General features: G+C 51.4%; 2 protein-coding genes across 2 annotated transcripts; one reads left to right on the forward strand and one right to left on the reverse strand.

Moving 5' to 3' along the window:
- Positions 1–5,375: 5,375 nt before the first annotated feature.
- Positions 5,376–13,878, forward strand: LOC135882117 (allograft inflammatory factor 1-like). The gene is made up of 5 exons (XM_065408904.1): positions 5,376–5,444; positions 9,867–9,933; positions 10,864–10,905; positions 12,293–12,455; positions 13,707–13,878. The coding sequence occupies exons 1-5, from the start codon at positions 5,376–5,378 to the stop codon at positions 13,876–13,878; spliced, it is 513 nt and encodes a 170-aa protein (XP_065264976.1).
- Positions 13,879–20,994: 7,116 nt separating this feature from the next.
- Positions 20,995–37,007, reverse strand: MYOC (myocilin). The gene is made up of 3 exons (XM_065410075.1): positions 36,416–37,007; positions 24,135–24,263; positions 20,995–21,779 (listed from the first exon to the last, which is right to left on the reverse strand). Exons 1-3 carry the CDS (start codon positions 37,005–37,007, stop codon positions 20,995–20,997), a joined length of 1,506 nt encoding a protein of 501 aa, XP_065266147.1.
- Positions 37,008–61,368: the final 24,361 nt, after the last annotated feature.

Here is a 61,368-nt window from a genome sequence, read left to right on the forward strand (position 1 = left end):
ACACCTCTGACAAGGGAGCCGACTGAGGCGTACGGGACTGGCAAAGCATTCTGGGCCAGTTGGCCTGATGGGATGCCACGTGAGGGCAGATATTACACCAGGTGTGTTGGAGGGTTGGAACCCAGCCCTCTGTTAATGGTGAGAATCCCAGGGCCTCGCTAGCTTAGGGAGCCTTTCCCCCTTAGCCATTGTTTGAAATCCAGCCCCGGGCAGTCAAGCCCACTGTCACCCCCAGTTGCTCTGCATTCGGGGCCCTGGGTGAAACACGGTGATGGCTCCGAGTCCTATTTATTTCTGAGGGCCAGGCAGTCACATCACTAACCCCACAGCACGCCTGGCCCTTCCCAGCCAAGATGTCCAAGGACTGACCGGGACCTGGCAACAGCGTGACCCTCTTGTGGCCCCGCCAGGTTGGGATGAGGCCATTACAAGAGCAGTGAGGGGGCAGAAGACATGGGTTGTTTGCCCAGTTGTTCCTTGGGTTGCCCTGTTCTGTGGATCACTAGGAGCTTAGGATCCAGTGGGGGCCCTGCCGGTACCCTGTGGGAGACCAAGAACACCCAAGAGGCGGTGGAGCCCACTGGTGAGCTGCTCTTGCTTTATTCTGAGGTGCTGAGATTGAAGCAGGAGAGTTGTGCCAGGAGGCAGCGAGGAAAGTCCCTCTGGGCGGGGAACTGCAGGCTGTGCACGGTGCCACAATGCCAGGGGAGGCCTGGGCCAGGTCAGGACAGAAGGGCAAGAAGCCTGGTGAGTTGGAGGAACAGGAACTGATGGGTCGCTGCTCCGGCGATTAGCCAGCACGGCCCCCGGGGCTAAGTGCTTGGCACGAGCCATCCGGGCGAAGGGTCAAGTGGAGCGTCCCGAGAGTAGACCGCACAGCTGGCTGAGACCGGGGGAGTGCAGCTGCGGTCAATCTGCGAGAGCAGCTCCAGGTGAGGGGGACAGCACCTCTGGCCCGCAGAGTACACCGCCAGCAGAAGTGGTGGGAATAGAGGGGAGTCAGGAGTAGGCTGAGCTAGCGGTTCTGGGCTGGGAGACGAGCTGTCCATGGAATAAACAGCGCAGCTGACTGGGACAGAAGAAGATCCCAGCCCAGGCTGCACCGAGGGGTCCAGGTGAGAGAACAAGGTCTGCTCGAGGGAGTAAATGGCGTAAGTCCTGGGCAGAGGTGGAGTAGGGCTCCGGCCAGCCGGAGCCCCCGGGGCCAGGTAAGGCACTGAGCTCCTGTCCATGGAGTACACTGCGTAGCATCTGGGCACAGGCAGAGTGGGGCTCTGCTTAGCTCGCTCCATGGGCTCCCAGGGAAGGGACAAGCTCTGATCCCTGGAGTAGAAGCCCCAGCTGGTGGAGAGAGGAGGCGTACAGCTGTGATCCACGTGGGACAATGCAGGCACAGGCCTGGCCGTGGGGTAGACAAAGCGACTTCCTGTGGCGGGAGGTGTGGGCCTCGCCATGACCTGAGCCCGCGGCCCCACCAGAGGGACTGTATTCAGGGGCCGGTTGTAGAGAGCGCAGCTCGCAGAGACGGGGGAAGTGGGACTCCGGTCAACCTGAGCCAGCAGCTCCTGGTGAGGGCACGTCCTGCGGCCCAGCGGGTGAAGTGTGAATCTGCTGGGCAATGGAGGCTGATACCCCAGCGCTCGCTGGGACGAACCTGGGTCCCGGGAGGAGGCAGCGTGGCTGGCTGGACCAGGACAAGGGGGAACCATGGCAGGTGTCCCAGTGCATCTCTGTCCCTCCCTCACCGCCGTGATCAGCTCACGTCTGTGTCTGAGCTCGTTGCTCCCTGGCCTGTGGGGGGAAAGAGAAATTGGTCACACGGCGCTTCCAAGGGTCTATTTCCACCTCGCTGCCCTGAGTGGCCAAGCCCCCAGCATGCAGAGAGAGTGGGGCCTGCAGGAGTTTCACATGCCACTCGGGGCATATTCCCGTCTCCCCGCACAGAAATGTACACACTCCACTCCCTACCCAGCACAGTGCGTGCACCCTGCACCCAGGCCAGAGCACAGCTCAGGCGAGTTGTGTTATGGGGCACTGATCCCCTTCTCATCCCAGCACAGGTGGGTCTGCAAGGTGAGCCCAGGAGGCATTCTCCACACCATAGCTAAAAGATCTACAAGCTGACCCCATGCACTGGGCGGGCAAGTTCATAACTGGGCCTATCTGCCTCCACACCCTTTCTGGCTTTGCTAAGCAATATTTGCTGGTATAGTAGAATATGTAGGACCTCAGGATAGGGTAATGACTCACCAGTCAGTCTGGGGCTATTCAGACTATGGCATGGACTGCTCTGCTGTCTTGCTAGGGTAGGATCCAGCCATACCTGCCTCCTCCTTTAAATGGGTGGGATTGAAAAGACACCTGCCTTCCTACTTCCTCATCTCATGGAACACTCTAATCTCCTGGGAAACACAGTCCCCACCCCTCTGGTCACGCCTTGCTCCAGGAACCAGGAAAGGGTCTCACCACCTCTGCCATTATCCCCCTATGCAGCTCATCGGTGGGATCAAACCCACCTCGATACGTAGCACTAGCAGCCTTATAGACCTCGTCAGTGCTCCAGCCACCCGCTGGAGACACAGACGGACGGACATTCTGCCAGCCGCAGGGAACACATTGATCCTTCCTTTGTTTCTAAACTGCACCATTAACCCTTTGTACCCTGCACCTCCCCAGCCTCCCCTAGCTATGGCTTACCGTAGTGTTTAGCGCGGGTGTAGCTAACTGCTGACCCTTGTGAAGAGCATCCTGGCCCCGAAGAGAGGGACATTTCCTGGCGGTGAGTGTGACTTAGTGGGTGTGGGGATTTTTACTCCCTAAGAGCACTGATGCTGGGGCCACTGTATCACCCCTCGCTCACCACGCTGGCCCTAGCTGTTTTCTCCCCAGTTGCAACAGAACAGAAATGAACTCACCCTGCGCGAGGGGCTGCGGAGACCCGAATGCCACCCAGCTCCCCTCCAAAATTGAAAGCTGTTCTCTCTGCCGCTCGCTCCAGTCCAAGCTGCGGGCTCCCTCCACAACACGTGTGGCAGAAGGTTCTGAGCCCCTCGTCACATGGTAAAGCCATGACATCCCATCCCGGCTCTGAGCCACATCTGTGTACATCTGGAGCAGCACTGCTGATGTCAGCCACGCTACTCCCGATTTACCCTGCAGTGACTGAGAGCAGGGATTGGCCCCCAGCTTGCATTGTGGGGCTTTGCACACCGCTTGCCCAAAAATGCCTTCTGGCTGGGCCTCTGTCACACACCTGTGCTAGGGTTACCATATTTCAGCAAGCAAAAAAGAGGATGGGAGGAGCCCCGCCCTAGCCCCGCCCCTGTCCTGCCCTAGCCCCGCCCCTGCCCCTCCCACTTCCCCCCCTCAGAACCCCCAACCCTCCCCTCGCTCCTTGTCTCCTGACTGCCCCCTCCTGGGACCCCTGCCCCTAACTGCCCCCCAGGACTCCGCCCCCTACCTAAGCCTCCCTGCCTTTTGTCCCCCCGCCTGAGACCCTCCCCCCATCCTAACTGGCCCCCTAGTACCCTACCCCCTACCTATACCCTGACTTCCCCAACCCTTATCCACACCCCCACCCCCAGACAGACCCCTGGGACTCCCACGCCCCATCCAACCACTCTCCACCCCCTGACAGCCCCCCCCCAGAACTCCCGACCCATCTAAACCCCTCTGCTCCCTGTTCCCTGACTGCTCCGATCCCTCTCCCCACCACTGCCACCTGACAGCCCCCCCAGAACTCCCAAACACCCCCCCCCCCGCTCCTTGTCCCCTGACTGCCCCCTCCTGGGACCCCTGCTCCTAACTGCCCTCCAGAACCTCACCCCCTACCTAAGCCTCCCTGTTCCTTGTCCCCTAACTGCCCCCTCCTAAGACCCCCCCCCAACTGCCCCCCAGGACCCTACCCCTTACCTGTACCCTGACTGCCCAAAATCTTATCCACGCCTCCCCCAGAAAGCCCCCCCCAAACTCCCGACCCGCCCCCCCCATCTCTTGACTGCCCCCTCCAAAACCTCCCTGCCCCTTCTCCGACCCCCTGGCCCCCTTGTTGGCCTTCGCCTAACGTCTCTGTGAACTTGCTCAGGAACGGCCTGAGCCGCTCATCCCGGCACGCTGGGCAGCGGGGGAGGAGCTCCAGACTGCGGAGGCGATCTGCGAATGCAGGGAGGGAGGGAGGGAGGGAGTGGTCTCTGCTGCAGGGGAGAGGAGGAGGGGCTCTCTCTGGCTGTCGGAGCCCCATGTAAGTGGCACCATCCGGCCGGCTGCCCTGTTAGCCGCGCGCGCTCTGCATGGGGGGGAAGTCCGGACATTTACAAATTCACCCGGACGCTATTTTTAGCTCAAAAAGCCGGACATGTCCGGGGGAATCCGGACGAATGGTAACCCTAACCTGTGCCAGCTCCCAACACAGCACAGCTGGGATCGCACCAACGAAATCCAACCAACGTTCCTTATGATCATTCTGATAGGCGGGTGGGTGTTAATGACAGAGCTCCAGCTCCCACCTTGGTGGTAATATTCTGGGAAGGGTCGGGGGTTCTCAGGTTCAGATTTTGCCCTGGGCCCCCAAAACCCCTCTGTGCAGCCCTGCCTCCTGCTGGTGATGTCTGTCTACAGCAGCTCCCCAGGGCAGCAATTGTCTCTTACTATGTATTTGTATAGCAACTAGCACAATGCTGCTGCCTTGATCTTTGGCTGGGGCCTCTGGAATATAACCAGGCCTCATAACCAAGGCAGAGCTTAACAGACAAAGCAATAGCTGCTCCACTGCCTGACATGCAAGGAGTTTTCTGCTAACAGCCCACTGAACGCTGTCCTCTCCTGGCCTCCGTACCCTACCCCTGTCAGCCCAAACACACACTGCAGCTATGTCCCAACGTTTCACTCGCACGCTTTAAGTGATAAAATCCCCTGCAATATTTTTAAAGTAGCCTGTTAACGATGCTCAGATGCTCCTCTACTAACCAGAGCTAGTTGCTCTCCCATAACCAAGCACACAATTATGTGAGTTAAGTGACCTCCTTGTCTCTTTAATATCTTGGGACCCACATGGCTACAGCACTGCAGCCCATGAAGAGCAATCAGCTGATATGCATCATGCTAAGGGCCTTGTCCCCCCTGCTTCTGTTATTCTCAGTTGCCTCAGTTTAACTCTGACATGCTTAATGTGACAGCTGCCTTTCAACTAGGCAGCAAATCCCTCCAGTCAGCCCAGGCCCAAGTCAAGCCAGCTGCTGAAGTCTATAAAGGGGCGGGTCTCAATTATGCTAACAAAGCTGGTCATTCTTTTGCAAGGAAAAAAATGGCTGGTAAAAAACTAAATTTTCTGCTGGGCTTTAACATTTTTAGTTTTTGTTTTTTTTAAATTTTCTCTCATGTGTATTGTAGCAAAGGATCGTGAAATGCAGGAGAAGCAGGAGAAAGAATTTTGTCTAGTTAACAAGGTAGGTGCAGTAAATTTTCTAGTTCCTACCATGTACTTCCTTTATATAAGGAACACAAGATTTAAAAAAATTGCTCAGTATGTTCAATTTTAACTTTAAAAACAAACAACCAAGAATAGATGAAATCAAGGATTCCTGAGTCTTCAGCCTATGATAAAGTGGTGTATATCTTCCCTTTTTGTCATCAACTTTGTGACAGTAAGGTAAGATAAAAGTTGACTTATAGTTCTCCAAAAAAAAAAAATTCCTATTTCATTAAGATTATCTTCCCAAGGGAATTTCTCTGCAATCTTCTTGTGATAAGATGCATTTTAGATCATGCAGAAAGCACATAAACTGCTTGCCAAGAGATTTCAGCTAACCCCTAGCACTGGGGAAAAAAACCTTTCATGCTCTCCCATATGCTAGTAGAATTCTCACCGATGCCCCGTTTATACACAATGTCTGTTAATTATTGTCTCTTCTCAACTTGCCCAGGAGGTAGGTGTTGACTCCCAAAATAATGTACCTGAAGATTTATTAAACAAAAACATATGTATTGGCTAATGTCAATAGACACCTTGAGGGAAAGCAAATCATGAAGTTAAGCCAAGAAAAAGACTTGATTCTACATTCTCTTACCCTGGAGTAACTCTGGCTGGTGTAAATGTGTGGAATCGAGTCTCTCTGTATTACGTGGGTTCTGAATACATTCTTCACTGCATTAGGAGACAAAGTTCATGGTCCAGAAAGTAAACATTAGCTACTCCAGTAGAGGAGGCCCTAGAAATGCTAGCGACTAGTAGAAAATTGACTTTAAGCCAATGAGGATGCAGATATTTGCATATGTGCTCTAATTGGCTCACACCATTTCATGCTCCATTATTGACCTGTGAGGAGGTCAGCAATAGAAACACAGCTGTTGGCCAGCTGTGAGCTTGGTGTGGTTTTACCTCTGTAACAACGTTGTTCACAGAAGCCCTGCTCCCCAAGTGACTTTGGTGGAGAGCCTGGTAAATGAGCAGAGCCAATAGCCACAAGAACCCTCCACACACATGAAATGAGGCTCTGTTGTGCTCTGCTGTTGTGCTGGTCTCTCTGTATAATGGGGGAACGAGCCCCGGTGGAGGTGTATGCTGGTAATAAGGGTTGGGCCCAAGTCCTGCCATTCAGACAGGCGTCCAGATGTTCCCAAAGTGTGGACGGCCTTCTAGAGGCCTGGGGTGTGGCTTCAGGCCCATGGCCATGAGCTGTCTTCCCATTCCACAGCCTCTTAAAGCAACAGGCCTTCTCTCCCATTTCACAGCACTCAAGGCCAGGAGGGACCACTGGGTCATCTGGCCCTTAGATTTCCCACAGTTCCCCCTATATTGAGCCATTAACTTGTCTGGCTTCAGCATCTCCTCCAGAAAGGCAGCCAGACTCCCAGAGGTGGAGACTCCACCCCTTCCCTTGGGAATTTGTTCCAATGGTTGTTAACCCTCGTGGTTAGACCTGTGTCCCTATTTCCAAATGGCAAGAGTCTGGCTCCAACTGCCAGCCATGGGGTCTTGTTCTGCCTTTCTTGGCTAGATTAAAATGCTTTGTAGTCCCTGGCGTTTTCTCCCCAGGAAGGAATTTAGGCACTGTAATCAGGTCACCTCTTAATCGTCATTTTGATCAGCTAAATGCTGTGAGAGACCGAAGAGCTCAAGCAAAGGTGTTTTCTTCAGCCCTTGACTCGTTTTTGTGGCTCTCTTTGGCACCCTCTCCAACACTTCCATGTTGTCTTTAAAATGTGACACCCCACACACACAACTGGAGACAGTATTCCAGGTCTGCTCTCACCAATGCCATGTGCACAGAGGTCAAATCACCTCCCTGCTCTCCTCATGTAAAATACTAAGGTTTATGAAGCTGAGGCTGTCTAATCATGGATCCCCCTTTATGTTCAGCTCCCACGAGTGCAAGATATAAAGGGGGATGTAGGAGCTGGGGCCTAAGAGGAAAGGTAGTTGAGTGGGAAGGGCTCAAGACTGGGCCTGGGGAGACCTGGGTTCAATCCCTTTCTCTGCCACTGACTTCCTGTGCAGTGTTGGGCAAGTCACTTAGGCCCAGATCCACAAAGGTACTTGGGTGCCTCTGCAATCCACAAAACCCCCACTTGGCTCCTGCCAAACCCTGCAGGTGTCTGAACTCACTTGATGCCTAAATTTTCAGGGTGGAAGTTCCCTTGATGCCTATCTTTCTGCCTTTGGGCATGCATACTGCTGCTTCTCTATGGGTACCTGGATGCCTAGAGCACTAGTGCGAGGCACAGACCAAGAGACGGTAGTGTGATGTTATTGACATGAACTGTGAACGTATAGATCATTGTTGCAACCAAGGTCCTATAGTTGCACCAAATCTTGTACAAAGGAGGTCGAGTAAGGTGTCTATGGAAAGGTTGTAATTTGCTGGTTATGCTGTGTGTGTGTGATTTTTGTATTTTAAGTTATGAATATTGCCTATGTACTTGTATCTCAATGTGTTTGATTCTAAGTAGCTTCAGTGAAGCATTTGGTCAGCTTCTTGAGAAAGGACTATTCTCAGTAAGTGCCCAATCAAGAAACACTTAACTGACAATGGACTTGGGAGACGCCAATCTACATCTGAGCTTTCCTGGGAACATTCAAACTAACATGTAAACAATGGCATCGGCCTGCAAAAAGCTGAATCATTCATGGACATGTGACTTGCCCGGGTGGCTACAAACTCCACCTTGTTGCTGTGACTTTGCACAGAAGACCAAAGGGGTTTCCGCCCACAAGAGAGAGAATATAAAAGGCCCTGGAAGCCTCTCCATTTTGTATTCAGATGGCTCAAGAGATGGTCTCTCCACCCCATAGAGATGCCTGAAAGAAACTGGAACAAAGGTCTGTAACTACAGGGGTGTGAGTGATTGCTGGACCCAGGCCATAAGCGACAACGTTGGTCTGAAAAGGATTGGGCCCAGACTAGGAAGGAGTCTAGTCTGTGAAAGAAGCTTATTGGGACATCTCTGAGCGTGAGATTTACCTGTATTCAGTTTCCTACTGTATTAGGCTTAGACTTGCGTGTTTTGTTTTATTTTGCTTGGTAACTTACTTTGTTCTGTCTTTTATTACTTGGAACCACTTAAATCTTACTTTTTATACTTAATAAAATCACTTGTTTATTATTGAACCCAGAGTAAGTAATTAGTAGCTGGGGGAGCAAACAGCTGTGCGTATCTCTCTATCAGTGTTATAGAGGGCGGACAATTTAGGAGTTTTCCCTGTAAAAGCTTTATACAGAGTAAAATGGATTTATTTGGGGTTTGGATCCCACTGGGAGTTGGGTGTCTGGGTGCTAGAGACAGGAGCACTTCTTAAGCTGTTTTCAGTTAAGTCTTCAGCTTTGGGGCACATGGTTCGGACCCTGGGTCTGTGTTGGAGCAGACTGGCGTGTCTGGCTCAACAAGGCAGGGTTCTGGAGTCGCAATATGGCAGGGAAAACGGGCTCAGAGGTAGTCTCAGCATGTCAGGTGACAGTCCCAAGGGGGTTTCTGTGACCAAACCTGTCACAGGTAGATGTTCCTCTGCTTCTCTCACCTGTGGTACCCAATCTGATAGGTGTGCTCAGAGGCCACCTAACCCATCGGGTCCTGGTCAGAATCTGGCTAGAGGAGGAACCCAACTTTTAGCTCAGGGGTTAGAGCACTCACCTGGAATGTGGGATACCCAGGTTCGGTTCCCCCATCTCTGCCTGAGAGACAGACAGTGACACACTCTGCAGGACCAGCTGGGCCTGGCCCCTGGGGGAGACGGAGGGACAAGCACAGTGCATGACCCTGGAAGACACTAGAGAGAGCTTCTGAGTCTGGGGCTGGCAAAAGAGTTGGCCTGTAAGCAAAGAAGATCTCCCCTGATTTTGGTCCCTCCTGCATTTAGAGAAGCAGGACTTCATACGTTCCTTGTAAATAAACAAGATTGTGTCCAAGAAAATGCCAGACTCTGTCAATTTCTGTTTGCCTCTGGAATGCCCTTGGGGGGGCCCTGAACTTTGACTAGCCACTAGGAGGTTTGAGATAACACCGAGTCAATGAACTGGGAAGCATGTAGTGGTTAGTTTCCAGTGGCTGGAGCAGGAGAACAGAAGGAAGAGAGTTTCTTAATTTGTCATTATTCCTCATAGTAATTCCAGGTATTTGTGTGGAGTCTTTTCACGGCTAAACTTTTTTTCAACCCATGGCATTTCACAGCTGGCCTGGCATAGCAGGGGGTGCTGGAGTTCAGGCTGAAGGAGTCTTGGCAGAGGGCAAACCCAGGACTGAAATAGACTGATCCAGAGGACACCTGGATAGGTTCTCACCATGTCCCCCTACATGAGTGTTGATATTTGCTCATTGCTTAACGTGAGCTATTGCCAGGCCCGGTGACCAACTCCCCTCTCTTGCCTGGACAGGAGTACCTGGCTGATGAACCTTTCCGAGACATTCCAAATCTACAGGCAAAGCTTGATCAGCTGAAGGGTGAGTCTGTTCCAGGGAGAATGGAGCTGAGAAGGAAATGGTTTAGTGCCCTAAAAATGCAGCTGAGTGTTTGGGCTTGGAGGAGGGGAGAAAGTTGCTAAAGAAGCAGGAGGTGTAATGATCTGTGCAAAATGCTCTTCTAACTCCCCCCTCCTTCTCCCCCCCCCCCCCCCCAAGAACTAGTCTATACATACAGACCCTGTGTTGAGATTGGCCACCAGTGACATGTCCTGCTCGCTGGGGAATTGGTGACTTGGGGGTGAACAAGCCAAATGCAGCCCATGACTTTATCCCCTGGTTAAAATAATTCACTGTTGAGTTGGCGTGTGCTGGTGATGTGGGGGCATCACAGCTTTTGGGCCAGATCCTCATCTGCTGTGAATTTGCTGATTGCTGGCTTACCCCAGTTCAGGATCTGGCTCTTGATATCAAAGAGGCTCAGATGAAACCATCAAATACTTGAGAGCGAAGCCAGCTAATCTGAGGGAATGCTCCTGAAGAGCTATGTTTGCCCGATGGGAAATGTGTGAATTGACATGTGAACTACAGATGCTGCTGGGTCAAATCTAGCCTTTAAAAATGAAAATAGTGTGTGTGAAGCCAGACTTCTCCGTTCTCCTCTTCTTCTTTCAGTGGCAAGAGAGAGAATGGGGACAAAACCCCTTTTTTGTGTGTGTGTAAAAATAAAAAAAATAAAATTAAAAAAAAAAAAAAATCCCCTGAGAAACTTTGAACTAAGTGATTCTAGCATGGGGGAAACAGCTCCTGTTCTTCGGCCAGGCCCCTGCAGAGCGTGGAGGACGTTAGCAGTGCAGGTGGCGAGGCAGTCACCATGGAGGTGCGCGCAGAATGGCTACTGATGTAAATCAATGAGTCAATGCTGCACTCAACCTTAGTAGACAGGTGATGACTCTCCTCTCTCTCTCCTAGACATGTTTATGGGATATGATACCACACGCACAGGAGAAATTGGTAAATTGATGCTTAACTCTTTGCTTGTGACTGCTGCTTCCCTCCTCCTCCTCCGCCAGAGCAGATCTGAAGGCCCATCTGCTGCACCAACCTATTGGGGTTTGATGTGTCCATGTCTCGGTGGAATCCGAGCATAGTTAACATCCCCATATTTCACAGGGGTGGGGGCCCTAGGCAGCTCATTGCACCTTCACAAGAAGATCCCTCTCCCACCTCCTCCCCATACTCACTCCCCTGTGCGGAAGCAAAACATGCCAATGCTGGTTACTTGTGCCCATTGGCACCTTGAGTCTACCCCACTGCCTGCTGCAATCTTCCCCCTCCCCTGGAACTAGATCTCCCTTGGTGCCAGAGAATCAGGTCTCTAGTGCTGAGGGCTTAGCATTCATGCTGATGGTGACTGAGTGGTGAGGCTGGCAGCTACCATCCTAGGGGAACAGAGGTGGGTCCCACAGCTCTCCTTTGCCAGTGGGTCCCTTAATGCTTCTTAACAAGGGGGGGAAATGCCTGATGCCCTGAGATGGGGAAAACTTTGAAGCCATGCTCAAGTGCTTGCTGGGTGGCTTCCTTGACTAGCTGATGCAAGACTTATGGGTAATGAGTCATTGCCTCTAGAAAGTAGGTGGGAACTCTTGAGGGGGTGGCAGTGGGCTGCCTTTGCCTCCACACATGAGGTTGGTATGCCTCTCTGAGATGTAGCAAGTCCCAAAGTTTCTGCTACAGCTGCACACTTGTACAATTTCCTGTTGGTGAATCTGAAATTTCCCCACCCCTGCACTGCCCATGGTGCTTTTGCATTTCAGTAGACTAATCCTGGATGACTGAGAGCAGGGCCTCTTTACATGCATGAAGTACATATACAGTCCCATTCTTTCCCACAAAAACAATAGTGAACTTGAAGGATGTGTTAGAACCCATGGCAGGATATTCACCTTGACCAGCTGTCCCCACCAGAGAGGGAGATCATGCCACCTTCAAAGGTCTAGCCTTAACCTGTGAGTGAAAAGGGGGAGGGGGGAGTAGATACTTCAGAGTTCAAGTTGTACTCTATTTGCTTAAAGCCTTTAGAGGACTACCCAGATTAGAAGACTATATCAGATTCCTTTGACTCATTAGACTAAGGAATCCAGTAGCACCAATGCTACTCTGTAGTGCTCTCTCCTTCATTGTAAAGCACCTACCTAAAACCACCTCAGCTGTTTCTACTGGGTTTATGCTCAGTGTAGATGCTGCTTAAAACTCTCCAGGCCCACATCTGAGTAATGCAGAACCAGTTCTGGAGCAGCAATGGAGAGGGGGATGTGGTAAATGACCAAATAGGTCTCTTCCATCTCTAACCCCTGTGATCATGTAATACAGACCATATCTGAGCCTGGTGTTGTTTCAGATTATCCAACAATGAGCAGGATACTGCAGGAGTTTGGGGTTTTCCAAAGCCCCTTGGAGCTCAAGGCGCTGGTCCAGGAAATCACAGGGAACACAGGCAGCACTGTCCCTTACAAGGACTTCACTATGGTTATGCTGGGCCGCAGATCCACCATGTGCCAACGGTACGTATGAAAGCATACCTGCATCTCCAGGCTTGGACCTAGGGAAGGAGATGAATGTGCTAATGATCAAAAGGATTTGATTTGTGGTTTTGGTTGTTCCCTGGGTGACACTTGCCTTCCAACAAAGGGCAAGAGGAGCTATTGGGAGATCCGCAGCTATTTCTAACCTGCCCGTCGCTGCAGTATCTGGGTACTAGCATGGTACAGCTGTTGTAGAGAGGGTGGAAGAGCAGACCTAGTGCAAAACTTGTGCTTCTGTCCATTTGGTGATCCCTGGGCCTGTTCCTTTAACTGGTTAGTTACCCAAGAAGCTAGGGGCCCAACTCTGATAAAGAAACTTTAATATCTCTGTGCTACCAAGGCAAAACAACTTATTCTGACTAGGGAATCAGACCTCCCTCATCCATTTGAGGTCAATGGTTAGCCACATTTACCAATGGGCTGGAGGACTAAAGATTGCAGGTCACGTTCTACCATAACCAGCATCCCATACAACTCCACTGAAGTCAGCAGGGCAGTTTTCAGAAGTACAGAAGGACAAAACCTAGGCCACAGCCTGCCTTGGTGTCTGGACTCCAATGGGAGTGGCACTTGGGGTCATGTCTGAGGGCAGCACTGTGGCTCCTTGGCAGTATGAACTGGGCCAGAAGCTGGTCCCCATTGAATTTGAATGGTGTAGGTCAGCCCAACACCATGGAATGATAGCTGAAAATCAGACTCTGCCCGGCTCTAGTCATTTGGTCCCAAACTTGAAGTTCCAGGGGTGGAGGCATCAGGGGTATTCCCAGCTTCACGCTATACAGTGACGTGTCTCCATGAGACTCTTCACCACTCACTTGAGGTGTGAACATTCCCCTGCTGTCTTTGCAGCCCATGTTCTGGCCCCAGCCCACTGGTGCAGTCTAGCTGGAGATGACACCAGCCACTCCAACTGCAGGAGTGGAAAGATCAGGGCTGGAGAGAGAGAGAATGGGGAGACTGTCTAGTTAGTCATCCAAAGATCTTCACAGGTAAAGCAAACCTTCCTCTTCTGGGGGAGTCTTTTCAGAAGAGTTTGGGGGGAAGGTGGACTTAGGCAGGAACTAATTGTTCATAAGGGGTATTAAAGGCAGTGCTCTGCTGGGTCACTGCCCTTCTGTGCCTCAGTTTCCCCAGCTGTAACCTGGGGATAAAGATAAGAGTTAGGCTGTGTCAGTGGTGGTTCCTCTGGCTGTTGTCATGAGACCTGCTGTTCACTCTCTCTGCTGCCAGGATCATGCACTACAATGGGAAAGGAGGAGGAGCCGTGAAGAGGCCCAGCCTGATGAATGCTGGCCCCTACATAACCTACTTGGAATGCACTCTCTCCGGAGTCCCCTCTCCTCTTACCACTCTCCCACCACCACCTCCCCCATCTCCAGCTGATGGCTGCTCTGAAACCTAGCCAGCTGCCCAAGAAATGTGGACACTGACTCACTTCGTAGGCTGAAGAGCCTGCTGAGAAGGCAAACCAAATCTACTGTGGTAGAGTGCATCCAGCTCAGACCTTCCCCAATAAAGAGCTGCCTAGCAACAGTGCACTGTAGCATGTCTGAGCTGCTGCAGCAGATGAGCAGAACTGCTGATTGCTGGCATTATAGCTGCGCCTAAGGGCCCTGTTGTGGAAGGTGCTGTAGGAACATAAGACCATCTCTGTCCCAAAGAGCCTACCGTCTAAACATAATCAGACAGGCGGCAAGGGAAACAGCCAGAGGGAGGTGAGGTTATGCGTCCCAGCTCTCAGCAGGTCAGTGGTAGAGCCTGGTATAAACCTGAGCTCTTCCAAGTTAGCACCTAGAATCGTATTTGTCCATTGTTCTTACTCAGGTTGTTCAAGAGCATAACGTCCAGACTTGGTCAGACCAAAGGTCCATCTAGCCCAGTATCCTGTCTTCCGACAGTACCCCAGAGGGAATAAACAGAACAGGTAATCATCAAGTGATCCATCCCCTGTCGTCCATTCCTAAATTCTGGCAAACAGAGGCTAGGGGCACCATCCCTGCCCATCCTGGCTAATAGCCATTGATGGACCTATTCTCCAGGAATTTTTCTAGTTCTTTTTTGAACCCTGTTATAGTCTTGGCCTTCACAACTTCCCCTGGCAAAGAGTTCCACAGACTGAATGTGCATTGCGTGAAGAAATACTTCCTTTTATTTGTTTTAAATCTGCTCCCTATTAATTTCATTTGGTGACCTCTAGTTCTTGTGTTTATGAGGGGTAAATAACACTTCCTTTATTTATTTATTTTTTCTCCACACCAGTCATGATTTTATAGGCTTCTATCGTATCCCCCCTTAGTCGTCTCTTTTCCAAGCTGAAATGTCCCAGTCTTATTAATCTATCCTCATACGGAAGCTGTTCCATACCCTAATAATTTTTGTTGCCCTTTTCAGTACCTTTTCCAATTTCAATATATCTTTTTTGAGATGGGGAGACCACATCTGCATACTTTATTCAAGATGTGGGCGTACCATGGATTTATTGATCCCTTTCCTAATGATTCCCAACGTTGTTAGCTTTTTTTGATGGCCACTGCAAATTGAATGGGTGTTTTTCAGAGAGCTATCCCCAATGACTCCAAGATCTTTCTTGAGTGGTAACAGCTAATTTAGACCCCATTGTTTTATATGTAGAGTTGGGATTATGTTTTCCAATGTGCATTACTTTTTGCATTCATCAACACTGAATTTCATCTGCCATTTTGTTGCCCAGTCACCCAGTTTTGTGAGGTCCCTTTGTAACTCTTCAGTCTGCTTTGGACTTAACTAGCTTGAGTAGTTTTGTATCCTCTACAAATTTTGCCACCTCACTGTTTACACCTTTTTCCAGATCACTGATGAATATGGGAACAGTACTGGTCCCAGTAAAGACCCCTGGGGGACACCCCTCTTTACAGCTCTCCATTCTGAAAACTGAACATTTATTCTACCCTTTGTTTCCTATCTTTAACAAGTTACTGATCCATCAGAGGACCTTCCCTCTTATCCCATAACAGCTTACTTTTCTTAAGAGCCTTTGGTGAGTGACCTTGTCAAAGGCTTTCTGAAAATCTAAGAACACTATATCCACTGGATCACCCTTGTCCATGTGCTTGTTGACCCCCTCAAAGAATTCTAGTAGATTCATGAGGCATGATTTCCCTTTACAAAAAACATGTTGACTCTTCCCCAACAAATCGTGTTCATCTATGTGTCTGACAGTTCTGTTCTTTACTATAGTTTCAACCAATTTGCCTGGTACTGAAGTTAGGCTTACTGGCCTGTAATTACTGGGATCACCTCTGGAGCCTTTTTTAGAAATTGGCCTCACATTAGCTAGCTGCCAGTCATCTGATACAGACAGAGGTGAAAGTAAGCCGGTCCGGTCTGGTACTGTGTACTGGCAAGAGCTGGTACACAGCCGACCGTACTGACGGGGCAGCTTCCCCAGGCTGGCAAGCACCCTCACACGCTCTTCTGGGGCTAAGTACCTGAGGAGAGTTGGGGAGGGGGACCTATGTACAACTTACGACTTCTGTTGGATATTATGAACTTTGTATGTAACTATATCAAACCAATTGCCAAATCACGCTGTGCCTTCACCTTGCCTCTATAGCCTCTGGAGTGAGCTAAAACCCCCAGGAGGTGTCAGGCGAAATTCTTGCAGCCATGATGCAGGGTCGCTAAACTTTGATGGTCTTCTATTCAAATGGAAACCCCCTTGGGCAAAAAGCTGGCCAAATGGAGAGAACAGATTCTGCCAGGTGGGCTAGTAACCAAATAATCATGGGCTAGGAGACTCCAACTGCCTGAGGGTGAGTGGGGATCACACGATAGGTGATAGGGAATAAGAACTTTATAAAGGACAGGTGTGACTCTCTCGCTCTCCAGACATTTCACCACCTCACCTGCTCAAGCTGGGGGGAGCTGCTGCAGCAGAGGGAATCTGCCTAATTTGACTTCCCCTCCCCTTCCCCTCCTCCCCCCAGTCTCCCAAGGAAAGTGGGTGAGCTACAATGTGGGGCAGGGAATTCAGGTGTGTGGTGGTTTCTAGATGGTCTGTGCCCTCTCTGAGTAAAGTGTGCATTTGGTTGAGAGGTCCTTAGGCCAAGCCTGGCTCTATTTGCTTCAGCTACAGTGTGTCCCTGAAGGGGTAAACAGTAAACCAGAGTCGGACGGAGCTCAGGCAAATGGTGTGCTTACGTTACTGGGGTGTCTTGGAGGGCAGCATAGGTCCTGGGGGCCTAGGGCACTGGGCCACAGGGTCTCTCTTCCATGAAGGGGTGTCAGACAGAGAGGCCAAAGAGGAGGCCATGCTGGAGCCTACTCAGACCAAGGGAAGCTTAAAACCACACGAAGGGCAGACAAGTTCTCCCACAATTCCCCAGGACAAATAGCAGCCCACTTAATGCAGCACAAAGCCTCATGGGATGTGCCCCAGATGCCCTAGTGCCACACCCAGGGGAATGTAGTTGCAGTGAGGATGCAGTAACTGTAGGGTGACCAGACGTCCCGATATTATCGGGACAGTCCCGATTTTAGGGGACTTGTCCCGCGTCCCAACCTTACATCGGTCGGGACACCCTTTGTCCCGATATCTGGGACCGTCCGGACCGCAGCCGCAGCGCCGCCGCTCACCGCTTCCTGGGGCAGCTCCTGGTGCCCGCCTGCCGGCAGGAGCGCCACATGCTGCAGGGGCGGGGCTTGCAGGCACCGGGAGCGGGCAGAGAGCCCTCCGCCCCCCCCCCAACCCAACTTGCCCCGTGAACCTAGGAGTCAGACGGACCAGCCTGCCGGATGCTTCCTGGGACGGGAGCTGCCCCAGGTGAGCACCGCTGGGACTCCCTACCTCGCCCCCTGGCAGGTCCCTCTGGCTCTTAGGGTGGGGGGGCTTTGCATGCTGCTGGCGCCTGCAAGCCCCGCTCCGCGGCTCCGGCAGCTCCCATTGGCGCTTTTCACAGCCAATGGGAGCCACCGAGCTCGCACTTGTGGCGGGCGCAGCACGTGGAGAATCTGGAGACTCCCCTCGCCGCTCTCACCGTAGGAGCCAGAGACCTCCCAGCAGGGCTGGTGAGTGTGGCCAGGGAAGGGGGCAGGGTGTGGTGGAGTGAGTGTCTGGGAGGTGTGTGTGGGGCGCTGGGCTGTGAGGGTGTGGAGGGCGCTGGGCAGTGGGGGAGGTTTGTATATTTTGGGGTGCTAGACAGTGGGGGCCTGTTGGGGGGTGCTGGGCAGTGGGGGAGATCTGTGTGTGTCAGGGCACTGGGCAGTGTGGGTCTGTGTGGGGCATTGTGTAATTGTGGTGGTGGGGCTGTGGAGAAGGGCACTGGGAGGGAGGAAGGAAGGGAGGGAGGGGAAATCTGTGTATTGGGAAACTAGTGAGTTGGGGGGGTTCTGTGTGGGGTGCTGAGCAGCTATGGTGGGGCTGTGGGCAGGGGGGCGCTGGGCACAGTGTGTGTGCACAGCACTGTGCATTTGTGGTGGAAGGGTTGTAGGGGGGCTCTGGGCATAGTGGATCCAGGGGGTGCTGGGCAGGGGAGCTGTGTGGCGCAGCATGGGCCCACCCTCAACAGGAAGGGGCACACTGGTAGCCCAGGGCCAGGCGGACCAGTGTGCCTCTGGCTCCGGTCAGGGCTGTGCACCTGTGTCTGTCTGTCTCCCCTCCTCCCTCCCCCCCACTTGACCAATGTGTCCTAATATTACACTCTTGCAATCTGGTCACCCTAAGTAATTAGGTATGGCTTTGCAGAGGGGTTGCTCATGGCTGGGCTGGGCTATGCCAGGTGCCCATCTCCTGGGTGCCAATCACCCGGGCTAACACTGCAGTGAGGCTATGCCCATAGATGCAAAACAAAATTCTGTCAGTCGTGCTTTCGGCCAGAGGCTGTCCAGAAATACTGGGGTTAGTTCCCCTGCTCAAAGGGGCCGTTTGCTCCCGGGTGATGTAGAGAGAGGTGAGTTAACATGAAACTTTCCAAGATTTAATGCTGATTTAGACCTTTTTAGTTGCTTTTTATACTGAAAGGGCTGACAAGTTATTTCTTTCCATCTGCAATACTGGAGGTCCCCTCAGGATAATCAAATACAGATGATCTGAGGCTCCATCCGTTAGGGGTTACAGCTAACATATATTCTACTGACTGTAAAAGGTAATCAATTGATATTTTTAAACCAGCTAATGTTAGGTTCCCAGCTTTCCTGTAATCAGTCAGCTCTCTCTCTACTGCAGGATTTAAGTCTTTCCATTTCTCTGCCTCCTCTTATTCTACAGTGGCATTTGTTGTTGTAGTCATGGTGATATTCCTTCAGTAGATGAAATCCTGGCTCCATTGAAGTCAATGGCAAAGTTCCCCTTGGCTTTAGTAATAGTAATACCTAGCTCTTATCTACTGAACTTTATAAAGGAGGTCAGTATCATCATCCCCATTTTCCAGATGGGGAAACTGAGGCACGGAGCAGGGATGTGACTCAGCAAAGTCACCCAGCAAGCCTGTGGAAGAGCTCAAATTAGAAACCAGTGCCTAAATGGGAGCTGAGCTCCTGAAAATCGAGCCCTGTTTGCGGGGACTGAACTCTCCTGTAAAGGTGGCCTGTAGCCTGGAATTCCCTGCAGCATGTTGCAGTGAAACGAGAAATCTGCCAACAAGAAGCTGCCACTGTGGATTGTTGTGGGGGAGGAGGGTTTATTATCGATTATTATTACAGACTACTTCCACGTAATCATCAGCACATTGGACCTTCGCTTTCATCCAGGAGGCTTCAATACAACCTGCATGGATTAGGCTTTTAAAGCAAACAGAAAAACCAAGCCAGCTACAGGATTTATACACTAAATACTTTAAATGTGTGTGTTCTTAAAAACAGCCGTATGCTTAGCCATACCTGATCTAATGCCATGCCTATCCCAAAGAGTGTCTAAGTTACAGTGTAATCAGCAGAGTTATCTGGATTGAGAGCTAGAAACAGCAAGAACAGTTAGACGTTGCTTCTCTTTCTGAGTTAATAACCATAGTCTGGGATAAATAGAGATCTGTTCTATTGCTCACTAGAGTCAATGGGAGACTTTCCATTGACTTCAGTGGATTTGAGATCATGCCCTAAATTCTAGGATCCCGTTTTTCATGAACAACAACCCTCCTTAAATTTATTTTGCTAAAATGTCTAATGACTTAACAGAATTGTGTTAAACAAGTAATGCTTCATTTTTGTCTTTAATGGAATGGGAGCTGAGGCGGCCATGTTTTTTGCAGGTAGGCGGCTAGTTCGGCCAGAGCCCCGCACGCTCAATGGCTATTGTGTAACTGTGTGAGACGCTGAACAGACTCAAAGCCCCTAGAGCGGAATGGCCCTATGCTTAGGTGAGGTGTGAATCATTGGACCTGGCCTCTCTGCAGCTTGGGCCCATCTTTGACTCCTGCTTTAATTACTGGTCAATTGCTGCTGCAGAGCAGTTGCTTACGCTGCAGAGATACCAAGCTGGGTGAGTTCCTGTCTTCTCCTCCTACGTTCTCTGGCTCATGATAATCTGTAGAGGTGGCTGGTGGGCTCCCAGGGTAAGCTTGATCCGGACAGGGCATGCACTGTGCTTAGGAGGAGAGAGGCTGGCAATGGAAGGGTTTATACGCAGCAGCTGAAAGCTCTCTTGCAGGGTGCCCGCTGCCTGGGATGTCTAGTCATTTTTAACTCCTGCAGCACATTTCTGAGACGCCCCTGCCAAGTCAACCCACTAAGGACCCAATCCAAAGCCCAGTGAAGTCAGCTGGAGTCTTTCCATTGGCTTATTTGGGTGTTGGAGCTAGGTCTTTAGGCCTTGATGTTCTCCTACTGAATCTGGGTGTGACACAACTTTGCAGAATCTCCTCCTGTCAACGCCGCCTTGGCTAGCGCCTGGTGTTGACTGCATAGCACATTCCCCTTGTCTCAGCTGATGCTGGGCAGGAATATGGTTGGCTGATGGTCACTGGGTTTTTATTAGCCATTCTGTGAAGGTGGTACCCAGCCACCTCCCTCTCCTAAAATATTATTTGCCTCCTGCCATGAACGGTTTGGTCTGCTTGGCTGGAATCGCAGTGTCTTTTAGCCAAGGGCGCAGGCAGGTTTAGTCATTCTAGATCTATCCCTGTGCAATTGGCCCACACACTCCAAATGTTGCGTAACCCTGAACAATTTGTTACTTTTTTTTCTACATTGTCCAAATTCATCCCGTGTGTAATTCAGAGAGAGGCAAGGGGAACGACGCCAGGGCTGTAAATGCCTATTGCACGTATGTTCCCAAGTGGCGCAAAGTTATTCCCACTCTATTGTTATTTGAGCCCCATTAGTGCTCTCAGAATATGAATCTCCGATCTAGGGCAAGGCCTGGAGTCTTTGCCCAGCTCAATGAGCGCTCTGCCTGAGTAAGGGGCTCAGGGCTGAGTCCAAGGAAAGCTCAGGAAGAATAGGAAGAGTGAGTGTATGAGATTGACAGCTGGCTAGACTTGCCCCTAGCCCACGAGCTGCTAGTTAGCAATGAGCGTGGCGTGTCCTCCTCCTGCCCTGAAGCTCCTCATATCATGGAGAGTCTGATGTCATAGGTGACCATGTTGAAATTGTCCCAAGCGAAGAGCTTTCTCTCCGTGGGGTTGTAGTCCACCATGCTGCTGTACCCATAGCGGTTCTCGAAGCGGATGCTCAGTGGCTCGCTGGTGCTGGTGGCCGTGTGGTAGGCAAAGTTGACCGTGGCGTCTGGGGCTGAGTAGCTACTGATGGTGTACAAGGTGCCACAGATCATAAAGGAATTGGCCACGGCTTGCTTGCGGATGTTGGTTTCCCAGGTCTGCTCAACCTCCAGCGTCTCTGGATCCAGTTTGGAGAGGACGATGGCCCCTTTGGCCTTGTCTGTGCTGTATGTCACCCACAGCCCCATCTCATCAACAGCTAGGTCAACGTCTGTGTACCCACCCCAGGAATAGGGGAATTGGCCATGGTAGCCAGCACTGGGGATGTCCTTTTGGACTGTGATTGTTTCTGTCTTCAGGTCGTACTTGGCCACCGTCCTGGACTTGCGCCGCTGGAAGTACAGGGAGCCCCTGTATATGATGGCTCCAGTGCTCTCCATGGACCAGGGCAGGACGTGGACCTTGGAGGGATAGCCCTTCATGAACTGATCAGCGTCGTCGTATTCAAAGACCTGGCGGATGTCAGTGCCAATGGCATCGACTCTCCAGGTGGTCTCGCGGGTGTAGGGGGGAACAGGCTCTGGGTCCTTCATCCACACGCCATACTTGCCAGCAATAGTCTCAGCCCTGCGGAAGGTCACAGGTTCCCCCACCCAGACCAGCTCTCCACACCCTGCTCAAGGAAGAAAAAAATAATTCAGTTATTCTGTCTGTCACCAGTGGCAGATTTCCTACTGAAAGGCTAAAATCCATGAAAGCCACACACACCCAGCAATAACTAGCAGGAAAGATCATTTACTGGATTCTAAGTAAGTAAATAATTCCATGAAGCTGATTGAGGAGATACCCCCTCAATTTATCAACAGCAGCCTTCCAGCACTTATCAACACACCGGCATTGCCCCCTAGGCTATGTTCCTAAGCAGTGCAGGCAGACAGAAAAAAGAGGAGATGACAAGGAGAAAAGAAGCAGGAATGATTGTCTGTGAAGAGAGATGGGGGAAAAACTAGGTGAACAGTTTGGAAGGGGATTTCACAGCATGGACTTTCTTGCTCTAGTGATATTTAAAGGTTTTCATGATGTGGTTAAGATGAAAGACCAAGATGTTCATCTCTTTTATTTTTTTTCAAGTGGGACCTCAGCTGCAATAGCCCAGGCACAGTGTTTTAATAGACCCATTTGGGTTTCCTAGTAACATTTCAGGTAGGACAGGGGAGCGTCCGCAATATGAACTCTGATCTGATGAGGCAGCTGCAAAGAGTCTCAACCGTTAAATCCTAGTTTTAAAAATGGCTCCTGACATCCAGCCAGTGGAAGTCAGAAGCCAAGGGTGGAATGTCCTGGGGACCTATTTTATTTCTGAAAGGCAGAGGCTGGGTTGCAGGGCTTAGATGGACAATGTATAAAGCACCAGCATGGAGTAAAACAGTTACAGGAAACCAGCCCAGAAAGAGTAGGAGTCTTTGGCCACAATGAACAAAGTCAATGAGAGGCAAGCTCAGAGGGTGCTTTAACAATTCTCCTGCCCACCATCTGCTACCACCCTTCCGTAGTGGACTTCACCAGGGGTGTTCCTTTCGATGGCCAAAGAGGTGGTTTACAAGCAGTAGGAGGCCTTCCCTCTTCCCCTGTCATACTCCATCTAACAGCACCAGACACAGGTACGTGAACTGGGACTGGGAATGGACCCAGGCCTCCTGTGTTCCAATGCAGAGCGCTTAGCTACAGGCCACTCAACCAGCACCATCCCTTCCATCGCTCTACCTCTGGGATTAAGAAACAGGTCAGTGACCCCTTCCAGGTGCTGACATAGCTGTGGACAATGCCAGATCTGTCTTGGTGGAGGCCCATTGTGGTGTCATACCAAAGCTGAATCTAGGGCTTGTTTCCATTGTGCATGGGCCATAAGGCCATTTTTGGTATCGCCAACCCGGCAGATTCCAAAATCCTGAGTCTGACCCTCCACAATCATGAGATTATGGTTTTAAACAACTTTTGTGGCTGCTTCCTCTTTGCCTTGGGATTTTTGGGCCTTTCGCGGGCTCTCGCTTCACCTTTTCAAGCTTTTCTCCACTGCCATGCAGGCTAGAATCATATTTATTTAAAGTAAAGCTGAGCTGCTCATGCCTACAGGAGCTGGGACTTTTGGGAAAATGCCAAAGTGTGTGCAAAGTGACAAAAGCTGGCAGCACAGCAGGGATGGGCTAATCAAAGAAAAGTGATTCAAGTTCACAGTTTGTTGCTTAACCAATAATAACAGAAGGAAACATGGCATGGCACCACTGACCTCATTTTAAGAGCAGCCTCCTGATTCTATTAGCTCTTACAGCTAGGGGGAAATCCCCATAAGTTGTGTACGAAGTGTTATGCTTTATTACTTAGAGATGGGCCTGACCCCCGGGTTCTGAGTGATCCTGAATTGCAGAGTGGTGGACATGCAGACCCTGCTCTGAATTTTGTATTTGGAGTCCTCTCTGATGTAGTTGTTCGGGGACTGCCTAAGGACAGCGTCAGTGAGTGCCTGAGAAAGTTGGCCCAAAGAGACTGAGTCATTTCCAGAGGACAAGTTCAGCTCTGCTCCCTTCTCTGCCATGGGGCAGACCTGCGGCTAGCCAGATTCCAGCCTGGGCTCATGGTCTGGAGGTGCTCACAGTGAGTCTGGCTGCTGGAGCAGGGGTTTGAACTCCCTTCTTGGGTCTGGCACAAGGTGGCCATATCCTTGCCTGGATTGCTTGGGGTTCAGCAAAGGACAGAACAGACAGGCTGGCCAGGGTAAGGTGGGGAAATGGGACGAGAGAAGGAGGCAGAATAAGAAGCAATGATGAAATAGAACCAGATAAAGGAGCTGAGAGGCAGAGAAGCTGATATTCCCCAGCTAGGCTCTTCCCTGGTGCGGAGAGTGAGGGCGACAGTATAGGAGAGAGGGTCGGGGAGGAGAAGAAAAGCGACTGCAGGGATGGTGCTAGAAGGACGAGGCCTAGCTGTATGAACCCGCAAGGAGGGAAAGGCATCAAGGTGATCTTTGTACCAGTGGCCATGTCCCCAGTGGCAGGGTGGCTGGGGGAGGGGCGCTCCTCGAAGACGCTGGAAGCGGGCACCTCCGTCAGCTCAGATTTCAGCTCCTGATAGTCAAAACTCTCCAGATCCCACTTGGAAACTGCAGGGAAGGATGGGAATAGACACGGTGAGGGTGGTGACAGGAACAGGGTGAGGACACAGCTCAGTGAAGCGTAGAAGCGTGTGTACATGCTCCTGGGCATGGCCAGATGTGCCCTCTCAGCCGGGCACACACACAAGCGCAGTTGCACACATGATTACGCGCAATCTCTTTCACACGCACTCAGCAATCCACTAGCCCTGCCATTAGCATGGTACTGTACATGGGTCAGCACGCTTCTGCCTTGTGTCCTGGGAGCTGGAGAGCAACCTTTCTTTGAATCCAAACACTGTTCCTCCCTGCCCCCACATAGCAAAGTCAGCACTGGGTGCTGATGTCAGAACCCCATAGTAGGCGGGGCGGGGGGGGGGCAATCTGTCCCCGTAGAGGTCTCCTCATCCAGCCCAACCCACACTTGGCTGGCCAAAATGGCCTCTCCCCATCATGCCAAGACCTGCCCTGTCCTGGGATAATAAGCAGTTATTATTTAGTTGTATTATCCTAGCACCTAGGAGCCCCAGTCACACCCCAAGGCCGCATGTGTGATAGGAGCTGTACTGTAGCACCTAGGAGTGCCAGTCATTGACCAGCATCCCACTGTGCTAGGTGCTGTACATTGGGTATTACAGTAGGGCACCTGTCCCGGATCAGGCCGCTAACTCTATTCTCCTACAGCTTGGTGGTATGTGTGCCCATGCCTGGCACTCTGTAACGCTCCCCTGTGGGTCTGTCACACTATGCCCAGCCCTTTGCAAGCACTATTCTTTACCCACCTTCAGCGCAGGTCAGGGAAGCTACTCTGCTCGGTCTTCAAACACCGTTTGCCTTTGCAGTGAAAGTTCTGCTTGCAGCCAGGATGGCATGTGTGCCACAGGCGTCTCTGGCTTTGTGGATGCTTGTTACGGTTTTACACTGCTGCTGAGGTCTAGATGCAGCGTCATCCAAAAATCCATACCAGCTAGTGGCAGAAATATCGGATAGCTCCCCTATTTCTGCTCGCTGGTAGAGAATGAACATGCAGTGGCTTCAAAAGGGACCAACCCTGGAGCCTTTGCTTCTGTGTAAAACAAACATTCAACTCTCTTCAGATTCCTGCTTAATGTCAGCGGGCACTGGGGCACGGCAGTGGGCAGGAAGGGTCTTTCCTTCCTTCAGAAAGTCACTGTCAGGACAAGTTCAAGGCTTGTTAGCAGCATAAATCTAACTCACTGCACACCACTAGCAGTGTCCTCAGTTCCTCTTTCATTCTGTCCACTGAGCTTGTCCGCTCCATTTGTATGACAAGGCAGCACATTGGAGCTAACTGGTGTCTCGCTGGCTGAATGGAGCCAGGGGACTCAAGGCAGACTCAGCGAGGAGTGACAGTAGGGAAAGGAGCAAGGCTGTACAGCTGTAGCTGTAGCAAAATCTAGTGCCTTGCGGTTCTTCTTACAGGGTCCCCGAGGAACATGATTCTAATTGTAAGCATGTTGCAGTGACACTTGTTCCCCTCTGGATGAATGTTATCGAAAATAAATTATCTTTAATACAGGTAACACTGGGAGCCTAACAACTTGGATAACGTCCCCAGCATTACATGGAGAATTCCAACTGACAGGTCAGGTCCAGCTATTTATTACCCATCATAAACTGTTTTAACTTAGCCATGCTGGAAATCTAAAGGGCAGAGAAGGCAATGGCAAACCCCCACAGGCTACTCGGTCTTTTGAACCAATCACTTCAGCTCCTAGTGCCAGGGCCTGCTCAGCATACAGTGAGATTTCAAACAGAGATCTGACCAGTTGCAGGGGTGCATTTTAAAACTCCCACTGGAGCAGAGTTAGGCCATCGCTGAGGGCTTTTAGCATCAGATGTCTGGCCAGCGCTTTAGGACGAAAGGAGCTACGCAGTATAAATGCAAGACACCGTAGTTATGAGTTTGACAGTCATGACTTCTCACAATTCCCTGTTTAATTCTAATGCTTGGCAAAGTGTTGTTGTGACCGGCGTCCTATGAGGGCCAGCTATGGTCACTCAATGAGGGTCAACTGCAAAAGATGGGGCAGCCAGACCCCCAAAAGCTGGCAGATATGCCAATACTTAAATTTACCAAGCTAGCATAAAACAGCTTCTTTATTACCTTACCGGTTACTCAGAAGTCCAGACAACACAGTTCCCTTAAAGTGATCCAGCCTCAGCCTCCATCCAGGTACCCATGTCAAATATGATGAAAATTTCTGTAAATCTTATTTCATCATATTAAAAGAAAAGGTTCTACCAATCCCAAAGGATCGGACACATTACCCCCTAGGTTATCGAATATTCCAGATCTTACCCAAATGCACTCTACAGCAAATTCTTATTAACTAAACTAAAATTGGTTAAAAAACAAAAGAGAGAGAGAATGGTTAAAAGATCATTATACACTGAGATTTAGATTGATAACAGAGATGGTGAGCTTTGTAGTTGCAAAGAGTTCCTTTAGAAGTCAGTTCATAAGTTATAGTCCAATGTCCAAATCTCATATTCAGGTCGTACCAGCATAACTGGGACCTCAGTCTTGCGACTCAAACTTCCCCAGATGAAGCTTAAGCAGATCTGAGATGACAGAATCAGGACCCAAGGATCTTTTATACAATTTCATGTCCTCTTTGACAAGCTGGCAGTTCCTCCGGGAACAAAAGGTAATTAGGATGATTTGAAGGAGGTCCATCACCAGTACTTAACTATAGAATTAACATAAGGCAATTTGCTTGTTCCTCCACTATTCACAGTACATTTCAAAGAGAGATGAATATCGAGATATCCCATGTTTACAATTCATTTAGATGCTAGGATGTTCTTTTGATCACTGAACTATCAGAATACAGCCTAGACAGGGACTGTTGATTACGTTGTGGAGTGTGTGTGTGTGAAAAACACAAACATTATCTCCCCACATGTCTTTTGAGGGTTATTTAATTTGCAGGATGTTTAACCCTTTCTGGCCATGCATCACAGTTGTACTTTCAGCTTCCCTTGAAGGGAAAACCGCACACTTACAACTAACTCATTTCTGCATAGTGCACCCTCCTGCTTTATGCCTGACATTGCTTTAGGGCTGGAAAACCTCCCTAGGGGCTCATTAGCAGTAGCTGACTCCAGCCACAGGTATTTCAAAATTGGCCCTGGGACAAATTGACCAGCAGCTGTTTTTCCAGAAAATGAACCCAGACTTGCAGCGGGGAGGGGAAATACACTTGCCCTGTAGTTTTAAAAGCGATCATTCCATAGGCACTCTACAAAGCGCAGCCAAAGAGCCTGGGTTTCTCATTCTTTTGGCCATGTGAGCCCCAAGTAGGCAGGGCACATAAGCGTGCCTAACTTTAAGCATGTGAGTAATCCATTGAGATCAATGAGACTACCTGTGAAATTAGGCCTGTACTTAAGTGACTTGTGGCCATGGAGAATAATTTTACACAGGGATATTAGAGAAGGGGCTATATATCACCAAAGTGTGTCTGTGCATGCGTGTGCGCTATCTGAACATGGATCTCAGTTTCACAGCTGGACCCTCCCTATAAATGAGTCAAACTCAATTCTGAAGGTTCTAAAAAGACGTACAGAACAGAGATCTGCTTTCAGGGGCTGGCTCAGGTTTGCCAATCCTTTTGGCCACCAAAATATTGGCATTTCCCTCTTGACCACAGTGCCTCCTACAGTGTTGGAAGAGAACTGCAGGCTAATTGGACTCACCCAAAGGTTTAGTCTGACAAGTGGTGGTGCTGGTATGGGCCAGGGGGCCATCTTTGCTGGTTACTCCTCGGGCCACAGGTCAACCCATTCAGCCCTGAGCTATGATAGCACAGGAGTAAATGGATATCTCGCCAGCACCAGTGTGAAAAGCTGAACAAAGCCCATTTAACAGCAGGGTTCCATCTCAGTGCTGAGTGATAATCCTGCCCCGCCCACAGAAGGTGCAGGAGGCCTCCTCTACCCCCCCGCAGGGTTTAGCTGGGCTTTGTGGGCACTGAGTGGATGCTGATTCTCAGTATCCTGTGTCCATCATCACCAGAGACCAGCACCATTGCTCTCCATTGTGGGTGGAGCCTATCTTTCTGGCTCTCCGTCCCCCTCTAGTGGCTGGACTATGTAGGGGTTTATGAATCCATTACTAGCTTTGAGCTAATAGAGCTGGGGCTTTAGCTCAAGTAGTCAAGGGTTGCAGTTTGCAGCTCCTAAGGCCCCCTGGGTTCAATCTCCACTCTCAATTACCTGCCCCCATCCTGAGAGTTGGGGAGGCATGCAAGCACAGCCCCAGAACAACAGCAGAGGACGCAAGGTGCCTAACTGCTAGCCCAGCAAGGCCAATGTGTGTTTGGTTTTCAGACGGTGCAGGGACAGTTAAGAGGGGGATAAAGTGGAAATAAAGTTTATTTATTTTGCTGCTGTTAGCAGGTCCTTGTGGCCCTTTAAGGGAAACTCAGATCAGTTACAGCCTGGCTGCCTGAGTCAGCCCAGGCAAAGGGAATTCTGGGGCTTATAGTTCTCACAGGAAGTATGGGATGCTAGGCAACAGCAAGGCCTGCTGGGAAATGGGATGAGGCTATAAAAGCGCTTTCTTCTGCTCAGGCAGTGGGAGTCTGAGAGTGGGGATAGCTGTTGGGTGTAGTGGGTGTTTTGGGCAAGAAGTGCCCTGACAGAGGTCAGCAGGGGCTGTGTGGCCAGTCCGGGAAGGGGGTGGGTTGGAAAATGAGTGGAAAGGGCTGGAAAAAGAAGGCCTAGAGCAGCGGTTCTCAAACTGTGGGTTGGGACCCCAAAGTGGGTTGCGACCCTGTTTTAATGGGGTCACCAGGGCTGGTGTTAGACTTGCTGGGGCCTGGGCCTGAAGCCAAAGTCCGAGCCCCACCGCCCAGGGTGGAAGCTGAAGTAGGGTTACCATATTTCAGCAAGCAAAAAAGAGGACGGGAGGAGCCCTGCCCTAGCCCCGCCCCCATCCTGCCCTAGGCCCGCCCCTGCCTCTCCCACTTCCCGCCCCCCTCAGAACCCTCAACCCTCCCCCCGCTCCTTGTCCCCTGACCGCCCCCTCCTGGGACCCCTGCCCCTAACTGCCCCCCAGGACTCCACCCCCTACCTAAGCCTCCCTGCCTCTTGTCCCCTGACTGCCCCCTCCTGAGACCCTCCCCCATCCTAACTGGCCCCCTAGGATCCTACCCCCTACCTGTACCCTGACTGCCCCAACCCTTATCCACACCCCCACCCCCAGACAGACCCCTGGGACTCCCACGCCCCATCCAACCACTCCCCACCCCCTGACAGCCCCCCCCAGAACTCCCGACCCATCTAAACCCCTCTGCTCCCTGTCCCCTGACTGCTCCGATCCCTCTCCCCCCCCCCTGCCCCGACAGCCCCGCCCCCAGAACTCCCAACCCCCCCCCCGCTCCTTGTCCCCTGACTGCCCCCTCCTGGGACCCCTGCTCCTAACTGCCCTCCAGAGCCCCACCCCCTACCTAAGCCTTCCTGTTCCTTGTCCCCTAACTGCCCCCTCCTAAGACCCCCCCACCCTAACTGCCCCCCAGGACCCTACCCCCTACCTGTACCCTGACTGCCCAAAACCTTATCTACCCCCCCCAGAAAGCCCCCCCCAAACTCCCGACCCCCCCATCTCTTGACTGCCCCCTCCAGAACCTCCCTGCCCCTTCTCCGACCCCCTGGCCCCCTTGTTGTTGGCCTTCGCCTAACGTCTCTGTGAACTTGCTCAGGAACGGCCTGAGCCGTTCGTCCCGGCACGCTGGGCAGCAGGGGAGGAGGAGCGGGGGAGGAGCTCCAGACTGCCGGAGGCGATCTGCGAATGCAGGGAGGGAGGGAGTGATCTCTGCTGCAGGGGAGAGGAGGGGGAAGCGGAGGAGGGGCTCTCTCTGGCTGTCGGAGCCCCATGTAAGTGTCACCATCTGGCCGGCTGCCCTGTTAGCCGCGCGCGCTCTGCATGGGGGGGGAGTCCGGACATTTACAAATTCCCCCCAGATGCTATTTTTAGCTCAAAAAGCCGGACATGTCCGGGGGAATCCGGACGAATGGTAACCCTAAGCTGAAGCCAGACTGATTCAGCCCTGGGCAGTGGGGCTCAGGCTTCTGCTTCAGCCCTGGGTGGTGGGGCTCAGGTTCTAGCCTCCCTGCCCAGGGCTGCAGCCCTCAAGCTTTGCCCCCTCTCCTGCAGGGCGGTGGGGGTTGGGCTTTGGCCCCACTGCCTGGGGTAGCAGGGCTCAGGCTTCAATCCCCCTTCCTGGGGTCATGGAGTAATTTTTGTTGTCAGAAGGGGGTCATGGTGCAAAGAAGTTTGAGAAACCCTGGTCGAGGATGGGGGCTGTGAAGGGAGGGATGAAAGCAAGAGAAGGAAAGAGCCTGAGCTAGAGAAGTGGGGTGAGTTTGAGGCCTAGTGTGTGCAGATGATCTAGGGGCTTCCAGAGAGGGAGAAAGGAAGCCCCCCCTTTGCTCTCCTGTATTGAGGTGGGAAGCCAGGGCAGACCCTGGGGGAGGACAAAGGTCCGAGACTCTTCTCAAGAAAAGAGCCCAGGGAGTGCAAAGAGCTGCCCGGGTGTGCTGTGGAAAGGGAGATGGAGACTGTCCTCCAAGGGCAATGGAAACGGGGCCACGCCAGAGAGGTAAGCCAGACTCCTGCACACCTACTAATGTTCTGGGCTAACGTCACCCTGGTGTGCAGGTTTCACCCCTCTGAGCCCATAGGAGCTGTCACTCTGGAGGAGAGCACCTCCCGTGGGCAGGCAGGTGGTATTGCACCAGGTGCTCAGTGTAAAAGCAAGGCAAGGCGAGCAGCCTCCTGTTGTGCAGGGTGTGCAGTTTGATAAGAGAGCAGGGGCACTGCAGACACCTGTCTGCAGTAGGGGTGCAGGAGTAGGGCCCTCTTCTGTGGCAGTGGGGAGGGCTTCATCATACTTTGCCTCCTGGTGTGTGTGGAGTTCTCTGCCTTCGAGGACCATGCTAGCTCAGGGGCTCTCTAAATCCACTTGAGAGACGCCTGTTGGGCTGAGTTATTGGGATGGTATATGTGCAAACAGCAGTGATAGCTGGCTGGAAAGGTATGGGCACTGAACTTCAGCCAGGTCTGAGGGAGAGGAAGAGAGGTGTCCTGTCCTGGGGTGTGTCTAAGCCACGAGAGGAAACAGGTTGCCGACTGCTTGGAGTAAAGGAGTTTCTCAGGGATTCGCTGCCTCCTTCCCCTGCCTCACTCCCAATACAGTCAAGTCACTGACTGGAATGACTCCAAGGGGCAGAAGGGCTGTGAGGGGCTGCTGTCAGGTCACATGACTGAGTACAGTGCTAGGGGGTAACCAGGCTGGTACAGCCGACCCGCAGGATGTGATCGCTCTGGAGTGTGGTTGCACTTCCTTGTGCCATGTGGAGAGGTTAATGGAGCCTGACGGTCCCACAGCCACCCAGCCCTGTGGCCAGTCTCCTTCCCAGAATGAATTAACTCCACTGGCCAGAACAGAGATGCTAAGAAACCCTCAGCACTTTGCTCTGTTCTGATCAGGGGCAGGGACAGATTTTAAGTGTCCCTCTCCCCAAAGCTTTGGGGGGGGCGGGGTTTGGGATTCAAGGGTTCTGTTCAGGCCTGGTTGTAAGGGAAACCCTTAGAACAGGGCCCCAGAGGTAGTTGTAGCAGGACAATGGGCCAGTCGAGTGTCAGAATACTTTAATCACTGGACAGGGCACCATGATCCTCTTTCTTGCTGGGTAGTTTCTACTTTGCATCCAGGGATCCATCAGGGCTGCTCTTGATTATCCCCTCCTGGCTTGGCTAAGTTCTAAGCTAGAAATGTCTGCAGGGAGAAATGCACATTATGGTGTAACTTCACCTTAAGGTGCCTATGGCTTGTGTGTGGGTGTTTGACATCTCAGGAGCCCTGAGATGAAGCAGCAATTCTGTATTTGCCCAGATGAGCTGAAGATGAGACACTTTACAATGGTTCCTGTGACGGCAGAGTGGTGGATTGGTGACTTGGGTGGCACTTCTGTTGACACCGCTGGACGTGGGGAAATAGAGGGAGCTGGACCGTGAGCTGGTGTAAATCAACCAAGCTCCTTCGATCTATCCCAGCTGAGGGGCTAGCCCCCTGCATTTTCCTAGCCACAAAACAATGTGTCCATTTCTCAGCCTTGGGGACTCTCTTATTCAGATTAAGGAAACAAACAAGATCTCCAGGGGAGAGGGTGAGCACACAGCAGTCTGCTCAGTAATACTCTGCAGCTGAACAGAAACACAAAATGACAGCTGCCCCTCAAGGGTCTACAGCTATATTCCTGGTGCCTTACTGATTTGTGTTAAGGTTCCAGCCAAATCTTCAGAAGTGGTCACTGAGTTTGTGTTGGACTTTATCTGTGTGGGAGCCCTGTGCGTCCCTTGTCAGGAAGGGCAGCGCGCGGCAGCTCCTCATCTATGGTTGACCCGGTGGAGTGCCTAGTGTCTGGGCATGATGTCACGGGGTGGAACGTGTGGCTGAGCAGGACTGGGCTCACTGGATGGAGCTCGAACAGCGCTGAGCGTCTCAGATACCTGCAGTGGGACAGGCGCAGCGGGATCTGAGTCCTCAGAGGGCCAGGACTCGCTCTCTGGGTGATTCAGCCCTTTTGTGTTGAGGCTGCAAAGCAGCTTAAGGGCCCCCTTGGGAATATCCCTGCATGAGGGAGGGCACAGCTGCTGTGGCTGGCTATGTGCATCCCTCCTACTGGGTCCTCTGGTGTGGGAGGCATGTCGGGGGGGGGGGGGGAACGGCATAGCTGAGGCTTTCCCATAGGCGCTGACTCTGTGGGTGCTTGAGGCTCAAGCACCCACTTAAAAAAAATAGGGGGTGCTCAGCACCTGCAGGGCTGGATTAATTTTCTGTGCGCCCCAATGCCTGGACTGTGGCCCCGCTCCCTGCTCCGCCTGTGCTCTGCCCCAAGCCCTTGTCCTTGCTCAGCCTCTTTCCACCCACACTGAGCCTCTCCGCCCTGAGGCCCCGCCCCTGCTTAGCCTCTTTGCCCCAAGGCCCCACCCCTCCTCCACCCCGAGGCCCTGTCCCCACTTAGCTTCTTCCTCCCCGAGGCCTAGGGTGACCAGGTGTCCGGTTTTCAACCATATCACCTGGTCGAAAAAGGTCTGTGGCGGCTCCGGTCAGCATTGCTGACTGGGCTGTTAAAAGTCCGGTCGGCAGTGCTGCGGCGCTAAGGCAGGCTAGTCCCTACCTGTGCTGGGGCACAGCGCTGCACCCTGGAAGCGGCAAGCAGGTTCGGCTCCCAGGTGGAGGAGCCACGGGGCTCCGCACGCTGCCCCTGCCCCAAGCACCGGCTCTGCACTCCCATTGGCCGAAAACCAGAGCCCCCTCCCACATCCTGAACCCCTCATCCCCAGCTCCACCCTAGAGCCCTCACTCCCTCCTGCACCCCAACCCCCGCCTCAACCCACAACTCCCTCCTGCACCCCAAACCCCTCATCCCCAGCCCCACCCCAGAGCCAGCACCCTCAGCTGGAGCCCTCCCACACCCCAACTCCCTGACCCAGCCCGGAGCCCCCTCCCGCACCTTCAACCCTTCATTTCTGGCCACACCCCAGAGCCTGCACCCCCATTTAGACCCCTCACCTTCTCGCACACCCCTGCCCCAGCCCAGTGAAAGTGAGGGAGAGTGAGCCACCGAGGGAGGGGAAATGTAGTGAGCAGGGGTGGGGCCTCTGGGAAGGGGTGGGGCCTCGGCGCAGAGGCAGGACTAGGGTGTTCAGTTTTGTGCCAATAGAAAGTTGGAAACCCTACTGAGGCCTTGCCCACCGCTCTCACGGGCAGGGAGGAGGCGGAGAGGCACACACACCAGCAAAAACAAAAGTCCGCACCTGTGGGCTTTCCTTTCCCCCAGTTATCATCAGGAGACACAACCCACAGGAGAGTTGCTATAGCTGGGATTCTAGTTAGGGCCCCCGTAGGGCTGCTCTGACCTGCACTCCAGGTCCAGCACTTCCCCTGTTGGGGGTGTCTGGGAACTGGGAAGTCACTGCTCCCATCCCAAGACTCCATGGGCGGCAGGTGAAGCTTCCCCTGGGGGAGGCTAGCTCCCCGTCCCTCCTCTTCCACTTGCAGCCCCACCCACACTCCGCCCTCCCTGCTCGCCGTATGCATCCCTCCTCTCCTCCTTCCCCCCTCCTCCCCACTCGCCCCCCCCACTGCTCGCCACATGCATCTCTCTCCTCCTTCCTGCCTCCTCCCCACTCGCTCCCCCCCCCACTGCTCACCACATGCATCCCTCTCTCCTCTCCTCCTTTCCCCCTCCTCCCCACTCGGCCCCCCCACCACTGCTTGCCACATGCATCCCTCTCCTCCTTCCTGCCTCCTCCCCACTCAGCCCCCCCACCACTGCTCGCCACATGCATCCCTCCCTCCTCTCCTCCTTCCCCCCTCCTCCCCACTCAGAACCCCCCACCACTGCTCACCACATGCATCCCTCCCTCCTCTCCGGCCAAGCAGGGGAGGGGGGGAGAGGAGGACGCAGCAAGCAGCAGCGGCCGGGCCAAGCAGGGAGGGGGCCAATAGGCAAGGAGAGGAGGAACTAAGGTGACCAGATAGCAAGTGTGAAAAATCGGGACAAAGGGTGGGGGGTAATAGGAGCCTATATAAGAAAAAGCCCCAAATATTGGGACTGTCCCTATAAAATCAGGACATCTGGTCACCCTAGGAGGAACTGATGAGCAGTGGCGGGGACTGCCAGAGTGGGGGGTGGAGTGCTGGAGAGGAGCAGCCAGGCAGCGGCGGGTGAAGAACGCTGAGCTTTATATGCGCCATGCAGGTTTCCGGGCGGCTGAGGAGGTAGTATCTGCTACTCAGTGTCTGCCGTCCGGGTTCACCCGTAATCTCCCTGGGGAGTCCAAGGGACCTGGGAAGCTAAGAAGCAGATACCGCCTCCTCAGCCACCTGGGGAAACTGCATGGCGCATAATAAATAAGCAAAAACTTCCAGCCAAAGCCCATTCCCAGCCGGGAGGGAAAGAAGCGGGGCCACCACGGCCCAGGTGTCTGGCAGCAGGGTGGCGGTGCCTGTGCCAGGGGAGGCTCAGCACGTTCACAGGGAGGAATCGGGGTCTCACTGAGGTTGCAATGTTCTCCTCTGCCCAGCAGCAGGGTTTCTAGGTTCTTGCCTGGCGGGAAGCTCTGTTTAATGCCCAAAATGCTTGCACGTGGGGTGTCTGTCCCATAGCTCCCATCTCGGGTAAGAGCTGTAACCTGCTGGCTCCCAGCTCCATTAATCCCACGTGTCCCAGGCTGCATAGAACAGGAATGGGTTCTCTCCTGCCAGTGGGCTGGTGGAGAAGGGGAAAGGAATTGGAAGGGCAGTGGTGAACTAGGCACGTTGGGGAGAAAGAGATGGGGGAGAAAGCAACACTACAGCTTAGGATATAGTCCCCGGGGCAGGGACAGACACCTGCACAAAGGCACGGCAGAGGGAATGCCAAAGAAAGGCACTTCTGGGCGTCTATCTGTTGGAGCCAGCTTGTCGGTGGGCTTGGCTGCAGCCGAGGGACTGTGCGTGCGTATTGTAACTCTTCCCCTTCTCTGCAGTGGGAGCTGGGCTCTGGCCACTAAGTTCAGATCTGGGTCTGAACTCCCTCGAAGTGTGGGGGCATCTGGGTCTGGGCCTATCTCTAGCTAGAGCCTCAGCCCTCTTGGGGAGGTGGCTCCCTGGAGTCTATTGCTGTTGATTGTTGCTACTGAAGCAGCTGGAAGCTCCAAAGGGGATCACAACCCCATTGGGTTAGTTACACGCAGCGAGACGGCCCCTGCCCCAGAAAGTCTACCATCCCAGTGGACGAAAAAAAAGAATGGGAGACAGATTAAGTGATGTGCCAGGAAGTCTGTGGCAGAGCTGGTAATTGATGCCAGGTCTCCTGGCTCCCAGTCCAGTGCATTAACCACCATCCTTTCCCTTCCAGACAATGGTCTAAGGACAGGAATCTAGGCAAGGGAGACTTATTTCCCACACCCCAACCGTACGCTCCAAGGGACAGCCACACACGTCCAGGTGCAGACTCTGCATGGGCATCCTCTGCTGCAAAGGAGACAGCGAGGCCGTGTGGCCTAGTGGGGCTCAAAGGGCTGAACCAGGAGTAAGGGAAACTCAGTGTGAGACTGGGTAAGTTCCCATGAACCTTACCTTCTTGGGAGCCTCGCTGGGAGTCCTGGGCGGGCGCCTCGCTGACCTGGTGATGCTGGCTGGCCCTCAGCCGAGCTATCTCCTGGGTGTTGCTCTCCAGCCTCCTTCCCAGCTCAGCTTTTTCCTGCTCCAGTCGCCTCTTCTCCTCTTCCAGGAAGGACTTCTCCTGCCCAAGGGTGCTGTAGGCAGCCTCCAGCCTGCTGATTTGAGACTCCTGCTGGGCTCTCTCCATCCTCAGCCTGTCCAGCTCTCTCTGGAGCTCCTCAGCAGAAGCGGAGGAGCCCCCTGCCCCCAGCGCCACGTGCAGCTGGGTCACCAAGTTCTCCAGGAGGCTCAGCCTGGCCTTGGCTGACTCTAGCTCCGAGCGCTGCACGTTGCTCTCCCTCTGGAGCTCCCAGATGGCTGATGTTGCCTGGCCCAGTTCTGGACAGCTGGCCTCATTCGGGCTGGGGACGGCAAATGAGTAGATGCATCTACCGTTCCTGTCATTGGCTCTCCTGAGATGAACTGTGCTCCCCAGAGCCACCCGGGCCAGGCCCACTGACAGCAACAGCCAAACCATGAGCATCTTTGTTATGGATGCTGCCCCCATCAGCACTGCACACGGTACCCGTCAGTGCCTGGGAGAGCAGAGCTGCTTCCTGAGCTGCTGGCTACTAAGTGAGGGACGCCCGCCAGCTCACTGGAGCTTCATTTATACAGCTGGGACTCGGGGTGGGCGGAGGGAGAGGGTTGCTGTGCCAGAGCCATGGAATAACAGGAACCTTCCAGAGCTGGCTTTAGAACTTCTTAAAGGAACAGCATCTCCGATCTCACCTTCCCTCCCGCTCGCAGCCGGACTCTCAGCAAAGAGTGCGGTGGTGTTCAGACTCGAGCAAATGTTCCACGTGGGGTTGGGGCCTCTGGATGTAAATCAGGAGTTGCTCTGCTGAACGCAATGGGATGATGCTGCTGTAAAATCGGTGCGAGCGAGAGGGGAACGGAGCACTAGGGTTTTCTTTTCCAATGATAACCTGTCACGCTTGCCAGCCCAGAGAATCGGTGTATTTAGGGATGTGAGGGAGGAATTCACACTAGATTGCTGTCTGTAAGAGAGGATGGGCTGGCAGGCAGAGAGCTGGGTCATGCAGGCAGTTGCTGTCTGAGTTGGGTTAAACCTCCGAGTTCTACACGTGTAAGGCCTGTGTTTAAAAAAACCTGTGTAAGGGGAGGTAGCTAGCTAGCCACCTCAGTACATACCCATACGCTGTTCCCCATATGCTGAAGTAGAGAATTCACTACTATTGGTATCCATGCTAGCGAGATCAAAGCTAGTTCAGGTATGGGTCTCTGTGCTGCAGTCACACACCTTGACTGCGGTGAAGACCTACCCCAAGAGACAGAGGCTGGGAGAAATGTAGCTTCTTTTTTCCCTTAGCAGTTCTAGGAGTGTCAAATCTGCCCGCCCCTGGTTCTGCTGGAGCGTTCATTGGAGGACTCGGGTGGGTTAGGATGTTTCCGAACCCTTTGCTGAAGGGAGGGCTTGCTCAAACTTGACCAGCACCAGCCTTTCTCCAGTCCGGGGCAGGTGTGCGAAGCTCAGCACGTTTTTTAACAAGACAATTTGTTTTTTTAACTGCTCAGAATAAAAATCTTCCTCCAGGCACCTGGGTCGCTGCCCCAGCAAGGAGACCACGCATGATCTGGAGAAAATCCACCAAGTAGTGAATTAGTGAGTTCTGACCACAGTTAGTGATACTGCCACCTGCTGGGTGACTGGGGATATTAACCTTTTGTAACCCCACTGCATCTCATGAGACGGCAGTCAGAGGGTGTGACTGGAGCACATGTAGACGTACCCAAGCTAGCTTGGATTTAGCTGGCTCGGGTACGGGTAGCCATGAAGCTGCAGCAGCCCGTGCTTCGATGCAGGCTAGCCGCATGAATAATCACCCAGGCTTCTTGGCAGCTTCACCGCTCCGGCAGCATAGCTAGCTCAATTCAAGCTAGCTCGGGTTTATCTCCATGAGCTGCATCACTCGGCACTCCTCTGTGCCAGGCCTTTACTGAAAGGCACTGCTGCCAGGTGAGACCATTGAGCATCACGTTACAGACCTGCATTATAAAGCAAAGGGCTGTGAAGCGGAATAGCCGATAGGTGGACTAACTCTGGAACATGTTGTTTGTGGCATGACCAATAACCAGCTCACAACAGGGGTATTAGGAAAAATAGGCTGGACCCTGAAGGCCAGTGGATGGTTGCAGGGCTCCCCTGCTTCCCAAGTGAGTATTAGAATACAGAAAGAAGTACCTCCAAGTAAAAATGCACACCAAAGCATAGCGATGAAATAATGATACCTCGCTCATGTATGGTGCTTTTCATCAGCAGATCTCAACATACTTTATGAAGGTTGGTTTCATTATCCCAGTTTTACAGATGGGGAAACTGAGGCACAGAGTGGGAAAGTGACTTGCCCAAAGTCACCCAGCCAGGCTAGTGGCAGAGCGGGGAATAGAAGCCAGGGGGGTGAAAAATCCACACCCTTGAGTGATGTAGTTCCAATCCAGTGCTTTGTCTACTAGACCACACCAGTAAACAGCAGAGACTAAAGACTTGTTTGCAGGAAATGTGGAAGCAATCAACACAAAAGTGTCCAGCCATAGGTCTGCAGTATTGTATGTGCACTATAGACTCATAGACTTCATCGAGTTTGACCTCCTGCACACTGCAGGGCACAGAACTCTTCCACTCCTGTAATAGATACTCCTGGGGGGATTCTGTGCCACTGCACATGCACAGAATTTATGTCCTCCACAGATTTCTTGCTTTCCTGCAACAAAATGACTTTGACGGAGAAGCAAAGGGAAGCTACAAGAGTTGTCATGCCACCCTCCCGAGCAGTATGTTTCAGGGGCCCAGGGTAGCCTGCAGAGCGGTAAATCACTGTGGGGCAGGAGGCGGGACTGGGGAAGACCCGGCTAGTGGCTCCTATCCTGTGCCAGGCTCAGCTTCTAGTCCCGTCTGGGCTGGAGAGGACGGGACTTCCTCTTCTCCTGCACAGCATCCAGAGCCGGGTCAGACCCACCGGCTGCAGGAAGCTCTGCAAACTCTCCCCCACCCCCTTCCTGCACCCATCGCTCCTCAGCTGCAGGGGGAGAGGTCCCTGTACAGGTAGCTGCTCCCCCATTCACCCAACCCCCATGCATCCAGACCCTCCTGCCGAGCCTCACCCCCCCACACTCAGAACCCCGCCCACGACTCCCACTCCTCCTGCACCTGGACCACCCAGACAAGCCACCGGCACCCAGATCCCCACCCCACCGAGCCCCAACCAGCTGCATCTGGACCCCCCACTGAGCTCCCCCACACCAAACCCCCCCAGCTGAGCCTCAACCACCTTCACCTGGACCCCCCTGCAGAGTCCCATCACTATTGCACCCAGAACCCCCCAACAAGCCCCTGTGCATCCAGATCCCCCATTGAGCTGCCCACACCCAGATTGCCCCCCACAAAACCCTCTCAATTCACACCTGGATCCCCCCACACTAAGCCCCTCCACACTTGGATCCTGCTTTGCTGAGCCTGCCTGCCCACACCTGGTGCACCTGGCATGGAGAGGCCCTAGGGTGTTTCTGGGGCAGGCCCATCCTTGCACTGTCTGAGGGTTGGGTGCAGCCTCACTGCTGAGTCCATGTCCTGGGGGGTGGGAGCTGCACAGTGATCTCCTACCTCTGTGCAGCCGGTGGCCTGTGCTCCCCAATGCCATGCTGGAGCCTCCACATTTATTTGACAGATATAATTTGCAGAATTTTAAAATAGTGTGTGCAGAATTTTTTTTTTTTTTGGCGCAGAATTTTTAATTTTTTGGTGCAGAAGTAAATAGACCCCTAACCTGTGGTTGAGTTAGCAAAGTCCTCAAATCATGGTTTAAAGACTTCAAGTTACAGAGAATCCACCATTTACTCTAGTTTAAACCTGCAAGTGACCTGTGCCCCATGCTGCAGAGGAAGGCGAAAACCCCCCAGGGTCTCTGCCAATCTGACCTATGGGAAAATTCCTTCCGGACTCAAAATCTGGTGATCAGTTAGACCCTGAGCACATGGGCAAAACCCACCGTCCAGACACCTGGGAAAGAAATCTCTGTAGTAACTCAGAGCCCTCCCCATCTAGTGTCCCGTCTCCAGCAGTTGGGGATTTTTGCTACTGGCAGTCGCCAAAGGGCCATTAAATGCAACCATATTGCAAAGGTGTGTTGCTTTGTATGCAAATTGCAAATATATAGGTACCCCCATATAAAAGCATATAGTTGGAGAAGAAAGCAGTGATGCAGAAACAGAGCTCTTTGCTCGGTCACAGTACAGTTACACAGCCAAGTGGTTGTGTACAACAAATCGGTTTGATACTGGAAATAAATAAACACAGAGTGACTCTCCGAATAGATACTGGAGTTAAGGGCAATGTAAGCCCAGCAGGTGTGTGAAAGTTGATTGACATCACAGCATTGTCTGGGAGATTGTAGTGGGGCGGATTGGCCGCCCACAGACCTGGAGGGGGAGGAGCCCTTCATTGAACCTTGGTGGGCAGAGTCACGCCATGCTCAACCCTCCCGCCGGAAGTTAGTGGGCAGGACCGGAAGTACAAAAGGTGGGCCGGAGAACTCTATTGGGAGGTAGCCGCTGGAGAAGCCAGATGCCTCCTGTGAGCTCCTGAGCTGGGAGGCTGCTGCAGACCCCGAGGGAGCCGAGGACTGGCCAGGGCCATTTACAGATCCAAGCACGGAGGAGCTGCAAGCGCTGACAGACGCCTTCTTCCCGGATGACCCTCTACAGAGCCAGGTACACCCTGAGGGGGAGTTAGGCAGTGGCCCCGGGGGAGCCGACCCCTGTCTGGCTGCAATGTTGACAGCGAGTGAGTCAGCGCGTTGTAGTCAGGATCCCCGCTGACCCAGTGGCAGACCGCTCTGGCACTGCTAGGGCCCTGGGCCGGGACACAGTGGAGTGGGTGGGCTGGCGTCCTCCCTGCCACCCCAATCCGTGGGTGGCAGTCTCCCCATCTCTTAGGCAAGAAGCCTGCGCTTGTCGGCCCTCTGCCAGAATTAGGAGGCCCGACTGTTTGCCGCTCAGCCTGAGTGCAGGCCTGAGCCAGAGACTCTTTGCTGCCCTGCCCGACCAGGGGCTGGGACTCCGTAACTGTGTTTGTTATTCGGCCCTGATCACAGGCCCGAGATCACGTCTCCCATCGCCCCGCTGATTCCCCATGTCAGGCGACCCCCCAGAGATGTAGTGGGGCAGCTTGGCTGCCCACAGACCCAGAGGGGGAGGAGCCACTCCCCCCAACGGACTACAGAGATGTAGAGTCTACTTATGAGGAGAAGCCAGGCAAGTAAGTGTGGCTGAGACAGCTTGACTGAGTACAGGATGGGCATCCTTGTAAAGTAGGAGAGTTTAGTGGCCAGGGATCTGGGTTCAACTCTCAGATTAGCCAGCCCTCCAGTGTGACCACGGGCAAGTCACTTACATGGTCTTGTGCCTCATTGATTTAAGAACTGGGCAAACTCTAAGTTCTTAAGCAGCAATTCTCTTACTTTGCCTAGCTGTACATTTCAATTATTATTGATGGAAATATTTTTTGTTGGTTTGTGTGTGTCTGGGGAAACCAACACTCACTGACTAAAAACCTGCTCCTTCCAAGCCCACGTATGGCCAAAATATTGAAAACCTTCCATTCTTGTTCTTTACAGTATTGGAGCAACGTTCCTATGGGGGTTTATTAAGACTAGCTCCTTCCGAATTTGCAGTGACTGTAGAGGTGTTCTCTACGCCTCTTTGCCTGAGGGCAAGTCTACACTTAAAACACTGCCTTGGCACAGCTGCACTGATGCAGCTGTAGTGCTTTAATGAAGACGCTCTAAGCCGACAGGAGAGAGCTCTCTTGTCGACATAGTTAATCCACCTCCCCAAGAGGCAGCACCTATGTTGATGGGAGAAGCTCTCCTGCTGACATAGCGCTGTCTACACAGGGGGTTAGGTCGGTGTAACTACGTCGCTCAGAGGGGTGGGTAACTTGGTAAATGCCTGACGATAATGGTGCCAAAATATAGACTGGAAGCTCTTTGGGGCAGGGCCATCTTTTTGTTCTTTGTTTGTACAGCAGTAACACAGTGGCATTGTGGTCCATGACTGCTGGAATTCAGAGAACATAGCAGAGACTGAGAGTATGTCTCGCACTACAAATGTAAGTTGACCTATATTGACCTATATTGTGGTGGTTCATGTCGATACTCCTTGGGTCAGTGGTGTGCATCCTCACCAGGGACACTTCCACCGACCTAAGAGGGGCAGTGGGGCAGGAGGCGGCTGGGAGCCCAGTCTCTCAGCTCCGCTGGCAGCTCCCTGCCAGGAGCCTGGCTGCCCCACAGGCTCCTGGGCTAACGGTGGGCTGCCCCCGCTGCTCCCCATTGCCTGCAGGGAGTGGGGGGAAGCCACCTGGGGCTTCTCGCCCCCCTTCCTCACCCCCGCCTGCTCCCCACAGGGAGCCAGCCAGCCTTGTCAATTTCACAGCTCAAGATTGCCTGGTTCCCGGCAGGGAGTGGGCAGGGGGGCTCTTGGGCTTCTCCAGGGGAGCCGGGGCAGGGAGGGGCTTTCTTGTCAATTCCACAGCTCCTGTGTCACCGTAACTACACCGATATAAGCCCTATGCCTCTCATGGAGGTGGAGTTTTTATGTTGGTGTAATAGGGCACTTACATCAGTGGGAGCAAGTCTGTAGGGGAGACACTGACATAGTTAGGTTGACATAACCTGCCTTACCTCGACCTAACTGTGTAGTGTAGACCAGCCCTGAGAGAGGATGATTAGGAGGGTAGTTGAATCAGTTGGTGTTAATCTGGTGTAAGGCATGAGCCAGAGGCAGTGACTGAGGAGCAGCACTGGTGTTCCCGCAGCCAGTCAGCTGGACGAGTGGTGCTGCATTAAAGCCCACACCCTGACACCTCTGGAGAAGCTGATCCATTGCCCTGCAGCACCAGCTTGGCTTTACAAGGTCTGCGGGCTTCGGCGATGTGTTCAAATCCCCCTTTCTTCATGGTGGGATGTCGAGACAATAGACTGAGTCCTATTGCTGGCACAGGGGCTCAGCCTGCAATCTCTCCAATAATGCTGAGTCCACAGTCTCCCTTGGCAGTTCGTTCCATTGATTAACTGTTCTTATTTTCCTGCGCTCCAACCTATTAATATTTAATTTTCCCTTCTGCAGAGTAAGCTTATTTCTTCTTGTTCTTTTCTTAACAAGTGAATAATCTCTCCCTGTCCTTTTCATAACCTCCACCGATGTTCTCTGCGAGTTATCCTCTCCCTCCTTTAGTTCTTTAGCCTCAACATACCCAACCTCTGACACCGCATTCGTTTTAGTGCCATTTTCTCTCCTGTGTGGACCATATTTTTTTTAATAATGTGCTCTCAAAAACTGATCTGATTGCTCTACCTAATTATAGCAGGATAATTACTTTGCTCATCTTGCACACCATTGTCTCATTAATATCTCCCAGCAGCCGTATTGCCAACTCTCATGACTTTATTGCAAGACTCATGATATTTGGTGGGGGGTGTTTTTTTTCCTTAAAGCCCCAGGGGCAACAGGCTGACCCATCTTTTTTTTTTTTTTTTTTTTTTAAAGGAAGTCTCTAGCTCTCACGGTTACGTGGAAATGTGACAATGTTCACACTAAAGAGTCAAGCCCAAAATTAAGTCAAATTCCTGATTTCTGGGGACCTGACCCATGACTTTTGAGTGCGGGAGGTTGACAATGTTGCAGCATGACATGGCTTTTTGTCCCAAATGTCACATGGTTAATGTTCATCCAGTTCATCTGGTGACGCCAATTCATAAAATCTTCTCCATGGTACTGTCTGACTCTAGGCCAGACTGATGTTTCTGGGTTTATACCTTCTAGCAAACACTTGTATTTGGTCTCGCTGATTTCGGGGGCAAATTTTCCCAACCGTATGAAGGTGGCAGTGCCAGAGACTCCATGAAATCCACTAGGACCATAGTTATTGCTATGGATTTCACATGGAAGGTGCTCTGATACTATGGTACTGGGCAGCAGGATAAAACACTAACATCATTTTTGTTTGCTTGCTTGCTTTTTTTTTTTTTTTTTTTTTAAATACTCCCATTGGCCGTTTCCATTAGGTGCCTACATGGTAGCTGAGCAGAGTAATCTTGGAAATCTAATCCTGCCCTTCCCGAGCTGTCAGATTCATATTTATAGATTGATATTCACAGATTTCCAGGCCAGAAAGAACCATTGTGATCATCTAGTCTGACCCCCTGTGTAACACAGGCCAGAGAACTGCCCCTAAATAATTTCTAGAGCAGATCTTTTAGAAAATCACCCAATTTTGGTTTAAAAATTGTCAGTGATGGAGAATCAACCCTTGGTAAATTACTCCAATGGCTAATTACTCTCACTGTTAAACATTTACACCTTATTTCCAGTATGAATTTGTCTAGTTTCAACTTCCGGTCAGATTGTGTTAGACCTTTCTCTGGTAGATTGAAGAGCCCGTAATTAAATATTTGTTCCCTATGTAGATACTTTTAGACTCTGATCAAGTCACCCCTTAACCTCCTCTTTGGTAAACTAAATCGATTGAGCTCTTTGAGTCTAGGGCACGTTTACTAATCCTCTAATCCTTTCATTTAACCCATGTGGAGACTGCGGAAGCTGAGTGAAGCGTGATTTATTAATAAATACCCTGCATTTACCTAGCACTCAAAGCCTTTTAATAGGGGTTTGCGAGTAGCAGCAGCACCATTGTAAAGATGAGGAAACTGACTTCCTCCAAGGCCATGCACCAATTCATTGCCAAACCCGTCCTCTCATCTGCATCTGCTAGTTGCACTCTGTGTTGAGTAAAGGACTCATGCTTCCCTTTGTCATCCTTGTGCATGTTAAACCTTATTACTAAGAAATACCATGGTTTTAAATCTGTTAAGGATTCGTGTGCTTTACTCTCTTCATTTCCTCTCTGGCTAGCCCTGTTGCACAGAGAACATCCCAGCTCCTTGCAGAGGTGCCAGCTAAAGCCATGGGGAAGGTGCTGTGTGAGTTTGACAGCACTTACATTAGCACAGCTGCTAGCAAAATTAATATTTTTTTAAAAATGCAATTAAATCTGCCTCATGAACCCAGGGGATGAGCGAGAGCTGGGGGGAGAGGACACATAGACAGGGACGGACATATGCATGCTCACTACTGCAACCAGAGACTGCTTTGGCCCAGAGCAGTCAGCTAAGAATCTGAGCCAACATAGCTAATGTCCGGCTCTGTGCCCAGAGCAGCCCATCTGTAGCTACAGAACATCATCAGCACACACACCCCACCTGCCTCTCCCTCGGGTGTATTTCTGGGCCCTCAGGTGCCTGCAGTGACAAACCCGGACGCATGCATCCCAAGCCGCTCTGAGAAATAACGTTCCCCAGACAGCTGAGACGCTGTGCCTCAGAGCCAAGTTACCCCAGGAGAAGGGGCTGTTGCTGGCTTGCTCCTTGGCACAGGGTGGGGTCTGAGAGGGCCAGTGGGTGGAGATGAGCCACTGTTCAAGGGCGGCATGGCATGTCCACTCCTCATCTCTCAGCAGTTGGCTTAGGGGCCGTCATACTGGCTCTCTGTTTGGGATCTAACGTGGGTGGTGGGACCAGGGCCTGGCAAACTGATAGGATTCCCTTAACCCTTCCAAACTTTAACAGCCGGGGGCCTTTCAAAGGGGCAGGATCTGTAACAGTGCCAGGTTGGGGGGCACGCCAGTTGGACTCTGCTGAAGCGAATTCAGCTTTAACCCTTTCCAAGGCTGCTCTGGTTGGAAATTTGCCTGCCTTGTCACCAATTCCAAAGGTTTAAACTGGCTCAACAAGGCAGGCCCAAAGCCAGAGGTGGCGCTCTGTCACAGTGTGCAGACGGCCATGCTTACATACAGGAGCTGCATGGAGCAGCAAGGACTCAGGGTAGGACGACATGTGGTTACAGACAATGCTGCCCTGAGCTTGTCTGCAGTCCCCGCTGTATGCACAAGTAGCCTCACTTGTCTACGTCCTGCCTGGGTCTATGTACAATTTGCCTGCGGTGCATGTAGGACCCCATTAATGTACACAGATGTGCCTGTGTCTTGCCGATGCCACAGCAGGGCTCCAGCTCCACAGAGCTCCCTAGCTGCAAATATTTTTGTTTGGCAAGGAGAAAAGCATGGCCCCAGGTGGGAGAGGGGTAGGGTTAGAAGGACCGGAGCTGCCGGGCTCTGCATTTGACAGGCAATCAATCTAAGCCTGGGCTCAGCATGTTATTCGTATGGCTTACACATCTTTGCCTGGAAGGGCTGGCATTCATGTACAGTACACCAGGGCTGACGTTGGCCCAGATGGTCCATGTCACACAGGCTCTGTGTAATCATGCTCAGCTCCTACCACTGCTGCATGTCAACAGGACCCGTCTCAACCCCCAGTCCCTGGGCACTTCCATGCACATTGTCTGCTGCTAGGGATGTATTTGATCAGTGCTTTGGTGATGCAAATCAGTCTTGACCTGCAACCCTGCTCTTCCAGGCATTCCCCTACACAGCTCTGCTACGGTACCTCCTGCCTCACCCGTTATTCCAGCCCTGAGCCACGCCTGTGAATTGTGCCAAAATGGGGCATGGACCACTAGTCAGACAGCGACCCAGTGACTCCTGTCAAATGCATTTCACTTGGGGCCTGAGCAGTCTTTAGGGTCACACCCATAGACGTTAACGTGCTGGTGGCGCCCTGCCCCACCCCATGCTGTAGGTCTTGTCATTTTGGTTGTTTGGCGTGATCGATGTCAAGGCCAGAAGGAAGCCCTAGCGCATCTCATCTGACCTCTTGAATAACACAGGCCAGAGAACCTCACCCAATGACGCCTGTATCAAGCCCAATAATTTGGCTAAAGCAACTTCCACCAATTTGTCCGGTCTTGCATTGAAGACCAAGAAATGGAGATGTCACCACTTCCCTTGGTAGCTTGTGCCAAAGGTTAAACACCCTCATCGTTAAAACTGTGTTAGTTCTAATTAGAATGTGTCTGGCTTTAACTTCCAGCCATTACTGCTTGTTATGCCTTTCGCAGCTAGATTTAAAGAGCCCTTTAGAACTGCGTATATTCTCCCCTTAAAGGGACGCCTGCCCCATGGGTAAGTCATGCCTCCAGCTCATCAAGGCATCTTCTCCTCTCGTCTCACTAGAAATAGCCACAGATGGCCTCATCCTACTGGCTAACCCAGCATGCAGCCACACCACTTTCCTACCTTGCTGCCACAGAAATCAATGTAGCTGTGTTTACATGGCTGTGAAGCAGTGACTAGGGTGCGAAAGCGGGAGCTGGGGCCTTTCTCACATGCTTTAGATAAGCAAAGACTTCAAGAGGAGTATTTGCATCACCTCCCGTTCTCTTGTGCCAGTATTTATTTAAAATCCTCGATAGTGTTTCTTTCTTCCTTGTGGCTCAACGGTAGGGCTGGTCAACGCTTTTCAGCTGGAAACTTGTCATGGAAAGGCTGGCTTGACACCACTGCCATGTTTTCACACACATTTTGAGTTGGCCAAAATTTCTCATGACATTGCAACCCATGCACCAGGTTACAAAGCCACTCCTTTCTATTTGCCCTGGTGGCCCCTCCCTCACGCTGGAGGGGTGGGGGCAGGCCAAATCTGAGCAAAACTGTGACCCAGAGTGGCAAGGTGACCTGCCTTGGGGAGCTGGGATGGGGGGGGGGGGGAGGAACATGGAGCCAGGGAGTGTAGGGGAGGCTGGAGAGCCAAGGTGGGGGGGGCAGGTGAGAAGATTGGGGGGACACTGAGGTACATAGGGGGCTGGATAGGGGGCCTGTGGAAGTGGGGGGGGGGTTGCACAAGGAGCTAGGGGATCTCCTGGTTTGTGTGTGGGGGGGTGGAGAATAATGTGGGTAGCCCAGGTATGATGTATGGCGAGGTCCAGGGGGCATGGGCGCTTGGGGACTCTGGTGGGGGTGTGATGCAGGAGGGGGATCCTGCAGCCTGGGGGAACATACAAATACATGGAGGGTCTGGGAGGGGGTCTATTTAAGAGCTAGGGCACACAGGGTGTGTGGGGGTAAGGGCCCTAAGCAGGGGAGTGCTGGGGGAAAACCTAGCCAGCCAAGGAGTCCTGGGAAGGGGGTGGAACTGAGGTAGATGAGGGATCCTAGCATATGTGGGGGGAGTTCATAGGAGTCCCAGGGGCAGGGGTTCCATGGGGGAACCAAGGATGTCTAAGGGGTAGGGGATTATGGCTGGGGCTTCATAAGAGGCTGCGGATGTATGCAGGATTCTAGGGGTCAGGATTGGATGGGGCTGGGGTTGTGCTAAATTAGAAATGTGGTTGCAGATTAAGTCCATGACTTCTTGTCTTCTCGTCCATGGCCACAGAGACCAAATGATCACCATCTTCTTTATAACAACACTTAGCATAGTCAAAGACTCTTACCAGGTCCCCCCTCAGTCTTCTGTTCCCAAGACTAAACATGCCTAGTTTCTTTAACCTTTCCTCATAGGTCAGGTTTTCTAAACCTTCTAGCCATCATTTTTGTTGCTCTCCTCTGGACTCCCTCCAATTTGTCCACATCTTTCTTAAAGTGTGGCACCCAGAACTGGACACAGTACGCCAGCTGAGGCCTCCCCAGTGCTGAGTAGAGCGGGACAATTACTTCCCCGGTTTTACGTACAACAGTCCCGCTAGTACACCCCAGAATGATGGTACCTTTTGGTTTTGCAACTACATCACACTGTTGCCTCATATTCAATTTGGAATCCCCAGAGCCTTTCCAGCAGTGCTGCTGCCCAGCCAGCTAGTCCTCATTTTGTAGCCGTGTGGAAAGGGAGCGTCGTGTGGAACTGGATTGGAACTCAGGAGGGATGTGTTTGCTTTCCAGCGCTACCCCCAACGTGCTCTGTGACTGTGGGCAAATCCTGGGAGGTGCAATTTTCAAAGGGGCTCTGCTTACCAAAGTGGTGCTGACCTCTTTTTGAAAATCTGGCCTTAATCACTGTGTGCCTCAGTTCCCCAGCTGTACACTGGGGATAACACCACTTCCTTCTGCCCACCCTTAGCTCTGTCCTGTTGCCTTCGATTAGAAATTCTTTAAGTCAGGAACTGTCTCACCATGCGCAAAGCAGAGCATAATGGGCTACTCATGCACTGCAGCCATGGAACTCCCATGATGATAATAATAATACATGGCGATATATCTGTCTCATAGAACTGAAAGGGACCTTGAAAGGTCATTGATCCAGCCCCCTGCCTTCACTAGCAGGACCAAGTACTGATTTTGCCCCCGATCCCTAAGTGGCCCCCTCAAGGATTGAACTCACAACCCTGGGTTTAGTAGGCCAATGCTCAAACCAGTGAGCTATCCCTCCCCAGGGTGGCTCAGCCAGAGGGCAGACCACAATGCATCATAGGAAATGTATGCCATGCAGGCAGCCCAGCACACTCAAACTACAAATCCCATGAGGCACCGTGGCAGCTCAGGTGGATCCAGTTCGATTCCGTTTTTCAAACAAACATTTGGGGTTGACCTATTCTCCCCCTCCAGCCCCCAAAACCATCATTTCAGTTTGCCACTGGAAAAAATTTGGTCTAATCAACTTTTTTCTTTGGAACAATTCGATTGTCTGGAAATCCCATTTTCCATTGAAAAAAATATTTTGACAGAAAAGACCAGCCAGCTCCATCAAACCAAATGAGTGTAGGAAACAGGTACACCCTATTTGAAATAGCAGCCATTCCCACATGCTTACCATGCTGCAAGTTCTGTATAACGATAGGTTTGTAAACACGCTGCACCTGCATTGCAATGCCCTTGGTGGGGTCAGCACACAGTGAGGTGGCTTTTTATGAGATCTCCGCTTCTAAAGTGACTTCCTGTCCACAATAAGCCATTCAATCCTTTAGCCCCCTTTCTAAATAAACATTCCCCAAAGCCTGTAACTCATGATAAGCCGCCTTAGCCTTCAGCTGTGCGGGCCAGTTATGGGAGGATTTGTAGAGGCAGAAGGAAGCAATACGTTATAATGCCGATAAGTACCTCCTGGCTGGCCATGCTGGCTCTCCCTGAGCAGTCACCACACTGGCATCTTCTCCTGCCAGCATTAAAAGCAGACCGGCACTGGGCTCCATTACTGGCCATGCCTTTGTAATGACTGTATTGGTGAAGGCGCCCTTTGCACTTTACTGTGCGATGTCATTGCATAGAAAAATCCACCGGGCATTTGCTGTAATGGCACCGCCCCTCCCTAAATTCATATCGCAGCTGTTTGAATGCTAAGCCTCCTGCAGAGACATAGTTGGAGCCTGTAGGATTGCTACATGATGTAGCGTTTATAGGGCTCTGGCCTGCCACTGCCAAACATTAACTAGCTGGATTTTGCCCTAATTATTCTTACAGCACTTTACAGCTGCCTTATCTAAATACCCCAGCGGGCGGAATTATTCCTGTCTGACTGAATGGGACAGAGACATCAATCAACCAAGCCCTCAGGTTTCAAGTGTCCATTAACTTTGATTTCCTCAACTTTTATAGTCGCCTAGGCCCCACTCCTCAAAGGTATCTAGGTGTCTCATTCTATTGAAATCATTGGGCATTAGGGGCCTAAACACTTGGAGGACTTGGGCCCCAGAGGCTAGGTCTCAGAAGGACTCCTTGAAGCTGTCTGCTGCTCCTGGCAGAGAATGGGCATCACCACCACATATGGGTTCTGGGGCTTGTTTGTGAGGGCAGCAGAGCTGGGACTAGCACCCAGCTCTCCTGAGCCCTGTCTGCTGGCCCACACCACCTTGCTGGCTACTGTCCAGTCCTGTTATGTTTCGCCCTGGGCACCGTATTTCTGCAATGTGCTGCATGAAGGACTAATGCAAAGCAGGTGCCGTCCCCCTCCTCCCCCAGCACAAGGCAAGATGCAGCAATGAGTCCTCTTAATGGCAGAAATGTGTCCAGTGCCCGTGTTTCAAACAAACCCGTTACCCACAGAGCCTGCCTTTGGACGCTCTCTCAAGCCTATGTCTGCATGAGCCAGGCACTGGCAGGGCTGCAGTTGCCTGCGGCTGCTCTTCCATTCGTGTCAACTGGTTGGCGCGATTTCGTGGGAATGTTTGTATTGCACTTGGTGGGAACAGCTCATGCACTTACACAAAACAGGCTTAGCTGAAACAACTCAACCCCCAGCCAACACGATGGCTGGGATCACAACCTGCCCAGAGCAAAGCAGATCACTTGGCTAGGGCCTCAGTGGGCACTGGGGAGGGAGCTGTGACTTAACAATTCCTTGGCTCGTGTTGGTTGCTTCCAGCCTTCATGTGTTTCTAAAGCAATTTTGATTTGTATGTAATGGTCTGAGGCTGCTGGGTACACTGCAGGGCCGTTGGCCTATGCCTGCAGCCATGGGTGCGGGAGCAGTACTGGCTGAATAGTTTGGAAAGGAGGGGGAAAATCCAATCTTTGTCATCTGAAAATGTGATCAAAGCCAACCCCACCCAGATAGACCCACGGGGGGAGGGGGAGTTGTGAGTGCTGATTCTGTGTATCCCAATGGAGCCATCAGGCTGACAGAACTCCTCCAGCTTGACAAATTTTGGCCTCTAAAGGCAGCAGGTGTGTGAGGAGGGGAAGGAGGAGGAGACAATGGAGTGGCAGGTTTCTTATAGGTGATCGCCTGGCACCTCCCTAGCTTTAATTCATTCCCCTGGAACATGCCAGTCAGATCATGATTGGATGGAGAAAAAAAACTCCCCAACTAAGCCAGTCAACACAAACAATGGCCTGCATGCCTGGGAAAAACAAAACAAGGTGCAAAAATTCAGTGCCAGCTTAATACAGAGAGAGGCCCAAATGCCAGTGGGAGGTTAGTGAGAGAGCAAAAATCCCATCTATCCTATTGTTTTATACTGCTGCCCATCACCATGGTGTCTGATCACTTCCCCCCTAAAATAGATAGCAGTGAAGGCTCTAGTGGACTTTATGGCTCCCTGGCTCTGCTGGGGCTAGAGCTCTGCTGGGGGTCAGGTGGGATGGTTGCTGGCTGATTGTTTCATGTCAGAGGTGGTGTGTGGGCAGATGTAGTTGCCAGTGCGGAGTGCCATTTTTGCTATGGGGACTTTTCTGAAGAGGGAGGAATCCCACCAGAATTCTATCAGCTGAGAGGCACAATTACATACCTTTACTATCTCCCATCCACTGGAGCGCTCCCTTCTGGACACGAAGCAACGAGAGCAAAGCTGTGACAGATGCTAGCGCTCAGTGTTGATCACCAGACTTCACAAAGCCACATCTGGAATAAAGGGCCTGCTGCCTGAGATCCCATGGCTACATAGCATTGCAGGTGAACAACAGGGGCAGTGCCCAGAAAGGCAGAGCACCCTGGGAAGACCCTGCCCTGACCAGGGGTAAGAAGGGCTGACAAAAGGTGCCAGGAGCAGCAGTTAACTATGTAGATGGCACAACAGCCAGCATGGGATCTGCCACATGCTCCATCCTGCTACTCCCGTCCTTGGGGGTAGGGGTGGTCAAAATGTTTCAAGGGCTCATGCAGAGCCACTAGTCTCAGTGAGGTGTTATGGAGTTTTTACAGCTGAAAACCCAGAAAGCTTCTTGATAGTTTCTTGGCCGGCTTGTGAGATTTGAGCATCTCACTAGCTGTATCCAGAGGCACTGAGCTCCTTATAGGATGACCCCATGGAAGGAGAGGGAGCATGTTCTAATGGCCAGAGCACAGGACTTAGAATAAGAGCTGGGTTCCAATCCCTATTTTGCCACTGATATGCTACACGACAATGGCAAAATCACTTGCTCTCTGGGCATGTCTATGCTACAGGTCATTGGCAATCATTCAGCAGTCATTTAACGCATATTAAAATTTTAGTATAGACAAGTCCTCTATGTAAAACAGGGATAAATACTAGCCTCCCGGGAATGACATGGGGCTTAATTCAGGTGTGTTTGTAAAGTGGATTTGAGAACCTAGGCAGGAAGGTGCCATTTAAACATGTTATCCTAAAGAAGAGAGAGAAATGGGGAAAGACTCCAGTCTGGTGAAGGTCTCGCTAAAGCCTATGAAGAAGCTGAAGGGCTGACCACTTTGCAAGTAAAGGAGACTGAATCTGTTTCCTTGTTCAGCTTCCAATAGATGGAAGGGGCAGCAAGAAGAGCATGAAGAAAAATGATGGAACCTTTACACAACCTGTGACTAATGAGGTGACTCTTCCATCTTTCAGTGAGTGGAACAAGGCAGTGATCTGAACTTTGGGGTTTGATTAGTGTTTTGATGGCCAACCCTGCCAGCATTTTTGGCATGGTATATGGCAAATTACTGGATAATCTACTGTGGTTTTCAATTATGCAGACAGATTTTCTGCAAATACTTGCCTGAATGAGTGTTTTTGATGTATTCACCAGATCCTCAAAGAGCCTTGAAATCAGTGGGAGTTAAGTGCCCATGTACTGTGATGTTGCTGTCTATATGGTTTTATAAGAATATGCTAATAAATGAATATAATATAACTGGAATATGCTTCATGCAAAAGGTCTCTTGTAAGATATCATTACAAAGCTTATAATCTACTGAGTTTCAGAGTAGCAGCCGTGTTAGTCTGTATCTGCAAAAAGAACAGGAGCACTTGTGGCACCTTAGAGACTAACAAATGTATTTGAGCATAAGCGTTCGTGGGCTACAGCCCACTTCTTCGGAAATCTAATGAGTGTGATCATCCTGTTTGTATAAATGTACCACTCTTGTATCTGAAACTAGAAATATGAAATATAACTCTGAGGACCTACTGTAATTATGTAAAGTGTGGGCCATTAATGGTGGTTTGGAATCTTGATGACTCCCATTAACCAGGACCATTGTCTGCAGATGGCTCTGTTTACCTGTTAGTCTTCCTGTATACGTGTGTGCTGGCAAGTGGGCAATGAAGTCTTGCAGTGACATGTGATCATGTCACCTGAACTGGATCCATCTTTAACCTGGTGGCTTTCCATTGAGGAGGGGGTGGGAACCCAGAGAGGGACAAAGGATTCCCGCCTTATGCAAAAGATATATAAAGGGGTGGAACAGAACAAAGCTGAGGAGCCATCATGAAGAATCCCCTAGCTACCACCTGAGCTGGAACAAGAGCTGTACCAGGGGAAAGAATTGTGCCCAGGCCTGGAAGGTGTCCAGTCTGAGAAAAACTTACTGAAACATCTCTGAGGGTGAGATTATCTGTATTCAGTTTGATTAGACATAGATTTGCGCATTTTATTTTATTTTGCTTGGTGACTTACTTTGTTCTGTCTGTTACTACTTGGAACCACTTAAATCCTACTGTCTGTATTTAATAAAATCACTTTTTACTTATTAATTGACCCAGAGTATGTGTTAATACCTGGGGGAGCAAACAACTGTGCATATCTCTCTATCAGTATTATAGAGGGCGAACAATTTATGAGTTTACCCTGCATAAGCTTTATACAGGGTAAAATGGATTTTTTTGGGTTTAGACCCCACTGGGAGTTGGGCATCTGAGTGTTAAAGACAAGAACACTTCTGTTAGCTGCTTTCAGGTAAACCTGCAGCTTTGGGGCAAGTAATTCAGACCCTGGGTCTTTGTTGGAGCAGACGTGAGTGTCTGGCTCAGCAAGACAGGTGCTGGGGCCCCGAGCTGCCAGGGAAGGCAGGGGTAGTAGTAGTCTTGGCACATCAGGTGGCAGCTCTCAAGGGGGGGGGTTCTGTGATCTAACCCGTCACACCCATGTACCTTTGAGGATCCAGGACTAGGTTTTTAACAAAAAAAATTATGAAATATGGGGCTCGATAACATGGAAAGGGATAACTACCAGACAACATACACAACATAATGGAAATCTTTGACCCAAGGAACTGCCTGAAACTAAACTTGTAGGCTAGATCTAATGTAATTAACATGCTTTCCGATCCAGGCTACTCTTCTCGCTGATGCTTCCTTTGTGAAGTTAGGGAGACATTAGAAAATGAAGAAATTTATTTCTCCTGAATAATAATACAAGGCAAACTTTAAAGTTCTACAATTAAATGCAACACCAGAGCCAGAGGCCACTAAATATCAAAGGACATTAAATTAAACGCATGGTCTGCAAGGATTCCAGGAATGATCTTCATGTGTGGAACAAGGATTTAAACCGTTCTAGAACTACAGGGATTGGATGAGACCTGCCTCATGGCAGATTATTTTACATCTACCTACTGCAGGGTTTCCTGCAGCTTTCCCCGAAGCATCTGGTGCAACCAGTCAGAGACAGGATCCTGGACTTGCTGGAGCATGTGTCTGACCACCCCTATGTGAAGTTATCTAATTCAGGAGAGTTTTTCTGAATAACTGGCTACTGTGTTAACTGAAATGGGATGATATATTCCAAGGCCAGAAGGATCCACTGTGATCATCTAACCTGACCTCCTGGACAACACAAGCCAGAGAACTGCCCCAAAGTAACGCCTAGAGCAGATCCTTTAGGAAAACATCCAGTCTTGATTTACAAATTGCCAGGGATGGAGAATCCACCCTGACTCTTGGTAAATTGTTCCAGGGGTTAATTACCCTCACTGTTAAAGCATGAATTTTTATTTTCAGTCTGAATTTGTCTAGCTTCAGCTTCCAGCCATGGGAGCTTGTGATACCTTTGTCTGCTAGACAGAGGAGCCCATTACTAAAAATGTTTTCTCTATGTGGGCACTTAGACTGTCAACCAGTCACCTCTAAACCCTTCCTTTGTTAAGCACAATAGATTGTCCTGGAGTCTATCACTGTGAATCACGTTTTCCTTTAATCATTCTTGTAGCTCTTCTCTGACCCCTCACCAATTTATCATCATCCCCTTGAACTGTGGACACCAGAACTGGACACAGGATTCCATTCGCATCAGGGCCAAATACAGAGGTAAAATAACCTCTCTTTTCATATTCAAGATTCCCCTGCTGATGCATCCAAGGATTGCATGAGCCCTCTGGCCACAGTGTCACACTGGGAGCGCATGTTCAGCTGATTATCCACCATGCCCCCGAAATCTTTTTCAGGAGTCAGTTTCCCAGGATAGAGTCTGCCATCCTGCAAGTATGGCCTGCATTCTTTGATCCTAGATGTAGATATTTACATTTAGCCATATTAAAATGATAAAGGATGTATAACCTGCCCTTGCAGAGGAAAGAGCCTCACTGAATGAGTCTCTTCCCCTCTCTAACACCCATGATTCTAAACATGTCACTGACTGTCGGTATCTTCCTCAACAGGGCTCTATGTATCATGTGACTGGCCCAGCCATTGGGGTGTCATTTCATGATGTTTCAATGGCAGGCTTTCTTCCAGCTGTGTCCATCTCCTCTCTGTGACCCACTGTACAGATAAGGGGAAACTGAGGCACAAAGAGACTAAGTGACTTGCCCAAGGTCACATGGGAAGTCTGTGGCAGAGCAGGGACTTGAACCTGGGTCTCCCCTGTCCAACCATCCTTCCTCCCCCACACAGCAGGAAGCCAGTAGTAACTAAAATGCTAATAGGAAATTTGTTCCAGGAATGAGTTGCAGGCAAAGGTTTGCCAGACAGAGAAATAATGAGCCTCTATAAAGCCAGCTTTGTCCAGCCCCCAAAACTAATTAAAGGAGAAATTCATACCCATTTTTGCATCCAGCTACCCCAGCCCGATGTACTGTCACTCCTTAGCTCAAAGGATTCTACTGAAGTGGAAAAAATTTGTTTTTACAGGGAAACAATGTAAATTAAAACTGGAAAAGGACAAGAATTTAGTGGAGGCCAATACAGAGACACAAGTTAGTTTTGTACACAGAAATAAATACTGACCTAATCCAACCAAGTGCAAGAAGAAGATTCGGTAGAGTGTGCGTTGACCCAGGAATGATGCCCTCCAACAGCTATGGACTGAGCAGGCAGGGCCGGCTCTAGGCACCAGCAAAACAAGCTGGTGCTTGGGGCGGCACATTTTTAGGGGCGGCATGGCCGGCGCCAGAATGCCGCCCCTAAAAATGTGCCCCGGCCGCCCTAGCTCACCTCCGCCGCTGCTGCTGCCGCCGCTCGCGCACCGCTACTCGCCCTCCCTCCCAGGCTCTCAAACCTGGGAGGGAGGGAGGGGGAGACTCCGAGTGGCCGCGGCGCGGGCGCCGCTTCTCCCCCTCCCTCCTAGGCGTGAGAGCCTGGGGGGAGGAGGCAGGGAAGGGGCGGAGTTGAGGCGGGGCCGGGGTAATTAAAAAACGGGGGGGGGGGGCAGCCAAAATTGTTTTTGCCTTGGGCGGCAAAAATCCTAGAGCCGGCCCTGTGAGCAGGGTGCTCTCATTCCCATAAAAAAAGTTGCTCCTAGATTAGAGGTGAGTGGGCTTCCAGGCCCATACAGACAGGAGTGGCTAAAACTGGCAGGAGGCAGGCAAAAGCTTCTAGACAAGAGCTGCCTTTAGGTAACTTACTTTCTTTGAACTACTGCACTTCAAAGCCAGATCAGTGACACTTGCTGTAGCATTCACATAGGTGGCTCAGTTTAGCAAGGATCTCTCTTTGCTAAAAGTACCAACGCTGACCATGTTGGAAAGCACACTGTCATGTGAGCCCGATTCTGCTCTTACCTTCACCAGCATAAAAATCAAAATCACTCTCTGAGAACAACGGGCTACACTACACAGGAAGTGAGAGAAGAAGTGGGTCCAGGACTGAGCTCAGGAACCTAAGAAGAGGCCCTTTTCCAAGGCCACAAGCATGGAGAAGGCTACAGGCTGTGTAGATAATAGAGGGCTTTCTATTCTCACACATTCCCCATCTGAACCCTGAGTTTGACTATGGACTAGGATTGTACATTAAACCTTAATCAGGTTTCTGTAGCTCCAGGAACTAATGACTTTTAAAGGGAGGTTAATGTATAGCTAACTATACTTCCAAGAATAATTCCTAAAAAATATCTTGGATCCTAAAGCATGCTAAAGCTTCACCCCCTGCACCCAGGCCCCATGCCGATGCCCACCTCCCCTGCATCCGGACCCCCACATCTGCATCCAGACCACCCCCCACTGAGCCCCACCTACCATGCATCCAGACCCCTCCCACTGAGCCCCTCCCCCCTGCATCTGGACCCTCACCCCTGCACCCGGACCACCCCCATTGAGCCCCCCACACTCAAACCCCCACCCTGGCAAGTTCCACCCCCCCGCACCTGGACCACCCCAATAAGGCCCCTGCCCCAACCAGCTGCACCCGGACCCCCCCCCCAACAAGCCCCTGTGCATCCAGAGCCCCTCCAAACCCAGACCCCCACTGTGCCGCCTGCACTCAGATTGCCCCACACACCCCACATCTGTATCTTGATTACACCCATGCAAACCCACTGAATACACACTGCAGTTGCACAGATGCAGCGTAGGAATTGCTCAGACCCGAGGTCCATCTAATCCAGTTTTATCTCAGATGCTTCAGAAGAAGCTAAAAGAATCTGGCAAAAGGCAGACGTAGAATACTCTTCGCTCAGGAAGCTTTCATCTTAATCCTTACTAGAGGGATTGGCTGAAGCTGTGAAGCATGAGGTTCCTTCCATTTCAAAGCATGATTTCTGCTCCCAGGATCTCTGTAACTGTTTATGCATGAGAAGGGGAAAAACCCCAATTTGACTTTCAGATCCCAGGCCAGGTTTGCAGGATTGGCAGTTTAAAAAAGCCATCTCTGTCTGTGTGACTTGAGCAAATGGGTTTTGTGATCAGATGTAACGTGACCATGCCATGTTATTTTTCATCACTTTTGGGGAGTGAGCTGCTCTCTCGTAGAGGCTGGAGTTGTGTGCGAGGAGTGGACAGCATTTTTGCTATTAATATGCTGTTATTTTTAGGCAGCACATTTTATTTGACTACCATCATGTGACCCATCATAGTAATCTAGCACCGGATGTATGGTGTAGTGGGAGACTGGGAAAGTGAAACTTTTAATCCTTCCCCTGTAGTCTTGACCTCCTGGCTCTTGTTTCTCCATGATGCATCCTTTTCACTCCTGTTTGTATAGGTGCGTAGAGATACATCTGTCTGGCAAGCCCTGCTCTTTGAAACATCAAGATAGAGGAGTCAGCCTGAAGGACAAGTCTTCAGAGTGGTAGAAGGAAAAGCTGTGAAGTGCCTGAGAATAGGGGCTTATGAAAGTGCCTCCAACTAAAACTACAGTACTGACATAGAACAGTCTCTCCCAGGCTGAACAAGGACTGGTGTAAAAACGAACAGGAGTACTTGTGGCACCTTAGAGACTAACAAATGTATTAGAGCATAAGCTTTCGTGGGCTACAACCCACTTCTTCGGATGCATCAAGGTGCCACAAGTACTCCTGTTCGTTTTTACAGATACAGACTAACACGGCTGCTACTCTGAAGGACTGGTGTGGCATCTACTAGTGAAATCTCCTTATGTGCCAACCGGGATAGGATTGGCTATGAGACTTCCTACAATCATTTTTCTACCTTCCCAGAGGGACCGGCACCAGCTGGCACTGCAGGTTGTAGGAGAGCACTCTTGCTGCTGCCTCAGCTGATGGTCACAGTGGTGAGCCCACAGGGAGTCTGCAAGAATTTCTATTTTAAATGCCCCAAATCACACCTCCAACTCACCTGTGGCACAAACCATCCCTTAATGAGTGGGAAGCTTAGAGGCTGACCACGCTTGCTCAAACCCTCCCTTCCCTGACTTGTTTCACAGGCTCTCCAGTCTCAATTAGCACGTATGGCCCTGAATATTAAGATGACCTGTCCACACTGCACATAGGTTGTTTCTTTTGGCCTGTGGCTCACTCTCTCAGCGTATGCGCAGGGTGCCCAGCCATTTGATAGCATCGTCATCAGCCAGGTGGAGAGCCGGTAGCTTGCCAGCAAAATAAGTCAGTGGGCACTTGTCAAGGATATGCAACAGTCTGAAGTTGACTACATCTACATCGTGGATCATTAGAGAAACCCCATTTAAAGACACTGGCTGAAACCAGCCTCGTGTGAGACAAGTGACATCAGACAGGAGCACAGTACTCTGGTGTTGAATAGCAGAGGGCAAGGGCTGATGTTCTAAGTGTCCAGGTGCTCGCATCCCAGGTTGAGTCAGACAGTTTTCGGTACATATTGTTCTGAGTGTCAACTTTGGCTGCTGTCTTCTTCAAGTGGTTGTGGGACATCAACGGTGTATCCAATGTCGGGTGGAGGTAAACCGGGTTTGGGTTGTCCTGCAGGCATGGGCCGTTCAGGCTCAGCTGCAGGTGCCATTGACTACAGTAGCCTGCCGTGAGCTTGAGATCATCAGTCAGGACCTCATCTCACTCATCGGTTATCAGTCCGAGTTGCTCAGCAGGAGCGGGGAACTTGAACATCCTGGGCATTATTACCACTCTTGTGCGGAGGACGAGATGCGGCCCAGGAGCCTGTAGCAGGACTGCAGGTTTTCTGTCACGACAGTAGGGGCAGTCAGAGATCAGGCTTGGTCACTTCTGACATTCCTACTTTCCTCACACACAATGCAGTCTGCCCATTGTTTGCTGGGCCAGGCTTTTGCCAAGGACCATGTAGTGTTCTGCATTCCATGGTACATATACTGGAGGACCAGTTCCTGGCAGCAGCCAGGGGTCTGTGAAAGCCTGTTGGTCACAAACTCACTGCAGTCTGGCAGCCTCACATACCTTAGGAGTTAGAGAATTGATATAGCAAAGCAGCCCAGTGTTTGCCCCTGGGTAACTGCAGGCTGAAGAGGTATTATAAAAAAAGGTCATAATTCAAGCAGTAGGGTCTTCCACAGCTTCAGTCCTCTGCTATGAAAACTCCATTGGACCAATAGCTGGCTCTTTCAGCTAAAGCCAGAGTCCTTTTCCTGCTGGAGTGGTTCTCTGAGTGTTTATCGGATAGTCCAACTGATGTGATTACCAATGG

This window comes from Emys orbicularis, chromosome 8, assembly GCF_028017835.1.
Source record: "Emys orbicularis isolate rEmyOrb1 chromosome 8, rEmyOrb1.hap1, whole genome shotgun sequence".
Classification (NCBI taxonomy): Eukaryota; Metazoa; Chordata; order Testudines; family Emydidae; genus Emys; species Emys orbicularis.

Bases quoted from the DNA above. Each gene is read 5' to 3' on its own strand.
- MYOC (XM_065410075.1), bottom strand. From the start codon at position 37,007: ATGGGGGCAGCATCCATAACAAAGATGCTCATGGTTTGGCTGTTGCTG. The intron at 24,264-36,415 runs GTAAGGTTCATG...CCTTCCCTGCAG, and splicing joins CCAGCGAGGCTCCCAAGAAG to TTTCCAAGTGGGATCTGGAG. The intron at 21,780-24,134 runs GTACAAAGATCA...TTCCTTGAGCAG, and splicing joins CACTGGGGACATGGCCACTG to GGTGTGGAGAGCTGGTCTGG.
- LOC135882117 (XM_065408904.1), top strand. From the start codon at position 5,376: ATGTGTATTGTAGCAAAGGATCGTGAAATGCAGGAGAAGCAGGAGAAA. The intron at 10,906-12,292 runs GTAAATTGATGC...GTGTTGTTTCAG, and splicing joins CACACGCACAGGAGAAATTG to ATTATCCAACAATGAGCAGG. The intron at 12,456-13,706 runs GTACGTATGAAA...CTCTGCTGCCAG, and splicing joins AGATCCACCATGTGCCAACG to GATCATGCACTACAATGGGA.